The 72089-nt window shown below is 42.5% G+C and overlaps 2 protein-coding genes across 2 annotated transcripts in view; one reads left to right on the top strand and one right to left on the bottom strand.

Annotated features, from left to right (window-relative positions):
- Positions 1–8615, bottom strand: part of TIMM21 (translocase of inner mitochondrial membrane 21) — a 10545-nt gene extending 1930 nt beyond the window's left edge. The window contains exons 1-4 of the mRNA XM_056854666.1: positions 8315–8615; positions 2840–2902; positions 2647–2744; positions 1806–1879 (exon numbers count right to left, since the gene is read on the bottom strand). Coding sequence (XP_056710644.1) covers positions 1806–1879; positions 2647–2744; positions 2840–2902; positions 8315–8615 — 536 coding nt within the window. The remainder of the gene's footprint in view (positions 1–1805; positions 1880–2646; positions 2745–2839; positions 2903–8314) is intronic.
- Positions 8616–17133: 8518 nt separating this feature from the next.
- On the top strand, positions 17134–40226 carry FBXO15 (F-box protein 15). The gene is made up of 9 exons (XM_056854947.1): positions 17134–17273; positions 19613–19717; positions 22016–22258; positions 23516–23725; positions 26436–26565; positions 32611–32690; positions 34996–35141; positions 38472–38596; positions 39893–40226. The coding sequence occupies exons 1-9, from the start codon at positions 17134–17136 to the stop codon at positions 40160–40162; spliced, it is 1449 nt and encodes a 482-aa protein (XP_056710925.1). The 3' UTR covers positions 40163–40226.
- The last annotated feature ends 31863 nt before the right edge of the window (positions 40227–72089 follow it).

The following is a 72089-nucleotide window of genomic DNA, read 5'->3' as shown; positions in this document are numbered from 1 at the left end:
CAAGTTTCCATGGCAGAGTGGAGATTCAAACCTGGATTTCCTAGATCCTAATCTGACACCTTAACCACTATACCATGTTGGCTCTCCTTCCTAGATATGCAGATAACCCAAACAAATAGACACAGAGGGTGAATCCACAGGGTGAGGATTCTTTGTTTTGCATTAGTCACTGCTGCAAATGCACAGGCAACAATGATTCCACACGAGGACTTTCTGTGTATTTTCCTCTATCAGCCACCATTTTCTCTGTGTTCCCTCCCCGCTAAGCCAACAGAGGGTTCTCCGTGGGCTTTTAAAACAAACCCAGTAAATGGTACTGTGTTACAGGGTTGTAGCAATTATTGACATTCTTTAAGAGCCTACAAAAAGCTCTCCAGTGGAAGGCAGGAAAAATTACAGCTCCAAGGACCTGAGGAAAGGGATATAGTGCTGATCCAGACAGGACCTTTGAAAATACACACCCTTTCCACGTGCTGCGATAATGTACTTGGATTGCGCTTTGCCACAAAAAGATTGGATCACATCAAGTTTGGGAAAGAGTGTGCTGAGGATGGTCAGAATAATGATGGGAGCACAACTGGGGCTTAGTCTCAATTATGATGCCAAAGCTGAGAAAAACCTCTGCATGAAACAGCCTTACTACGCAGAAGTGTATCCTTGCTATGTTTGAACGGGGCCATCAGTATTCTTTTGCCACTTATAGAGCTGACAGACATGACTGTGGGCATGGCAGTGCCTTGCTCTGTAAATTCAAACTGAAAATGACGCTTGCACTGCCATTCTAACTTTACACAGTACTTACTTTCTTCCGACAAGGAGTATTCTCACTGTGACCTGAGAAAGGTAATGTGCTAAACAACCTTCAAACTAAAGATATCTAGAAAACGTTCCACAATAGATTTATTCTTTTAAATCATAACAGCATACTTTGTTCATGGTTTACTGATTGTCTCAAAATAGAAAAAGGTGTTCTTGAGAGCAAAAGATGTTAAAAATAAAAACACCCTTTTGTTCATTGCCATAATGGAGGGAAAACCATTTCGATACTTCTCCCAGTTCTCTGATAGCTCACTGAGCAGAATTCTAATGGTAACAACTAGTTACCAAGGTGTTTGGGAAAGCTTGTCCTCCATTATTATAACTGTCATTTTACACAAATGAAGATTCACTCATTAGATTGACACACACCCCTATTTCCTCTGTCTGTGAGCAGTTGCACTGATACACGGGGTAACATGTTGCACTGTGAAAATTCTAGTGGAGGCATGAGATGAATATATTTCCAGTACACCAGTGCTTAAATATGATCCCCCACCACACACCTCCTACATGGTGGCTGCCACATGCTGTTGCCAGTATTTCTGTGTGGCAGTACAGTGGTGATATGTCATGTATAAGGATTATATGCAGGTCCATCACACAGTGAGTTGGAACGAGGTCCCCTTCAACGTCCTTGGGTCCCATTTTGATTGACGGGTGCCGCAGAAAGTGTTATAAACATGTGCTGGCAATGAATAATAATATTGAAAAGGCTGGATGGTTTCCTGACAAGTCGTTACGTTTGTAAGACACAGACTCAGATAACAGCTCCGGTTCAGGTAGGTAGTACAGACAACATGTTACTGTCTCTTCTACCTTTTTTTGAATTTAAGTGATGCTAAAACAAGTTAATGTGATCATTCTTTAAGAGCCTACAAAAAGCTCTCCAGTGGAAGGCAGGAAAGAGAAAAAAGGAATGATACATATTCACAGATAGTACTAGAAAAGAAAACTGGTGCTTCCATAAGATATGAGTTAACAGTTACCTGACAAGCTGTCTTCTTCCACGGCGTGTCGCTTCACCATAACCTTTTATAGGTTCACCAAAAACACCTATTACCTAATCAGTAAAGGCAGGATAGGATAATTAGCATTCTCTACTGTCAAGCAGTAGGTCAGCAATTTACCAACAATAAAATCAGTAACGGCAGATATGTTTTCCTGCAAAAAATATCCCAATTACCACCAGTAATCTTCCTCTTAAATGTTTAATTACTGGGAACATCAGATGTGGCACCCCAGAACAAATGCCAGAATCATCTGCAACGTATCAAGGACAAAACTGCAGCACTTCCTTGAAAAAGGGGTTCCTTGAAAACTTGAAAATTATTGGTGTAATGGGATCTTCCCACACAATCATTTGAAATAAATTTTCAATTGCCTCTTGCTCACTGATCCACGGGGTTGCGGGAATTTACCCTGCTTGACAATCAGAAGACCACACAATTGCTGCCCTTCTACCTTTCATAGATCACTGGCACAGAGCTGAAGAGTGTTCCAAAAGAGATAATATTTTTTGCTGATTTACCAAGGGGGAAAAAGCTGACAGGTTAATCCAGCTGTGCTCCCAGTTAACTGGAAGCTTGACTGGCTGAACTCTTATTTTGGCAATGTGCAGTATGTACAACCAGTGAGCACATCATCAACTCTACCATTGTCTTTTTTGTGTGTGTAGGTACTGTGATTCAGTCCCCATTTCAAGATAAACAAACAGGACTGGAGTATCAGGTGAGCAAACCAAGTGCCATTGGTTTAAATGGGCTACAGAAAAGCAACGTTTCCTTTATAAGACAAGGGCAGCTTTTTTATGCAAGCATGAAAACAAACCTCAGGGTGAGCTCTGCATTTCTCTAAAGCATCTCCATAGATCTTACTGGGACTGGAGGAAGAGAACAACTCTTTAAAGATCACATAGAATAAACCACCTGAAAAAGGGAAAAATAGATGTATATGAACCAAGAACCACTCTGGAGAAATAACCAATAATAAATTGTTTGTAAGACTTTGATGTTTTAATAACCTGTAACGCCGATCCCGACAACCACCACAATTAAATATGTGAAATCTCTTCCAGCTTCTTTCACTGTAAGAGAAAAGACCAAGACAGTATTAACTATATCGGACTATAAAATCCACACTGATGTCTCACGGGCATGGGTTAAGTAGCTCCTAATGGTGTCTTCAGCATTTTCTAAAGATAAAAGCATCACTGTGTTTGGCCTAAGGAGGAAGACATAAAAGGAATTTACAGCGGTCCCAGCGAGTGTACTAACCAACAGGGCCCCATCTCGGCTCCCCATACAGGAATTTTACAGTGCAATCCTGTGCAGAGTTAGTCTGGGCAGGACTGTACCGTTGATGCACGTTTGCCTGGCTCTCAGAACCATGGATGAACCACTGTCCATAAATCTGTTTCTTGCAGTGACTGTGCTGAATCTATACCTGGAAGTGAGATATTGTCACATTACTAAATATGCACGTTCTACTGCCAAAGTACACCACGTGTGCCCTCTACTCCTGACTGCTAGGCCTCTGTGTCTTTTGAATTCACTAATTTAAGGTGCTGCATAAAAAGCCCCTTCTGAGTGATGAGTTGCAACCAATGAATTTGGAGAATTGTTGCCACTTGAAGTTACATGTTACTTCTCTGCAAGCGGAGGTAGGCTGTTTTAATATACCACACTTTGTCACTGACTTGAATGCCAGCTCTCACGAGAACATGGTGTATTGATCTCTCCATCATGATTGTTAACCTCACACGCTTCAGAATTACTAGGGTATTGATAGTGCAGTCCCAAGCACTATAGACCTAATTCTACAGGACTGCACTGTAGGAGGCAGACAACGCAATGTACTTATCAAGATGACCAAATCTCCTCGTTTCAATTTAGAAATGAACTTGATTACATTTTATTGTCAAGTCTAGACATCCACAGCTCCAGCACCAGCCATATAACTCCCCCCAGAGCCACTCTGGCTTGGGAAAACAGCCCGGGGAGGAACAGAATCCTCTTGCCCTCCAGTCTTCTCAAACATAAGCAACATTCCCTGCAGCTGCTGTGTGGCTGTGGAGAAATCAAGTTAGGTCCAGGGAACCTGAACTAAACCTGACTTGTTAAAAAAACATATTGTATATTTTGGTCCTGAGTTCACATACTTTTCTTTTCTCCTGCTTCATGAAGCACCACAAAATCATGCAAAACATTTTTTTGGTTAGAGGTAACAGTGGTACGATATAATGGGCAAAAAATGGATGTATCATAACATCTTCAACTCTCTGGGAATAAACTATTGTCCAAGCATCTCCAGCCTTAGTTACTTTATGCCTAGTCAAAAAGGGCAAGAGTCCAGTAGCACCTTAAAGACTAACCTGCAGTAGTCAAAAAGGGCAAGAGTCCAGTAGCACCTTAAAGACTAACACGGCTACCCACTGTGAATTACTTTATGCCTGTTTGTCTTCACTCCAGTCTAAGCCTGTTGAAATAAATGGGATTAGACTAAAGTAACTCTGATACTGAAGTAGCTTGACTTCAGAAAAATGCTCCTTTTTAATGTTTGAGTACAACCCCGTGGCGCAGAGTGTTAAGCTGCAGTACTGCAGTCAAAAGCTCTGCTCGCGACCTGAGTTCAATCCCGACGGAAGTCGGTTTTAGGTAGCCGGCTCAAGGTTGACTCAGCCTTCCATCCTTACAAGGTCGGTAAAATGAGTACCCAGCTTGCTGGGGGTAAAGGGAAGATGACTGGGGAAGGCACTGGCAAACCACCCCGCAAACAAAGTCTGCCTTGGAAACGTCGGGATGTGACGTCACCCCATGGGTCAGGAATGACCCGGTGCTTGCACAGTGGACCTTTACCTTTTTTTACAACATTAAAATTTATGCAGGGAACACTCTATGTTCATTAAAATCAGGCAGGCTCTCATTTTTATGAATTGTTCTGTAGACAGAATATTAGTTTAATATGGATGAATAAGAAAACCATAAAACTGAAAAAAATGATAATGGAATTGGCTTGCATGGTACAAATACAATTCAACTATAAATAATGCAACAAACACAACATCTTTATCTTATATCTAGCGGTAAAAGGGTGGAAGGGTCATCTGTGGATACTTAAATTCATGGATGTGGCCTATTTTCACCGAAGGAAGATTTTTCTACAATCTTGGGGGAGCCCCCAGGTTTGCAGGAAAATCTGAAAACTGGTGTGTGTGTGTGTGTGTGTGTGTGTGTGGGGGGGGAAATGGTGTGTGTGTAAATCCCCCCAGAACAGAACTTGTCTGCACACACGTAGCTAATGCTTCTCTGTTGGAGGTGCACGTGACTAGGCCATGACCATATTACCTGGCTTTGACAACGATGACCCTGGGTGCTCCTGCCATCGCAGCTCCAGGTGTCGCTGCTGCGCCCCCTGGGTCAGTGCTGCTCTTGGCATTGCCGCTGCAGCCTAGGCCCAGCTCCTGGCATTGCCGTGGCCACTGAGGTTCCTAGCTTCGCCACTGCCACCCCGGAGCCCAGTGCAGCATTCCAGCAAGAGGCTAAACTGGCGTCCTTTTTGTTCACTCAGACCCCCTGCTGATAATATCAAAGCTACATCTACACTACAAACAAACGTAGAACAGTTTAATTGTCTAGGAATTCTCACAGGAATCAATATAATTTTGCAAGGAGACTAAAAAAGTCTGAGTGAACACTAAACCGGGCATGCAAATATTTACTGTCCTGAGTACCTGGGGCTAGAAAAAAATTTCCAGCCAACCAGCCAAGAAGCATTTATAAAGTGAGAGTCAGATCTGGTTTTCCCACAAAAATGAACCACACAAGTAGAGGGTTAGGAAAAATTTTGTGGGCTAGGAATTTTGGGCATTTGTATAGAACTATGGTGCAGCCTCATTCGAAATACTGCGTGCAGTTTTGGTTGCCGTATCTCAAAACTGATATTGCAGAGCTGGACAGATATTACAGAGTACAGGTTACAGCAACCAAGACAATTGAGGGGTTGGAGCAACATTCCTATGAAGAAATTTGGCAGAGGATGGGATTTCTCAGTCCAGAAAAAAAAGGCATCTAAAGGGATGCATGGAAGAGTTTATAAAATTATGCATGGGGAGGAGAAAGTGGATAGGGAGAGATTTTCCTTCCTCTCCCACAACACTGGAACTCAGGGACATGCAATGAAGTTTGTGGGCAATACGTTCAGGATGGATAAAAGGAAACATTTCTTTACTCAATGAATAGTCAAATTGTTGAATTCACTGCCAGTGGACATGATGGTGGCCACAGTGTAGATGACTTTAAAAGGGGGTTACGGTATGCAGATGCATGGAGGATAGGTCCATCAATGACTACTAGCCATGGTAGGTAAAGGGAACCTCTACATATACAGAAGCAAAAAACCCCTCGAATACCAGAGCTAGGAGGCAGCATCAAGGGAAAGCCTTGGCTGCTGTATTGTCCCTCCAGAGCAGGGGTGGGGAACCATTTTTCCACCAAGGGCCATTTGGATATTTAAAACATCATTCGCGGGCCATACAAAATTATCAACTTAAACATTAGGGGCAAAATGAGGATACACTGGCTAAGAACTCACCCCCCACGTGCATTCTGGCCCTGCCCCCTTTAACCCCTCCATTGTCGCCACTTCCGGCCCCAGCCCTCTTGTAGTACAGAGGGAATACATTTCTCCATGGCCCGTGTGGGAAAAGGTTAACACAGTTTCTTGGGTGGTCCTAGCAGCTCCATAGCTAATGACTCTTCTGCAAGGGGGAAAAACAAACTCACATCCGCCTTGAATAGAGGCTATTCCTGTCTGCGGGAGGGGGCAGATTGCCAGTCTTAGATCCTTCTGAGCTAGAGATCTGCCAGGACCCGCGAAGGGCCAGACCAAATGATTTCGCAGGCCTTAAACGGCCCCCGGGCCTGACGTTCCCCACCCCTGCTCCAGAGCAACTGATTAGCCACTGTGTGAAACAGTATGATGGACTAGATCAAAGCTTCTTAAACTGTGGGTCACGACACCATATGGGGTCATGTAACTGAATGTGGGGGTCGCGAAAAATTTGGCAACAATAAAAGGTTGCTTTATGATTTATTATCAGTAAATGTTTGATTTGTATACCTATTTTATATATCTATATATCTGGGGTTGTGTAAAAATTTCTCAGCCATAAAGGGGTCATGAGTGGAAAAAGTTTAAGAAGCTCTGGACTAGATGGACCACTGATCTGAACTAGCAAGGCTTATCTCAACTTCTTTGCTAAATTTTCACAGGGATGTATTTCCTAAGCTTGGTAAGTAATAACTCCTAATACTCTATTATCAGGACATGAATTTCATTAGGGTTTACCTTTGCAATGTAAGTAATAGTTAGTGTCTTAGAGTTGGTTGGGCAGAAGAAGGTAGGCCGCAGTCTACTGCTAGATCACTCAGTTCTTGGGTTTTTGCAAAATAAAAAATGCAGTACCAGGTGGACCTTGGTCTGATCCAGAAAGGGTCTTCTTCTGTTCATAATCAAGAGTACATATACAGGACAACATGACACAGATTATGTACGTATTAACTATTGAGAGAACTTGGATATTCAAATTTGAAATTTAAACATGAAGAAAAACACAAGAGTATGCAACAGAAATCAGCTATTCTAAGTCTTAGAGCATATGCAGAGTGACTTTCACAAGGAAGCAATCACAGTGAAGGAACTTAAGGTAGAAGGCCTAATTTCCATGAAAGTTTGACTCTGGACACTTTATTTTAGAAATTAAACATGGTTTATGCCATTGTGATCCTGACAGAAGTGTTTCAGGCGTATGGCTCAAGGTTGACAGTCTTCCATCCTTCCGAGGTTGATAAAATGAGTTCCCAGCTTGCTGGAGGTAAAGTGTAGACTACTGGAGAAGGCAATGGCAAACCACCCCATAAACATAGTCTGCCTAGTAAATGTCGTGATGTCACGTCAACCCCATGGGGCAGCAATGACCCGGTGCTTGTACAGGGGATTTACCTTTACCTTTCATGCCATTGTACCATACTATACTCAAGAGAATCACACCAACCACAGGTCCCAATCAAACACCTGTACACTAGTGGCCTTAATAAATCGTAGATTAGTATGATATGATATTATGGATTGAAAACCTAGAGTCGTTACATAGAGATTAACTACACACAAAATAACCCAATGTTATAGCTAGAAAGATAAAGAATCCCAAGCAGGTTCTTGTGGGTTATCCGGGCTGTGTGACCGTGGTCTTGGTATTTTCTTTCCTGACGTTTCGCCAGCAGCTGTGGCAGGCATCTTCAGAGGAGTAACACTAGTGTCCTTCAGTGTTACTCCTCTGACAATGCCGGCCACAGCTGCTGGCGAAACGTCAGGAAAGAAAATACCAAGACCACGGTCACACAGCCCGGATAACCGACGAGAACTAATGAACTCTGACTGTGAAAGCCTTCGACAATATTTTAATCCCAAGCAGTTCTGGTAGCTTCCTATCACTTACCTTTCTGAGCAGCTGACAAGGATGCTCCTCCTTTCTGGCTTCTTGGCACTGACACCTGTGTGTTGCTGTTTTCAGATCTACCTGCTCCGAGGGGCCCTTCTGACGTCCAGATCCTTCTCTTCACATTCTCAAACGCGACCCCAGGGGACAAGACCGATTCGTTGCGGCTCAACCCTGGCCCTAACTTGACACATACCCAAGTCCTCAGACACGCTTTCCTAGGGCGCGCGCACGACCACTTCACGGGGGATGCCAGCAGCTTGTCGCTTAAGTGAACACCTCGCACAAAAGAAGAGAGCATCACAACAGAGAATCAATGTTATCCAAGAGAATCAATATTATCCCAAGCGTGTAAGATCTATGGAGTAGATCAAATCTTCTCGAGGTCTGTGCAAAGAACTGGCTTCATCGTGCTGTAGCTTTATTTCCACCGCACAGCCTGCACAGCTCCCGCAAGGAAAGGCAACGAGGTTTCCCCGCTATCACGTTTCAGCTCTCACGCCTTCGTTGACTTTAACAAACCGAAGGACGCGCGAGCAACTTGCGTCCACGGGCCATTATTGCAATCCGCCCCGCCATTATGGGCGCAAAGGACTGTGGGAAGTGAAGTTTCCAGGCAGCCCGATTTGCTCACGCCTACTCCGGCGAGCGGACTACAACTCCCACAGGGCAGTGTCCCATCTCGCGGCGAGACTCCAGCAGCGTTCGGGGAGTCTAGAGCCACGCCCCCCTCCGGATTTCAACCCCTCGTTTCAGGAATAGAACAGAGCAAGAGTCCAGTAGCACCTTAAAGACTAACACGAATATTTTCTGGTAGGGTAGGAGCTTTCATTTCAGGAAGTAAGCAAAAATCGAAACGTTTAAGCAACACAAATCCTTCCCCCCCCCCCGAAGGAAATAGTAGGGCTGTGCATTCATTAGAAACAGACGTTTGCACTTTAAGCAATATTGTAAAACGACAACTGGATAAAGCTTTTTCTTAAAAAAAAAAAAAAGAAGCTCGGCCAGCAAAGATAATATTTGTTTTTTTTTTTTTTTATGTCAGTGGTTCCTAACCTTTTTTTGACCAGGGACCACTAGGACTTTTTTGTTCGGTGCAGGGACCCCAAGGTTCAAAATAAAAATTCCGAGAATTTGAAAATAAACTTTAATCATAACTGTTAGTTAAACATTAAACTTAGAATAATATTTGAATATATATTTTTATAATAGAAAACTTTTAATTGAAAATATTAATTTATTATGGGTTTATAACTTTGTTTTGCGGACCTTAATTTAGTTCTCGCGGACCCCTGGGGGTCCACGGACCCCTGGTTGGGAACCAGTGATTTATGTAGTTGATTCGAACAGTTTCAAACGCTGCCCGCCATCAAAACCGCGGCGCGCACAGGAATATATAAACCCATAGCCACATGGAACAAGACACACTAGTTCTCAATGAAGTCATAAACCTGCAGGGACTGTACCACTTTAGACTGCGGGCAGAGGGAGGGGGTTGAATCCTCTTCCATACAAAAAGTTCCTTACTCATAGAAAGTTAGCACCCGAGGGAGTTTCCCCCCCCCCTTATGAAGGAATATTCAATCCCTTGAGTTCTCACTTGTACTCTGAAATGGTATAGCTAGGTGCAGGTTTACCACTTCAGTGAGAACGAGGTCAGTTTATCTAGGATCAAGGGATTACCTCCATGGGATTACAGACTACACACCAGCGGTAGGTGCTAATTGTAGAAATAATAGCACCAACTATTTCTGTTCGCCCCATATCAACCTGGGTGCTTTCATACACGCTGCAATATGCACTTTCAATGCACTTTGCAGCTGGATTTTACTCTGTAAAATGGCAAGCCCCACTTGCAAACGATCATTAAAGTGGACTGAAAGTGTATTATTATGCAGTACGTGTGAAAGTGCCCATCTGTTTCAGTACTATTCCTACCTCCATTTGTCTTCACCTTTAAACAGGATTTTATTCACAACCAGCAGAATCACCAGTGCTAAACCTTTGGGTGTCTACAAGTAATGTGCTATCCTTCGGGCTAACTTTGGCTGCTTTTCTGCAGCCAGCGTTTAACTCTACATAAAATTGCTTCCAGACTTTGAACCAAAAGCCGCCCCGAAGTTAACCGGGCAGACTGTCCCATAACATAAGCGCGACTAATTTACGATGCGTCCGTAAACCTGGTTAGGATTGCCATACACTTTTCTGGGAGTCCGCCCCATTGAAGAAAAGGGGATTTATTTCTCCGTAAACCTGTTTGGGATTAGAAAAGCGCAAGAGTCCAGTAGCACCTTAAAGACTAACACATTTCCTGGCAGGGTATAAGCTTTCGTGAGTCACAGCTCACTTGTTGTGATATCTGAAGAAGTGAGCTGTGGCCCAGGAAAGCTCATACCCTGCCGGAAATTGTGTCAGTCTTTAAGGTGCTACTGGACTCTTGCGCTTTTCTATTGCTAGAGACAGACTTAGGCCATTTATGAATGGGAGGTTTTGCCTTGGATTTGCCACTCTAGATGCACATTTCCCCCATCCAAATTCTCAACACTCAACAGTAAGCCCCCATGCTGAGTTTTGAGAATTCAGATGGGGAAGACGTGCATCTAAATAGCAGCAAATCCCAGGCAAAACCTCCCATGCATAAATGGCCTTAGTGCACCTTTCCCCCATCCGAATTCTCAAAACTCAACAACAAGCCCCCACGCAGAGTTTTGAGAACTCGGATGGGGGAAAGGTGCCTCTAGAGAGCGGCAAATCGCACGCCCCATTGAAGAAAATGGGACTGACTTCTCCGTAAGCCTTGTTTGGGATTGCTTCCTTAATAGTGGAAGACTCTTCTTGCACGGAAAGGGGGGGGAGCAAGAAAAGAACAAGATCGGGAAAGCGCTACGCGTTTCAATCTGTCGCTCTGCCCTCCCCCGCCGTTTGGGAGAATCGGCTCGCCCAGCCCGGAGGCTCCACCTGCTCCCGACGCCCCCACCCGTTTTGGGCGGGGAGGCGCGACGTGCTGCAATTTGTGCGCGCGCGCTCGCGCGCGGGTGCCTGTTGTTATGGCGACCGGACGCGGCTGGATTCTGCAGCAGCACGGCTTGGGGGCCTCGCGCCCCGCGGCTTGCACTTCCGCCGGCCTCGGGCGGGCTGCGCCGCCGGCTCCTCGGCCAACCCCCTGGGTCCCTCCCGCCCGGGGAAGTTCGGAGCCGCTCGGCTGCCCCGCCGGGGAAAGGTAAACGACAGCCGAGCAAGAGCTCGGTTCTGAATGGGGCTGCGGGCTCTCATGTCCTTTGAGGCGGCCCCTTGGCTCTTGCCCCCGAAGAAGTTTTGTTATAAAACTTAATAAAATTTCTATCTATCTATCTATCTATCTATCTATCTATCTATCTATCTATCTATCTATCTATCTATCTATCTATCTATCTATCTATCTATCACACACACACACACACATATATATACATACATATCTATAGATATAGATATATACATACACACACACATATACATACATACATATCTATAGATATATAGATATAGATATATACACACACACACACACAAACACACATATATATATACAGATATATAGCTAGATATATACACACACATATATACATATATAGATATATACACACACACACATATATACATACATACATATATATTATATACACACACACACATATATACATAAATAAATATATATATATATATATATATATATATATATATATATATGTATGTATGTATGTATGTATGTATATGTATATAAATAAATAAAAGAAGTTCAGCAGGTGGTGCCCCAGTCTTCATAGTGGATGGGAGGTTGGGATGCTTCGCTCGATGAATTTCTTCCCGCTTTTGGGGTTTATTTCCCCCCTTCCTTCAGAGAATTCAGGCTAATGTTCATAGTTAATCTCCCAGAGAACCAGTGTGGTGTAGTGGTTTGGAGCGGTGGTTTGGAGCGGTGGACTCTGATCTGGAGAACTGGGTTTGATTCCCCACTCCTCCCCATGAGCGGTGGAGGCTAAAAAGGCATTCTATGGCATTGAAGTCCCTCCCCTCCCCAAGCCATGTCCTCCTCAGGCTCCGCCCCCAAAACCTCCCGCCCGTTGGGAAAAGGGACCTGGCCACCCTTCCCAGCTGGCTTCGTGTGGAGGAGTGGGGGAAGCCACGCCCTCCTCAGGCTCCGCCCCCAAAACCTCCCACTCGTTGTTCCCCCACTCCTCCACACGAAGCCAGCTGGGAAGGGTGGCCAGGTCCCATTTCCCAACGGGCGGGAGGTTTTGGGGGTGGAGCCTGAGGAGGGCGTGGCTTGGGGAGGGACTTCAATGCCATAGAGTCGAATGGCCAAAGCGGCCATTTTCTCCAGGGGAACCGATCTCTAACTGCTGGAGATCAGTTGTAATAGCAGGAGATCTCCTGCTGTTACCTGGTAGTTGGGGGAGAAATAGACACCACTGTACTAACATCGGGAGGATGAGGAACTCAGTACAGGAGCGAAGCGTATACAAAGACTGTCCTTCAGTGTTACTCCTCTGAAGATGCCTGCCACAGCTGCTGGCGAAACGTCAGGAAAGAAAATACCAAGACCACGGTCACCCAGCCTGGATAACCCACAGGAACCAATGAACTCTGACAGTGAAAGCCTTCGAAAGTGTATACAAAGAGATTGCTACACTATAATCCTCACCCCAAGTGGGAAGTGATGTCTCTTACCCTTTGTAGGAAATAATAAGGATTTGGCATTTTTTGAAATCTTTCCCGTTATGGGAGAATATTTGAATGAATGAATGTACAAGAGGACGTTGAAGGACTGATGAAGATTTGTTCATTGTGAACTCGAAACGATCGTCTCCTCGTTGGGAACCTCGCTGAAAATTTTTTGGATACCACTTCTCCTACAATTGAGAGAGACTCTATGAACATTAGCTTTGTCATTTTGACACTTTTTCCACCTTGTACAGTAACGTTGTTTGTCTTAGCTTGTGTGTTTTAGCTTAGTAGTATATAAAGTGTGTATAGCTGTATTGTTATGTCATTTTGGTAGCTTATAAAGTTTTTTGCACTTTGTATACACTTCGCTCCTGTACTGATTACCTGGTAGTTGGCAGCCCTACAGCTGGGTGACCTTGGGCTAGTCACAGTTCTCTCAAAACTCTCCTGTCTACCTCACAGGTGTGTCTGTTGTGGGAAGGGGAAGGGAAGATGATTATAAGCCGGTTTGAGTCTCCCTTAAGTGGTAGAGAAAGTCAGCGTATAAAAACCAACCCTTCCTCTTCTTCTGTGAGGCAGTTTAGGCGTACTTACGGACTGCCTTAAAGTTATCTTGTGAACTTAGTGGCTGAGGAGGAATTAGAACTCTTTTGCCACTCTCAAACATATTATTATTAGTTTTAAAGCCTACTTGACAGTAGCTGTATTGTCACTATTCAGCGCCAATTCCAGGTTTTGCGGGGTCCTGGGCAAACTGTCTTGAAGATGAAGAGTTGGTTTTTATATGCTGACTTTCTCTACTATTTAAGGAAGAATCAAACTGGCTTACAATCGCCTTCCCTCCTCTCCCCACAACAGATACCTTGTGAGGTAGGTGGGGCTGAGAGAGTTCAGAGAGAACTGTGACCAGCTGAAGGTCACCCAGCTGGCTTCATGTGTAGGAGTGGGGAAACCAACCCGGTTCACCAGATTAGCATTGTCTGCTCATGGGGAGGAGTGGGGAATCAAACCTGGTTCTCCAGATTAGAGTCCACCGTTCCTAACCACCGCGTTTAACCATTACACCACACTGGCTCGCTTGAGGGGGGACCTTATGCTCAGTACTAGGTCCCTCTTTTTTGCCCATCCATCTGTATGTCTCTAGTGCTGTGTGTCCTTCCCTCACCCATTCACAAGCTCTTCCACTACTCCTAGTGAATATTTTTTAGGAATCCAGTCGTAAAAACAAATGGGCTTATTTAGTTATCATGTGGTGGATCTGACTGCTCAGGGAAAATGAACAGAAGTTACTGCTGTCTGTGTCTGAAAACTATTGAGCTGGTTCACATCTAGCACCCAGATGTGGTTGAGCATAGGTGGAAAGTGCCATCAAGTCACAGCTGACTTAATGGCGACTACATAGGGCAGGAGTGGGGCACCTTTTTCCTGCCAAGGGCCATTTGCATATTTATAACATCATTCAGGGGCCATACCAGGTGTATACTAGGGTCGGCAACCTGGAGGTTGGCAACCCTAGGAGAGGCTATGCAGAAAAGGAAAGAAGGAAGGGGAGGGAAGGGAGGGGGGAGGGGAGGAAGGGAAGGGGAAAAAGAGAGAGAGAGAGAGAGAGAGAGAGAGAGAGAGAAGCTTTCCCGGCTTCCCCCCCCCCCCACACACAGGCAATCACCTCCCGGTTTCTACACACACACACACACACACGCACAGAGGCACCCGGTCACACACACGGGCCCACCGAGCCAGCGGCACAGCCAGCACGCAGGCTGGCAAGGCCCCAGCGGCATGAGTCTCGGCCGCCCCCTCAGCGTTAGGCCACTGCGCGGGGGTGTGCCGAGAGGAGGCCACACAGACACAGGGAGGCTGGGAGGGGGCATGCTGCCCCTGAACCTTCCTCCCCCTCCCAGCTTGTCTGTGTGGTGGAGCGATCCCCCGACCACACCCCTGCGTTGTGGACTAACACTGCTGGGGTGGCCGAGACTCGTGCCGCCGGGGCCTTGCCGGCCTGCGTGCTGGCCGCACCGCTGGCTTGGTGTGCCCCTGTACAGCCCTCCCCCTACTCGACCCCCCTGGCTGCACCCCCGCGCCGAGAGGAGGCCCTGGCTAGCGACAGCTAGCTCCATGGAGCTCCCGGCCTCGGCAGGCGGGCCGTGGAGCTCCTGGCCTCGGCAGGCGGGCCTGGGGGCATTTCCAGCTCATGGGCCGGAGGTTCCCCACCCCTGCCGTAGGGTTTTCAAGGCAAGAGACGTTCAGAGATGGTTTGTCATTGCCTGCCTCCGCGAGTGCTGAAAGAGTACTGAGAGAATTGTGGCCCAAGGTCGCCCAGCGGGCTTCATGTGGAGGAGTGGGGAAACCAACCCGGTTCTCCAGATTAGAGTCCTCAGCTCTTAACCACTACATCACGCTGGCTCTCTTTGGTATGAACGAGCCTTAGGCAAATGTACACCTTTCCATCACCCTCCCCATTAGGCTCAGGTTTCCTTACGCACTTCCTGGCCATTGTATGTGAACCAGAATTGTTCATATAATTTGTAACCCTTTAGCTTGTCTAACAATTGTGGTTTCTAGTTCTGGGAAAGTCTGACCGCAATGTGACGAGGAGTCTTGGTCAAGTAAAGTTGAGCTGTGGTTTCACAGCTTGTGATGTTTTGTGCTGTTATAGATTCTCCTGAGTGATGACATGGTGCAGAAAAATCTTACTCTTGTGTTACTGCATTCAGGTTCTTAATAAGCTCTTTAGAAAAATCTGCTTTAAGGTCATGGAAATTTCTCATAGAAGGTTTTTATGTTTCAATTGCTATACAATGTACATGTATTTAATAACTATTCACACGAGTGTCTGTTTTTGATACAGAGCAATCCTAAGGGGGACATAAGCTGCCGTCGTGGCTTTAGCAGCGCCCATGCGTAATGCTGCTGTGCGGTTCCCCTGCACCAGCATAAGTGGCCCCACACCGGCATAAATGCCCATTTAGCTGGCTGTAAGCTCTAGCTCTGCGCTCCATCCCTCAAACGGAATTCAGCAGACGGCAAATCCACGAAAGCAGTTTTATTGGGTAGAATCGACAGGTTACAGAAACTATATTCAGAATGATACTAGTAAGGGGCTGAGGTAAGGCACATGGCATATATAGAAAAGCAAAAGGAGATAACCAGTAACCCAGGCAACCCCCCTCCCAGAGGCAGGAAGGAGTACTTGGCAATTCCCACGCTAAAGGAATTCAAGAAGGACTCTAAGAAGTCTAAACACGGGGCACAGACTGGCCTTGGAGAGAACTGCAAAACAACACCTGGGAGCACAACCATAAACTGGTTTCATGGCCTGCTCCTGACATTGGTGTAAGTGGCACGCCAGGGCAGGGGTCATGCCACATCCAAACCCCTTATGGACCCCCCTTCAGGATTGCACTGTAAGAGTACTTTTGATAACAAATGTGAGACCAAACATAATGCTAATCTGGTAGACTAGACTACCTGTTATGGTAATTGTTGTGTAGTACTTAAGAGTGTTGGACTGGGATTTTGGAGATCCAGGTTCAAATCCCTACTCTGCTTGCTGGGTGACCATAGGCTAGTCGTGCATGTTGTAAGGATAAAATGGAGAAGAGGAGAATGATGTAAGCCACTTTGGATCCCCATTGGGGAGAAAGATGAGGCATAAATAAAGTCAATAGAACATTTTTTTTAAAGATCTTGTAGCTTGGAAAAGCCACTTGTTGCCTATTAAGACTCTTTTCCTATTGAATTTTGCTTTTTGAAGTTGTTAGAAAACAGCTATTTTCTCTTCATTATTTTTGCTTTCAGAGGAACCTGCCCTCTTCCATGGTATTGTTTTTGCAGCTAAGTGCAATAAAATACTGAGCAAGTAGCAATCCTTTATATGTTTTTTGGCCCTTCAACTGTAGTGTAACGTACAAAACTAACAAGATGAAGCTTTATCACTTATCTTCCAGTCCCATTTATCACTGTGAAACTTTTCTGTGTTAGGCTGCTGTTAAATAGAACTATTAATAGGTTGTATGTTGTACATGGTTTGAGAACACTTTGGACAAAACATACTGGTAATTCTTAAAACTTGTCTTAATTCTACCTCATGGAATTTTTCAGTTGATGATATGATGGATTATTATTTTTCTAGCATTGTGTCCAAATGCTCAACTGTTTCAGCCATGCAGCCCTCTGAAATCAGAACAATACACAATAAAAAGAAGCATTGGAAGCCCTTTATTAAATCGTTTTCTACGACAGGAATTGAGAGGTAAAGAATACTTTGTCATGATACTAATGTACTCTTAAGTATTTTTACACAGAGGTAAGTGTAGCTGAGTTCAGTGATAGTATGCTTTCTAGATGAGCGTTTATGATTATAGTTATAAAGTTAGATTGAAGTAATAGACTGTTTACAAGAAAATTTGTCTCTTTTCAGTGGACTTCTTTTTTATGAGCTGAATAACTTATTCAAGAGAAAACATTGTTTACTCTGTATGCTGGTGTATGTTGATGGCTCTGAAACTTGGGCAGCCCATTCCTGGGGGTGGTGGTGGATCTGCCGCAGCCGGGAGTGGTGCAGCCATTCTGCCTCCCCAGAGGCTTCCTGGCCGCCGCGGAGAATAAAAAAGGCAAAAAGGGGGAAATGCCCCCATTGAGAACAGCGAGGCTGCAAGACCAAAAAAGGTGTCAGCCCTGCTGCAGCAGCGAGGGGCGTTCCAGGGTTGGAAGGGGTTAGGAAGCTGACTAAAGTCTGGGACTGCCCTGGGGGACTGCCCCGGGACCGCCCCACCTTGCTGGCACCATTCTTTTCCGGGATTTAGTTCTCGGAGAGGCTGTGCTGGCAGGGAGATCTGCGCAGCTCTGCATTGGCCAGGCACTGACAGGAATGCCTCCCACGCCAGCATAAGTGCCCCATATCCCGTGATAAGTGGGCACTTAACTCTGGTTCTGGGGTCACGCCGCCTCCAGTCGACTTTTGCCTCCCCTTAGGAATGCGCTTTAAATGTCAAACTGAATTGCTTTGATAATATTACCTTAACAACACTCATTTGTGTGTGAAAATGCTATTGAAATATGTAGAGATGTGAAGGCCTGGAAAAATTTGGGGGAAACACCCAGGTTTTTTTCAAGGATACCTTCATTGATTAAATGAGAATGTTAGCAGCAATTAATGTACTATGATGTGTTTGAAAATACATTACTAAAGAGTTTAATGTTTTTGTTATAAATCCCTGAGATCCAAAGATGCTGTTTGTGTATTGTGACTGTATAAGACTTATAGTCCAAATAATATTTTTTTTGTTTACTACAAAATCTTCTGTAATTTTGTCATATCTTTTCATATCTCTCAGATAGCAGCCATTAAAATACTAATGTGGTAAAGTAGCAAGGGGTGTCTCAAATATTGGATATATTTGCAATTTCGCTTGTAAAAAATTAAGCCATTTCTGCTTCTGACATCCATAAATATGTCAAATATTATATGCATAATTAAGTTGTATTTTATGTTGTTATAACGGTTAAATAAGTGTAGGTTTGATAGAGAAATTAAGTATTACTTCATTACTTTAAGCCCCCTCCATATTTCGGTCCCTCCCCCCCCCCCGAATTTTTTTTTGGAAAGTTTAATGTCTAGTAATATGTCCTAATTAACTCTAATTTATGCTCAGTTTAGAAAGGTGAATTATAGGGCTGCTTTATACATTAGGCTAACAGTTTGGAAACTGCTCCAAAGCACTTTCAGGGGCTCTGTGCAGCAATTATAATGTATATAACCATTCTGTGTGGAGATTGGCACTAATGTGCGTACTTATTGAGTACGAGGACAGATCCATGTGATGAGGAGTTTACATATGATCATAGCAGCTGCACAGAACTTGTGGTTTGTCCTAAACTTGTTGTGAGAGAATGGATTACAGGTCTTGTTCTGGAAGCTCGATAAAGTTCTGCAGTTGTCTCAAATCTCTGCTCTGCAATGCCAACCCCTTCCCTTACTCTCGGGTTTGTTCTCTCTCTCTCTCTCTCTTTCTCTTTCTCAACCACCTTCACCAGCACAGCTGAAAGAGTGTCCCCTACAAGATGCATTTATACATCTAACATTCTGTATGTTATCTGTGTTGCTGTTTAGAGGCTTCTCCAAGTTGCCACATCTCCCGCTTTAGTCATCCAACTAATTTAGGGACTGTGCCTTTGCAGTTTTGAGTTATTGCTCTGAAGGCAAGATACAGCTCTTTTGCTGACTCTCCCCTTTACTGCACTTTGGATTGCAAGACTGAATAGGTCTGGTGTGTTTATGGAAATCAGGTCTGAGCATTCAAAATATAAGCAAGTTTAATAAACAAAAATTAAAAAGAATACACACTGCCTGTTCAAGCTTCAGGCTGAGCAAGGATACAAAGAAAAGGTAAAGACATGCAGTCTTCTAAATTCCCTGGGGTGGGGTGCAAGTTTGTCTGTCTCTGGGGATCTGATGTTGGGTGGTAGATGTAAGAACTCATTTTTTCTTTTAGTTGACTGCCAAGTAGGTTAATTTCTCCCCAACCCATACTGCTCCTTTTTATTTCTGTTCAAATAGTGCTGCTCTCTTTCATCTTCTTCATCCTCTAGCTTACCCTCGGAGGTAATACTGAAGATATGCTCGTATCTGGATGCTGTGACTCTGTTATGTGTTAGCTGTGTGAACAAGCGTTTTTATCATCTGTCCAATGACAAGTAAGGAAGCATAGCAGTTGTTTTGACATGATAATGTGATGAATCTAGCTTCTTAATTTATTTTTATACTTAATTGTCAGGGCAAAGAAATATGTTTTTTTCTGTATTTTTCCCAATGGATGGTATTGTTGTTATCTGGTATTTTGTATTAGACTGAATGTGATCTGCCCAGCTTGAAGGTCAAATATGTGAATTGCTTGTCTTCAAGAAATCTTCTGTTTGCACTATGTATATAATACCTGCAACTTCTTGGTACTCCTTTCCCATCATAGTGTAGACATCCTCGTTTGGCTGTGTTATATGAAAAAAGAGTGAACAGCAAACAATAAGAGCACTAGTATATTGCAATTTAGCTTTCATTTTATCTGCTAATATGAGTTGTTTAGCCCCTTTTTAGATATCCTATCCCTGTATAGCCCTTGAAAATGTCTTGAAATTTTTTTTCATGTTTGACAGAAATGATACATATTTGGATTCTCATTGGATATAGTCAGATTTTTCAATAAACTATAGTTTGTTTAAACCAGGGGTCTCCAACCTTTTTGAGCAGGCAGGCACCTGGCACAGCCATGAGATGTCTGTAGGCCACAGGAGGCAGAGCCAGCCACCAAATGGCTGTCGCAGCTTACCTTCAGTCACACAGTGAAGAGTCTTGTGTTTTGGTAGCAGCTGCTGCCAAAGCAACGTTTTTAAACATCTGCACAGCCGATCAATACTCCAACAGATGATAAGCCTTGCTGGGTAAAAGCCTTACTTGGTCCCACCTACTTGTAAAATAACTTCGTGGGTGCCAGGAGAGGTGTAGGCAGGTGCCATGGTACCCATGGACACCATGTTGGGGAACCCTGGTTTAAACCATGGTTAACGTCATGAACTCTGGTTAATCCACAAGATCTGCATGGCTAGGTTGGTGCAAGGGATGCTGCTGCTCAACGAAGTATGACTTGTGAATTTAGATGTCACATTAAACCACAGCTGTAGTTAACAAATCAGGTACAAACCCTAAAGCTAATTTTGGGGTTAACCCTGGCTCGTTGCACTGTCTAAATTTATACATTTCAGAGTAGGATCAATCTGTAGTTTATAAACGACTGTTTATTATGACTTCTTACAGCTCATTCCTGAAACCTGCAGCCGCCTGGGACGGCGTGGCTTCCTTGCCGCCACTGCTCCTCCATAGAAGTTTTGCGGTTGCTGCAGGGGGAAAAAAAGGCATTAAAAAAAATTAAAAAGGTGGGGAAAGCCCCATAGAGAACAGCAATGCTGTGCCAACAAAAAGCTGGCGCAGCACCGTTGTTACAAAAGGGAGCGTTCCTGGGCTGAAAGGGTTAGGAAGCTGTCTACTGGCAGCTCCACCCCCCTGGAATGCCCTGGGAACGCCTCCCGGTATGATCGTGGGAGGCCAAGCTGACGTCCGAGGGCTGCAGTGCCGCAGCCGTCTAGAGGTGCTGGTGCAAGTGGCAGGGACGCTGGCATTGGGGTCACGTTGCCTCCTAAGGCGATTTGGCCCCCCTACCTCAGGAATGCGGTCTTAGTGTAGCCATTGTCTTTGAGTTTGTATGTAGGCATACTCACAGTACTTGTTTCAACCTTTTGAAGTACTAAACGCCTTGGGTTTTGTTTGAACCTTCTCTTGCACTTGGTTCTTGCTTGGACTGCAAGTCTTATCTGATGTTAGGTTAGCTGATCTGGAACTCTTTCTCTTAACAAGTTCTAGACACCTTTTTTTGTTTTTTTTAGGTGACCATCTAAGAACAGATTGTTCTAGTAAGCATTTGGGGAAAGACAAAATGTATTCTAGAGTGATGCTTTATTGCTACCTGCTGCTGTTATTGATTTGTAATCATTACTGTTGCTGATTTTTAAAAAAAATTATTAATAGATTTTGTAGTATTGACTAGATTGCACAGTTTAATAAACCAGCTTACCTGAGGTATTTTACAGCAGTAGAGGTATATAAATGAAATGAATGAACAAATACGATGTTTTCATTTTCCAGTAATCTAATTCATTCAGTACTAATCAATAATTAAAGCTTGGATACAGAGTGTTAATTAATTGTACTTGTCATGTAGACCAGTATCATTAATATGCCACTGGTCTTACTAGAAAATGGTTTATCTAGTGAAAATCTATTTTAAAATAAAGTGCAACTATTTTAAAATATTAGTATTTAGTGCTTTAAAATGCTTTAATTGCTCTAAAAATGGTTTTACACCTTACCTCTATTTGTATAAACTTTTAAAAGATTCCGTTGTCATTTTTTGTGTGTGTGTGTTTTTTTTTTTTCTCTTTCAGTATGATCTGGTTAAAAATATACTCCAAGTCATTTCTCCCTAAAAAAAACAAATGGAGGACAGAAGCGGTACAAGAATCAGCTGTTTCTCTGCAACCTTCTGATTTGCAATATAGGGAATCAGGATACTGGAAGAAAGAGTACATCATAAAAAAAGTAGCTTCTGGCAAAGCTGGAATAATTCACCTTCTGAAGTCTGTAAATACTTATACTGGCCTTCCAGTTGAAACCAAAAATGCCATCAAGTAAGTTGTGTTAAGTAGAGGTTTATTTATTTATTTTCTGTTTTAATAGTTGTGCATATTTATTTTCTGTTTTAACAGCTGTGCATATTTATTTTGCAATCAAATAGGAAAAGTTCAGGTAGATTATATGGTAATTTACTAGTTTTTGATTAATATTTAAGTTATGAAAATTAATAAAGCTTGATAAGTATTTTTACATATTTTGTCAGCTTTATATTTTCAGAGGCTAGCTGTGTTGGTCTGCAATAAAACAGTTAGGTTTGAGTCCAGTAGCACCTTAGAGACCAACGTTTCATGGTATAAGCTTTCGAGAGTCAAAGCTCCCTTCCTCATACATGAGTAGAAATGGAAAATTCTGAGTCCTTTTATCCTAGTCAGAAGTAGAAGAAGAGTTGGTTTTTATATGCCGACTTTCTCTACCACTTAAGGAAGAATCAAACCGGCTTACGATCACATTCCCTTCCCCTCCCCACCTCAGACACCCTGTGAGGTAGGTGAGGCTGAAAGAGCTCTAAGAGAGCTGTGAATAGCCCAAGGTCACCCAGCTGGCTTCGTGTGGAGGAGTGGGGAAACAAATCCAGTTCACCCGATTAGTGTCCACCGCTCATACGGAGGAGTGGGGGAATCAAACCCAGTTCTCCAGATCAGAGTCCACTGCTCCAAACCACCAGTCTTGACTACTACACCATGTTGTAAAGAATGCTTGTAAATATTGCAAATGTATTATGCATATTGTAACCAGCTTGATAAGAGCAGGAAGTAAATGCTTGGGGGCTGAAAATTAGCATCTGTGTTGAGATAAGAATCCTATGTCCCTATTCAACCCTGGGAGATCCTGAACTTGTAAATTAACTCAAGTTCAGCCATCTTGCTTTGTAATTTCCCCTTGAAATTTCTGTGTTTGAGGACTACCGCTCTTAGGTCAGCAATGGAATGACCTGGATCTCCATTTCTACTTGTGTCTAATGAAGTTGTCAAAATCTTATACCCTGAAACTCATATTTAGTTCTCAAAAATGTATACCCTGAAACTCTTACTGGTCTCTCAGTTAGATTTGAGTTTAGTAGCACCTATCAGCTTTACATTTGTGATGGAAATGTCTTGAAGTAATCTTGTAATATTCCTCATTTTATATAAATTGGGTGGGAAATGTTGCCTTTCTCCCAGGAATTTCTAGACATGGTGATCTCTAGTAGAAATTTCCATATTCGGTATTTATAAGTACAATCTTAAACCTTTTTATTTTTCTGATAACAGAAGGTCTGGTTTGAGATGGATGATCATATTGAAGGAAAAATGTGGAAATGAACATGTAATTGATCAGGCAGACATTTCTTTTAATGAAACCTCTATTACTGTATTTTGGCATGGTTTGAATTGGCCTTGTTTAGAGAATTTGTCATGTCTGCGTTTATATGGAGTGACACCGGTGATTCTAGGTGAGGGTAAAACTTATCTCAAGAATGGGTAAGTTAATTATTGTACTTTTTTGTTGGTAGTTGTATTTACTTGAACTTGCTGGTGAATTATTTGTTGACAAGGAACTTGTTTTCCAGTACGGATAGTAATGTGATTTCAGTAAATACAAGCTGAAAACCTGCAAGGACCTGCACGGTCACTTAATTTTATCCTTCATCTTCTTCCTCACACTATATCCTGTTTCTATTCTCCTCAGCCCTAGGGCTACCAACCACCAGGCAGTGCCTGGAGTTCTTCTGTAATTACAACTGATCTTTAGGTGACAGAGATCCGATCCGCTGGAGGAAACAGCATTTTCAGAGGGCAAACTCTATGGAATCACATCCCAACTATGCTGCTTCCTCTCTCCAGCCCTGCTGTCTCCAGGCACTACCCTCAAATCTCCAGAAATTTCCCAAGCCGGAGTCAGCAACCCTAGGCCGCCCCCAGATCTTTCCCCCTGTCCTTGCATCCTTTTCTCTTCCTACTCACTGAACTACTTTTATCTGCACCTGTCGTTGGCTTTATTATTTATTTACTTCATTTATACCCTACCCTTTTGCTTACATAATTCTCCTCTCCTTCATTTTTTTCTCCTTACAACAACCCTGTGAGGTGGATTAGGCTGAAACCTGCCAAAGATCTCCCAGCAAATTTCTATGGCAGAGCGGGGATCTGAATCTGGGTCTCCTAGATCCTAGTCTGATGCTCTAATCACTATACCCCACTGGTTCATAGCTCTCCCCCCTTTCAGCAGCCTCTCCCTGGGAAATGCCCTGCCTAGTTGCAAAAGTCATACAGTAGCAAGTTGCTCAGGTGAATTTTGTGGTAGTCACTGCTGGGCCTAGTAGGGCTGCCAACTCTAGGTTGGGAAATTCCTGGAGATATGGGGGTAGAGCCTGGGGAGTGCATGGTTTGGGGAGGGGAGGAACTTCAATGCGTTATAATGCTATAGAGTCCACTCTCCAAAGTAGCTGTTTTCTGCAAGGGAACTGATCTCTGTAGTTTGGAGATCAGAAGTAATTCTGGGAGGTCTCCAAGCCACACCTGGTCAAAGGCAGCCATGGGGCCCCAGCAAAGTCATGCAAGTTGTGTGGAGGCTCCTGGGCCCAGGCAAGGTGTGTGGCATCAGGTCATCTGGTAGCCACTGCCACACCTGGGTGAGTCATGCAAATTGTGTGGTAACTAGTTGCCTGGTAGTTGTTGTTGGCGCTGGCCCCGGTAAGTCCTCCTTCCAAGACAGGAGGGAGGGAAACAGCGGTGGACTGGGAGGTCAAAGTAGCCCTGGGGATGGCCTCAGCCTCTTGCTGATAGAAACCAAGATTTGAAAGCTGGCAATATTGTACAAGTTGTTGTATTTGCCTAGCGACTCCCACAATGGCCACTGAGATCTCCTTTTCTTAAAAGTACAGGCACAGCTTCTTTTATTTTGGGGAGTTCACACCCCCAGTGTATTTTTTAGATTTAAGATTTTTCTGCCAACTTTGGGATTTTATCAGATGGGGCCATGTTGAGAATTAGATATATAGAACATTAAAAAAGATTCCAGTAGCATTACAGTTTACGGTTCAGCTACTCACCAATGGTGATTAGTAATTATATTGTGCCGATCCATACAGTATAGTGCCATGTTGGGCACTATAACGGATATAGAACAGGAGTCCGCAACGTAGTGGCCATAGGTACCATGGTACTCACTGGCAGCATTCGTGGTGCCCAGCAAGTATTTGTAGAAAGTGGGAAGGGCCGGGAGGAGTTTTTGATGTTTATGGTGTAATGCAGACAGTGGCTTTATGTACTTAACCTGTGAAATGATATTCTAAAAACAGAGTGGGAGTTGCCTTCTGACTAAACATGATTGGACTGCATATCTAAAATGTTTAATGCACCTTACTGGAACTTCTACTGAAGACATCAGATCTGTTATTTTTTTTTATATAGCTCAGGTAGAAGTTGACAACATCACTACATCAAATGTTGTTAACTTCTAAGAAAGTCATATATGTTCCTATTAAAATTTGGCTAGATTCTTTCTCTTACCAACCCTTCCGCACTGTCATTGTTACAAGTAGTAGTGCAGGTTAACAATGTTTAGGGTCTTGGAGCAGGGCTCATGTAAAGGGGATAGCCTGGAGAAGAAGCATTTTTTCCTTTTGCATAAGTGTGTTGGATGCCTGCAAAATGAAGACAGACACAGCAAGACCAGGGTTTCCTAGCTAGCTCAATATGTATACTTATTTTGTGGGCATGTCAGAACATATTTTGAAACAATATGTTGATTTCAAAAGATACCTTGTTAAACCCAGCTGCTGCCTGAAGTGTTGAAGACCTACTACCAGAGTTATGCATAACCTCAATCCCTGACATTTTGATTGGCTCCGCCTCTATTGGCAGCCATTTTGTGGTAGTACCCACCACCCTGTGTCAGAATTCCTGAGGAGCCTGCAGTCTGAAAAAGGCTGGGGCTCCTTGGAGGACTGTAAAGAGAGGTGTGCCTACTACCGTAGGGTATATCTCCTTCACTGCTTTGAACTTTAGAGGCTTCTCTAAATGGAATAATCTTTTCAACAATAGCTACGAGATTTGGTTTATAACCTGGTCTTCCGATATGTAAAATGAATTGCTTTTAGTTTGCTGTGCTGCTAGTCGTTGTGAAGAAATTGTTGACAACTTCTGTTACCAAAGTCTGACCATTACTTAAATTGACGTTCTTTTAAAGGCCTTGGCGACGTTCCTTAATTTCTGAATACCAGCTGGCCAATCTGACTCAAAATGCTGAAATGATTGGGTGTGATGCATTTGTTGAACTCTACCATGTTGAACAAGGAGTCTTGCTGGGACTTTGGAATGTAAGCTCAATTTCCCAGTATAATGTTGTTTATGGCATGTTCTGGCTGACTGGTCAGGCCTGATTCAGGTATAGGCATGCACTGAAAAAATCCTAGGCGTCTAGTGAGCTTTCCTATACCAGATAATTTAAATTCCAGCCAGAGGTATCCCTCAGTAATACTATCGGTTCAATCTGTGTATATTACACAAGTAAATACTATTAAAGACTCTTCTTTTTAAATTAAAACATAACTGTTGCTTTTTTATTGCCATCGAGTTGCAAGTGTCTTATAGTGAGCCCATAGGGTTTTCAAGGCAAGAGATGTTCAGAGGTGGTCTGCCATTGTCTGCTTCTGCATACCGTGGTACTCCTTGGTGGTCTCCCATCCAAGTACTAACCAAGTTGATACTGCTTAGCTTCCGAGATCGGGCTATCCTAGTATGACAGATCTCCTTTAGTTTTTAATTATTTTCCCCCTCACCAATCACCACTATCACTCCAGAGACTTATGACTTGTCTCATGTGGTTTTTCTGTCCCACACTTAAGATGGTTGGGGGTCTGGCCAAAACTCTTCTTTTATAAGTTCTTGTAGGTTATCCGGGCTGATGTGACCGTGGTCTTGGTATTTTCTTTCCTGACGTTTTGACAGCAGCTGTGGCAGGCATCTTCAGAGGAGTAACATTGAAGGACAGTGTCTGAGTGTTACTGTCCTTCAGTGTTACTCCTCTGAAGATGCCTGCCACAGCTGCTGGCGAAACGTCAGGAAAGAAAATACCAAGACCACGGTCACACAGCCTGGATAACCTACAAGAACTGATTAACTCTGACCGTGAAAGCCTTCGACAATATCTTCCTTTATAAGTTACAATATATGGCACAAGAGACGCTTAATGAAATAAAAACTCAAAAATGTTTTGTGTCTTTTGGGGAAATGGTAAGTCAGGTTTGCAAAGAAATTTCAGAAAATAAACTGGCAGATTAAACAAAACAACAAAAACGAGGAAACTTCGGATGATTATTAACAAGATATTTTGTAATCAGGATGTATCTGAATGTAGTTCACAGACTTGTATTGATACTTTGGATAGGAATGAGATGGAGTTCACTTGACAGTCACTGCTTAGTTGAATAAACATAAACTTCTTGAACAATAGTTCTTAAATTGGAGAAATTAGGAACGAACAAACACAATTTCCCAAGTTTTCTTCCTTAAAACTGGTTAGGGATTAACCCAGTCACATAGGAGCTATTTCCTTTTTTTATTTTTTATTTTCTTATACATCCATGCATTTAATTAACATTGTCATTTAATTCTAAATCTTTGTTTAATCTACAATGTATACTACTACCTAGATCTACTCTGACTTCCCCTCTTCCTTCTTCTGTCACTAACTTATCTCCATAGTCCTCTTTGTAATTGTCTTCTAATTCATTATAAAACATTCTACAATTATTGAGAAATACTTAATTTCCTCATTCATTTAGTTCTAAAATATAACTGTTATTAACAATTGAATTAGACTAAATCATAACCTTTAACATTTTTCATACTAAGTTCCTCATTACAATATAAAATCCATGCCTCCCACTCCTTCACAAATTCATCATTGTCTTTGTGATTTACTAACGCAGTCAATTTCGCCATTTCTGCTAGTTCAAACATTTTATTTATCCAGTCAGTTTTGTCCGGTGTCTCAGACATTTTCCATTTAGCTGCATAGACCATTCTTGCAGCTGTGGTGGCATAAAGTAAAAAAGTTCTTTGTGATAAAATGTTTTCTGGTATAATGCTTAACAACATCATCTCCGAAGTTTTAGGGATATTTTGTTGTAAGATTAATCTCAGCTCATTATATATCATAACCCAGAAATTGTTTGCTTTGTCACAAAGCCACCAAATATGATGAAAAGAACCAACTTTTTCCTGGCATTTCCAACAATTACGTAACATTGTACTGTACATTTTGGACAGTTTTTTCGGTGTCAAATACCATCTTGTAAATGTTCTCCTTTATCGACTGGGAAAGAACCTTTTTCATATCCCTTGACCAAAGCCTTTCCCAGCAATTCAAGGAAATATTATGACCAATTGTCTGTGCCCAAGTTATCATCGTTGGCTTAATTCTTTCTTGTTCTGTATATAATAATAACAAAATCTTATACATCTTTGAAATTAGATGGTCGGTGTTATCCAACAATGTCTGTTGTAAAATTGATTTTTCTTTAAGAAATCCCAGTTTCATATCTTGTATATATACAGATTTTATTTGATGATACTGAAACCAACTTAGATAGTCCTTGACATCTTCACAGTCTTTTAAGGCACATTTATTCCCTTCCCATTTCAAAAGGTCTTGATATGTTATAAATTGTGATTGTCTTAATGGTCGTAAAGTTAACATTTCTTGTGAGGATATCCATAGCGGTGTCTTAGTCTCTAACAGATGTTTGTATCTCAACCAAGTTTTTATCAAGGATGATCTGACAATATGATGTTGAAAAGCCATATGTATTTTAAGTTTGTCATACCATAAATACCCATGCCACCCAAATCTGTTATCAAAGCCTTCCAAGTCTAATAAACGTGCATTCTTCAACAGTATCCAATCTTTTAACCATACCAAAGCTGAGGCTTCTGCATAAAGTTTAAAATTAGGAAGGGCAAAACTTCCTCTCTCTTTTGTATCATCTAGATATTTATACACAGTTCTTGGTTTTTTCCCTTGCCAAATAAAGTTCAACAAGTCCTTCCTCCATATGTCAGAATATTTTGTTTGCGTGATTATTGGCAGATTCTGAAACAAAAACAACAACCTTGGCAAAATATTCATTTGTGTTACTGCAATACGACCCAATAAAGAAATATTTTTATTTGACCACAATACCATGTCATTTTTAACTGCTTCCCAGAGTTTAGAATAATTATTTATCAATAAGTCTTTGCTTTTATTTGTAATCCAAATTCCCAGATATTGTACTTTGTTTGCTTTCTTCCAGTTAGAAGTACTCATAAAGTCATTTTGTTCTTCTTTAGAAAGATTCTTGAATAGTGCATAGGAGCTATTTCCCTTAGGGAAGGACACTCAAATCACCCCCTCTCACACAGAATCCTTCTTGATCCTAAACAACTGTGTTCCTCTCCCTCCAGATGCCAGCCTCAGTTGTCAGTTTCTAATGGTTTTTTTCCACAGCAACTTGTAGAACTCTCATTTTTTGTTCTTTTTGAACCTCTTGTCACTCAAGGTTCTATAACTGGGACAACTCATCATTATGCAGCTGTCTGTCACACCTGGGCTGTCCAGCTTAGGGTATTGTTCTTAATAAAAACTAAATCCACAAAGCATTATACCATCCATCCATCATGGTTACATAGATAATTAAAGGAGAGCAATTACATGAGTCCTTGAAAGATTTTTACCCCAAAAGTAAGCAGGTCACAGTCAAGGAGCCCTTTCTTGGGAGAAGCTCTTGATCAATACAACTTCCCATATTCATAGGATTTTAAAAGCATCTCCTAACAATAGCTAACTGTCCCACTTTATGCTGCAACATTCTCTATGATCTTTCAGGTCAATTCCAGAAACTGTTCCCTTATATTTCTGACCGTAGCCATGACAGGCTCATGTTTTGTTTGTAGACTTGTACTGCCTTTCAATTTCCACAAGAAAAACATCCAAATCAATTAACAACAATAACAATACTTGGATTGATGTCTGTTGTTCCATAAGGCAGAGATCGGCTTTCTGGTAATGTTCTGCTGGATCTTGCTTTGGCCATGTGTAATCATTTAACCATCATATGTTGCCAAGACTTATTTTTTCCTTCTCAGGGTAGGGTTATACAAATTTAAAATTTGTATTGATAAACAGGGAATGGATAAAATTAGTATAGATAAATATTGTCCCTGTGGAGCTCACAGTCTAGATACCTAACCTGCCTCACAGAAACACATACTTATTGAGAGTCAAGTAAATTCACAGGTGTGTGTACACAATATTTATCTATACTAATTTTATCCATTCCCTGTTTATCAATACAAATTTTAAATTTGTATAACCCTACCCTGAGAAGGAAAAAATAAGTCTTGGCAACATATGATGGTTAAATGATTACACATGGCCAAAGCAAGATCCAACAGAACATTACCAGAAAGCCCATCTCTGCCTTATGGAACAACAGACATCAATCCAAGTATTGTGTGTGTGTGTGTATACACACACACACACACATATACACAATATGTGTATTATATATATATACACACACACACAAACAGTGGAGAGGGGAAGGGAAAGTGATTGTAAGTTAGCTTGATTCTTGTTTAAGTGGTAGAGAAAGTTGGCATATAAAAACCAACTCTTCTTCCTCCTCCTCTTCTTACTCCTTCTTCCTTCTCTTCCTCCTCCTCTTCTTCCTCCTCCTCTTCTTCCTCCTCCTCTTCCTCCTCCTCTTCCTCTCCTCCCTCCTCTTCCTCCTCTTCTTCCTCTTCTTCTTCCTACTCTTCTCTCTCCTCCTTCTCTTCTCCCTCCTCTTCTTCCTACTCTTCTCCCTCCTCTTCTTCCTACTCTTCTCCCTCCTCCTCCTCTTCTTCCTCCTCCTCCCCCCTCCATCTTCAGAAGTAAGATGGGTGGTGGACAGAGAGGACTTTTCAGTGATATTGCCTTGCCTTTGGAATTTCCTCTCTTGCAAGCCTTGCCTGTGTTGTCTGCTGTACTTCCTTTTAGGTGTTGGGCTTTTCCCTCTTTTCCAAGCTTTTAAGTAAAGGATTTTTATCTTTTAAATGTTTTATGGTCTGCTTCTGGCCTGAGGATTATTCTATTTACATCATTTTAAGCTGCTACAGTGTGTGTTTTATGCTGTGACTTGTTTTAATGACATTGGCCTGTTTGTTTTTTAATGGGTGTGTTTTAATGGCTTTGTATTATTATCATAGCTATAAGCCTCCTTGAGCAGGTCTCTGGAAAGGAAATATATGCATTTTCTTAATAAATTATTAACAAAACAGTACCAGGTTGCAACTCTCTGAGCATATGGAAAGGCTCACCCCTTGATGGAAAGTTCTTTCCAGGCCAGTTAATATGCATATTCATTGTGCTAAGTCTATGTATATCATCTAACCAATTTGTGCTTTGCCCATTTTGATTTTCTGTGGGCACGTTAATCTACTGTATATCACTTGGAAACTATGAATGTGACACAGCAGTTGTCATGCATTGAATTTAGTCATGCAAATCTGTTCTTTGCATGGTCTTTAAACTCTTTAGGAATGTTGCTTGCGTTTTGGCACTATAAATGTTTCGGTGTTTTTCTTCAGCTTTATTCTAATTTGCGATATTACCAATTCATAATCTGTACCACAGTCAGCTCCTGGTCTTGTTTTAGCAGAGAGAATAGAGCTTCTACATCTTCTTCCAAATATATAATCTATTTGATTTCTATATTGGCTGTCTGCTGATGTCCACATATACAATCATCTATTCTGTTGACTGAAACATGTTTGCAATGAATAAATTCCTTGGAGTTTCTTTGCTGCAGTAGGATAGTGCAAAGTAGACATATTTTTCACTTACAGTGCATTCCTAAGGAGAGTTACTCCAGTCTAAGCCCATTCATTTCAATGGGCTTAGACTGGAGTAACTCTCTTTAGGAACGCACTGTTAATCAGGATTTCATATTGTCTTGTCCCACTGAGTGCAAGTCAGGGATCAGGCTGCTGATAATGGTAGGGTTCTGCCAGTTTTAGTTCCAGTTCTCTTGCTGTAGAAGCTAGTTAAACTACGTAAAATTATTGCGTCCACCTTCTCTTTCAGATATGATTTCCTAGTGTGTACAGTGGCAAAGTTCATTTGTGCTGGGATGCTGTATAAAAGATGTATGAATTATAGCCTGCTTGCTGTTATGTCATAAAAAATAGTATTAAAGTACCAGTGATACAGTGTTGTAAGTCTAGTGCATGAAGAAATAGCCTTTCTGTGGGTTTAAATTTATTTTCACTTCTGAAAGAGCTTGGGGAAAATTAAATGCTTGTTCTGAAAAATATGTTCTCTGTGATTAACTTTGTAGAAAAATGAAATTGCTTTTGTTATGGCATGTCTTCATTACCATCAGCTTATTGAGCGAAGCATCCTTGGCTCTGCTGCAGCGTAAGTACTGATTTCAGTTGTCTTCTGCTGCATGCAGCATCGGTTTGCAAAAAGAAGGTGAACTAAGTGTTGCTGCAGAATTTAGAATTATAGTTTGTTTTAAACAAGAATGTGAATTATGTTGGGAAGCATTTGTACTATTTTTGTTGCAAAGCATAGCGGAAAGGTTTATACAGTTTTGGTTAAATTAGGTGAAGGTAGTCCCCTGTGCAAGCACCGGGTCATTACTGACCCATGGGGTGACGTCACATCCCGACGTTTACTAGACAGACTATGTTTACGGGGTGGTTTGCCAGTGCCTTGCCCAGTCATCTACACTTTACCCCCAGCAAGCTGGGTACTCGTTTTACCGACCTCAGAAGGATAGAAGGTTGTGTCAACCTTGAGCCGGCTACCTGAAACCGACTTCCGTTGGGATCAAACTCAGGTCGTGAGCAGAGCTTTTGACTGCAGTACTGCAGCTTACTTAATTGTTAAGGAGACATAGTTAAGTGCTTCTTCTGAAACTTTTAAATATAATTGCAAAATTAGACAGTTTAAAAATATTGTCAAAGGCTTTCACGGTCAGAGTTCATTGGTTTTTGTAGGTTATCCGGGCTGTGTATCCGTGGTCTTGGTATTTTCTTTCCTGACGTTTCGCCAGCAGCTGTGGCAGGCATCTTCAGAGGAGTAACACTGAAGGACAGTGTCTCTCAGTGTCAAGTGTGTAGGAAGAGTAATATATAGTCAGAAAGGGGTTGGGTTGAGTTGAATCATTGTCCTGGAAAGTATCAAGGTAATGTGCTAATCATTGTCCTGTAAGTATCAAGATAATGTGCTAATGAGGGTGTGGTATGTTAATATGGAACCATTGTATCCTGAAGTGATCTGTTAATGTGTGAAATCCAAAGCTAATCTGCATGGCTATTGTTGACTGTAGTCTTTGTTAGTCTGGAGGCTTTCAGGACAGTTTAGTTTTATGTTTTAAAGCATTCTCTGCCCAAGGGAAAAATTACATTTGCTTCTCTACTGCTACCTAAAAACAACAACCTACAATTTAGTACGTCAAGTTGAATACAGTAAGAGTGACTGAACAGTTGTAACAAGTATCTAATAATGATAATATTAATAAAATAATAATAATAAAAGTAATGCAATGATAATAAAAAGTCTTTTATACTTGATATCAATTCTTAGTATAATTCTCAAGGGATACTTTTTTAAATAAACAAATTGGTATTCAACTCAGATGACTGAAAACTGTCCAAGGCTCAAGCATTTCATTTACAAGGGTTGTGGCTGGCAAGCCTGCCTTGTGGAATCTAGTTGGTGGCAGGACATTTCCCACATCCTGGACAAGGGAAAACATAACTGGGCTGGAAGTTACACACCATTGCTGCTCTGAGAATGAGGTTCGGCTGGCCAACTGCAGGATTTAAAGTCTGGTTATTGGGGAGATGAGGGAGGAGGAGCAGCAGCAGCAGAGAGACAGGCTGAGGAGGCTGACACCTACGGTAGAGATGGAGAGGCTCCAGAAGTGGTGAAAGTCACCGGAAGAAGGAAGGGGGCAGAGACTATGAGAGACCTGAGATGACAGCACATCTAATTCCAGGCTGTAAAGAAGCCACCAGAGGAGGAGAGACTGAACCAGAGGGGGAGCAGTCAGGCAGCATTCATACCCTGATCCCAAAGAACCCAGGGAAGTACTGTTGAGGGAACTACAAAGATAATAGGGGGAAGGGGGGTGGAATGAGGGAAGGGACCTCTCATTTTGGGAAGGCACAGAATTGTAGGAGTAGGCATGGGGCTAAGCAATGTATGAATTGTTTAGGTGCATAGATGTAATTCAGGTGGCCAGGAAGGCTCCTGGGAAGGCAGGCCTTATGCAGAAGTGTAAAGGGTCCCTGGTCTTGAGGCCACAGTAAGGAGAGACAAGGGTGTTTAAACCAAGGCAGATGGAATCTTTTGATTTGTAAAAGGCTACTAAGAGAATTAAAGATCTGGGCTGCAATATACATGAAATTGCTTTATACTAAGGCCAGTGGTCTATCAAAGTCAGCATTAACTGTCAGTGGCTCTCCAGGGTCTCAGGTAGATGTCTCTTATAGCACCAACTAGCAGATCCTTTTAACCCGAGATGCTGGAATGAGGATTTCTGCATGCAAAACAGATTCTCTTCAATTGAGCCACTACCTGATGGTCTCACCCAACATGAGCTGAAAGCTGCTAAGAAAAATAGATCTGAAAATCGTCTTCGTTAACTAATATTTTATTTGAAGATACGTGGCCTGCTTTTTTATGGATGGTTTGTTTCTCTCTGTTTCAGGATGTATGCTGTAGCCCCAGATAAGGCAATCTTAGACGATATTGACCCAGAATATGGCCTGCATGGCTATCAGCTGCACATTGATATGCACAGCAAAGGAAATACTTACATGTGTGGAACATTTCGCAGTTTGTTTTGTAGAAAAGGTAATGCTCAGATTACATGCCTACACGTGGGTCCACTGAGGTGGCACTGTATAAAAAGCGGTAAAAGATTTCACTTTCATGGAGGCTGCGTGTCTGTCCCTTCCCCACTCTTATGTTTAAGTCGTCCCTCCTCAGGTTGTGGCTGAGTGAAGCAAGACTGCATCTACATATCTGGAGAAGGTGGAGGGGGGGAGACAGAGAAGCCATATTGGGGGCAGGCATCCAAAGGTATGAAATGAATGTAAGCATGAAGCAGAGATTTTAAATCTCCAGGCTATGCCTGAGAAGAAGCAGAAAGCAGTTTAGAAGATTCTGAAACATGTAGTTGTTCTGATGGGCTGTATCTGGCAGTTGTGTGTGTTTTGTGCGTGTGTGTTTGCGCCACAGCTTTTGAACTACTCCCCTGCTGAATTTACCCTTAGAATAATTGTTGCTGGGCGTGGGGCCCCCCCGCTTTGTCTTAAGTTCTGTGATAAGAGAAAGGCAGATTAAAATTTACCCAAAGAAATTACAGGATGTGATCTTAATTAGCTCAGGTCAACAGCTTATGTTTCCTTAAATTGTTTAATTACTGCGTATATCTAGTTGGTTTGAACAGCAGGTCAAATATTCGTTAGAAAAATAATTTTCTGAACTGAAAGAAATGGGATGTAGATGTCTGCCACCATAGTATTCTTTCAGAGTTCAGCTCCATATTGGCAAAAATTGCTCTGTTCTAAATTGCTTAGTTATGAACAAATAATACCAAGGAGAAGCTAGATTGACAGTAGACAAGGGATACAGCTAGCATTAATTAATATATATATTCATACTAGCATGGCTTTCCCCAACATATTGCCCACTGCCATCTTTCCTAGTGTCTTTAGAAAGTGGGTGGGGCCAAGCGAGGCTTCTGCCTAGCGGGGCTTCTGATTGGCCATTCAGCCATTGCAGGTCTGATTGGCCATTCAGAATTTTAAATAGTTGCTTCAACAGCAGCTGCCAAAACAGTGCAATGGTCTTCCCTGCGCAACTGAAGGCTAGCTGTTTGTATGCACAAAAGTGTTTTAAAACAATATGTTTCTTTTTAAAGGCATCCTGTTAAGTAGAGCTTCTGCCTGAAATGCTGAAGAGGTACAGTTAAGAGTTATGCATGACCTCACTCCTTGACATTTTGTGGTTGTGTCAGAATTCCAAAGGTGCCTGCGGGCTCAAAAGGGTTGGGGAGCCCTGCTCTAAAACATTGATTGCTACCTGTGAGCACTATGATACCACTGATGTATTTTCTAGTGCCCACTTGCTGATAAAATCTAAAAGTGTCTTGAATGGAACAGAAAAAAGGAACGTCATGTTGCTCTTTGCCACTTGACAAACGAGCAATCTATTGAGCTCATCCCGGGCAAGTGCATCACAGTCCCAACGTTTTGTGAAACCACCTCCCAAAGTTCTGTGATTGGCTTTGCTGTAGAGCAGCCATTTTCTGATTTCCTCTGCTTTGTGGAAGCCATTTTGTGTCATTTGCTGCCATTTTCCAAAACTGCCTGAAGGCTTAACATGGTTGGACACTAAAATATCATATTTCTTTAAAATATTTCAAAAATAACATATTTTAAAAATACACAGAAATGTTGCAGGACTCCTGGTCCCAGCAGTCACACACCAGGGTCCAGTTTGGCTGAAGTGCCTTCCCTCGGCTTTGGAAAGAGAGGGGTGAGGGTTGACCACCATCCTACTCCACATCCTCTCCTCTAGCTCGATTCCATTCTGAGCTGGGGACCAGAGCTGATCTGTCCTCCCCAGCCTCCTCCCTGAAGCCTTTTAAGGGTCCTAGCGAGGCCTGGGACATGCCCAGTGGCCTCCCTTTACCCATGGGGGGGGCATACTAATGCCTATTAAAGACCCATAGTGCCTTCTGAGCAATTTCTGGCCCGTCATTCCCTCCCCTGCCCCCATGATGGAGCTTTTCAATAGCTGATTGCCAGACATCTGTCAAAGGGCCAGCTGTCAAAGGACTCTTAAAACACCAACTTGTTATTTATCACCCGGTTGGTGTGCCTTCAGCTATACTGGAAGGGAGATATAAAAAGATACCCTATGGTGAACGTTTATGCCCTTGTTCTGATGGGAGCATAGAGACCCTTGAACATGTCATTTTTTACTGCAAAATTTATAATAAAATAGGATAAGACATTTCCCTTGTAATAGCTGGCTACCTAGGGAGAACTAGAGTGACTTGTCTTTCTAACATGCTCTCAGATAAGGACACCGAGCTAACCTTTTAAATGGCCAAATTTGGATGGTGAGTTATGAAGACTAGGTGAGCATGGGTTGAACCTAATGGATGAGCGTTTTTATATTTATATATGGACTGTAACTGTGTTTTATTCAAGCTTAGTTTTTAATGGTTCTCTTATGAGTGTATGATTATGTTTGACAAGTATTTACTGATGTATATAGCTATTATTCTTTTATTATGTAAAAGTTTTTATTGTTGGTCTTGGACCGTATCAAACTAAACTAAACACCTGGCTGGTATGAAGATCTTTACAAGATTTTTACAAATTCATAACCCAGTTGCCAAGCCCAGGGGTCTCTCTTTAGTGAATTAGTAGTGTCGTATATTTATTTTAGACATTTATATTCTGCACTCTCAGCCAGTTATGGTTATCAAGGGTGGCTTATAATAAAGCCCCCTAAGTACAAAACGTGTATTTATACATTGAATTAAAACAGTAATTTTAAAGGTCAGAAGTTGTTTATAGTGAATATCCTCCTTCAATCAGCAATAACTTCAGTTATCCCTAACCCAACCTTGGGCATCCTGCTTTGGTTCTAGTGACTAAGGGGGCACTTCTGTAGGATCATTTGAGCACAGTAAGGGTGATAGAGATCTCAAAAAATCCACCCTGAATTTGATTGGATAAAGATGGGTAAGTCCAGTGAATTGCCTTGAGTTTGGATCACAACATTATTTTATTAGTCAGAAATTTTCCAATTCTAAGAGTAAGCTTTCATTATTAAAAGGAAGCTGCTGTGTCAGATTTAAAAGTTTGTTTTTGCAAAATGGATAAATGGGCAAATCAGTACTTCAGGTGAGGCAGTGCACCCACTGTTTCTGTTGTGGTACATTCCTTAATGGATTACACCATTTGAATTTGTTATGTTATAAACATCTAGCTCCTTTCAGCCCATGTAATAGGGAGAATTCTAGCATATGATATGTCCCAGTAAGGACTTGTTTTTATAAATGATACAAGCCTTACTCAGGGTAAAGAAAAACAAATATTTAAAAAACTGTTGATGTTACTGGCTCTAATTTGATATAATTTTATATCTTTTTGGTTATTATAGAATACATTAGAAGTGGATACCTGAGGCTTACAGTGATAAGTTACAAAAATAATTCTCAACATGTGCCTCTTGTTGGAAAAGTTGGTCTCTCTTGGAAGACAGATGTACTTGAAGGTGTTGTTCAGGTAAATTACAGTAAATCTGTTCTGTAAATGGAAGATAAACTAATATGTAGAAAGCACAATTCAGTGCTTTGAAAATATTAAAGAACAAAAATCTTGAAATGCGTTTAGTCTCCTTTTTAATTAGACCCAACATTTGCTGAGGATTGAACTTTTCATACAAGTCAAAGTTTGTTCCTGTTAAATGAGATATAGACAACCAAGGTTTCATTACACCAAAAGGAATGTGGAACTTTGATTTATATGACAAATTCGGTAGGTTAGTAAATTAGCTCAGTTTCCCTGTTTATCTCTTCATATATGCTTTCTGTGATGTTGATCAGGGCTGCACTTTTTTTATAGGTCCTTGTACAAAGGCCCTGTACAACAGCCAGTTATCAGTAATTGTGCATGCGTGCCATACACAGACTGCCAATAACTGGCCCTGACAGCATGGATGTGGACATGTGTGAGATGCATTATGCTGGTAGCCAGTTGAGACTGATGCTTGGATGCATTTGAAAGCTGGCAGAATGGGTGGCGTAAACTGTTTGGAGGGCAAGCACTGGTATGTTGAAAAAGGCTTAGATAGTGGGGCTGCAGGAAGATACTTGAGCCTTGAATGGGGTAGCTGGTAACAGCATTGGTAGTGAAGGAATTCAGGAAGGCAAATTGTGACAGAGTTAACAAACGAGTTGAGAGGTTTTTTTTGTTTTGTTTGTTTGTTTTAAAGAAATCACTGTTAACCACTTGTCTTACCAGTTCCCCCATAAATATTAGTTTGGGGAAGGTTGGTGAATTGGGATGGGGGAGGCTAAACATCTCCCTGATGGAGGATTTAGCACTTCAGCTCCCAAGTTTAACATCCACGATTTTAGAACATTTGGGGGGGGGGGAGATGTAAATATTTTCTATGCTGATATGATAACAGCTGTAGATAAAACTGGGATGATGATGCTGTGATCCCCGTGGTCACTTTTGGTATATAGCTGCTCTTGGTACATTGCTTTTTTCTGTTGATATTGAGAAAATGAAGACTGGCACCTTTGGCCCTTGTCCATCGTGTTATGCACTTTAGGTTTTAAATAAAGCACAGGATATTTTTCTTCACTGTTTCAGAATGGATTAGTGCTTTCACACAGCTCCTACTTGCTGTCTGCTTTACTTTATTCTGTACAACTAAAGACAATTTGAGCTCTGTCAGAATAAGGGAATTTTTTTTTTTGCAAGTACTTTAACAAAATTAACTTTTGTGGCAAAGTATGAAGATTGGTTGACCTTTCCCCCTTCCCCCCCTCTTTCCCTTTTTCTCTGCTGTAGAATTGCTTCATTATGGATGTGACTGTCCTGGATGAATCACAAAAGCCATTTTGGTGTTTTAGTGCCCCCGTCAACATGGTATCCTCTTCCAAAGCACCTGATCTCTATAAATATTTTGGACCCAGCTATTACTTGAATCATGTGGATGCCATTGGAAAAGTACATGTGGAAATGGTTTGGATGGAAGAAACACAAGAATACTATATAACCAATCTGGTTCTTTATTTGAGCACCCAAAAAGTTAATAGCTGGTTTGGCCGAAATTACTGAGTGTAGTTTCTTGAATACAGTTTCTTTTCTTGAAGGGAACTCGTTTGGACTGTTATTTTGTTAGTAAAATAGGGCCCCCAATAAGGTTCATTTTTTTTAAGTGCATTGGTTGTTTGTGAACAAAAAAAAAGTGAACCTACTTTTTTGGGACAGCTTTTAATTTTGATATTGTAAAAATATAAATGTCACTTTGGGAGTGCTATGTGTGCTACTGCAGAAATTCACATTAAAACAGTCAGGAACGTTTCATACGATATCCTTCAATATAGTAAGTTGTTTTTTCCCCCATTTAGTATAATGATGGAAGCAAGGCACAGATGGAACATTGCTTTATGTATGATACTGTACTCTGTATCAGTATGTCGGTTCATGAGCGCTTCCATATGATGAGAACCAACACAAAACTTCAAATGCAATTCCATACATCTTTGTAAGTGTGGAGTCCATGAAAAAATGTAAGAATATGTGCCCTGCTGGATTAGATCAAGGGATAGTCTATCCCAGCAATGGGGAACCAGATGTATCCAGGAAACATATAAACCAGGGAACAAATGTAACAGCAATTTCCCATTATATGCCTTCCCTCTTTGCATCAGGTACCAGGTACTCAGAGAAAACTGCCTGTGAATACACAGATTCCATTTAAAAAGGTAAAGGTCCCCTGTGCAAGCACCGGGTCATTCCTGACCCATGGGGTGACGTCACATCCCGACGTTTCCTACGCAGACTTTGTTTACGGGGTGGTTTGCCAGTGCCTTCCCCAGTCATCTTCCCTTTACCTCCAGAAAGCTGGGTACTCATTTTACTGACCTCGGAAGGATGGAAGGCTGAGTCAACCTTGAGCCGGCTACCTGAAACCAACTTCCATCGGGATCGAACTCAGGTTGTGAGCAGAGCTTGGACTGCAGTACTGCAGCTTACCACTCTGCACCATAGGGCTCAGATTCCATTTAGCTGTTGACAAATCTGACCTTGTGAATGTTTCTAATCTTATCTGAAAGCACGTCAGCCAGGTCAGATACATGTATGTGCATGTTCCATCTGGTCTTACTGTAACTGCAAAGAGTAGAGAAGGCCTTCTTTTACTTTCAAAGTTGCAACCAAAGTCTCAGCTCATCTGAAAGGCATGATTATGGGAGCAACCTATGCAATCACTTGATGAAAGCTCAAAGTAAGTATATGGTGTAGTGATGAAGGTTAAAGACTTTTTTCTGAACACAGAGAATACTATAGTATTTCTTCAAACTGCAAATTCATTTTGAAAACGTCACAGTCCAAAAACAAACGGACAGGGCAGACAGAACCAATCATGGGCCGGCAGGAGCAAGGGCCTGCGCACATCACAGCTGAGGGGCAGCAAGGAACGGGGCCTCAGATCAAGGTGTCATGCCCACAGAACTCCCTTTTAAAGGAACTGAGCCCTGCCTTACAGTAACTGGGCAGCTGACAGAGTTGCCAAAGGCCCCAGCATTCTCCCACTGGCAGTGACCCAAAGCAGGTCCACAGCCTATACAACGCAAAGGCTGCAATCCCCAAGAAAGGGGCATGGGGAGATAACAGGGAGGGCGTACCCAGCCAGGGATCTCATTCACCTGCTGGGGATCCTCCGGGCATCCCAGCCATGCTGCCAAGGGTACCCCTGGGCCATGCCCCTGGCCACCCCTGCCAGTGGCGGAGCAGAAAAAGGGTCCACTAGGGTGGGCTCAGATGTGGGGGCATGAAGCACTGCCAACAGATCCCCAATAGCCCCCTCAGTGAAGTGTTCTGGGACTGTGGAGTGTTCTGGGATTGACTGTCATTGTATTCTGGGCGCCGTCTTTCCAGTCCCAGAGCAATCTATCTGTGCCCAAACACCATCATTCTAAATCCATTCTGCATTTGGTGTACTTTTCGTATGCAGTAATGTATTCCAATGAAGCCCATGCAAGTCCGCTGGCATTCCAGTATATCTAATGTGCATTCCAGCATCTCCTGTTTTTCCCAATGGGCAATCGTGTCATTTGTCTTAGTATGTTCCTTCTGGATGCACACCTGGCTATACCCTATGTCTCTTTTGACTTCCAGGAGCCTCTCCAGGTCCCTGGCAGCTGCTGCCACAGACAATTCCACCCCTCCATGCGCCAGGAAAAAGCATCCCTCCCCCATGGTAGGTCTCCAGCTGCTTTTGCTTCGTTGACTCCCCAGGGCCCCAGCAAAGGCTCTGGGTTCCCTGCTACAGCATCCAGAACCTGAGTTAGCTGCCTGCCTCCCTTACCAGTGACCTCCCAGTTGCTGCACAAGGCTCCATCCTGCAAGGATCATAGAGTTGGAAGGGACCACCAGGGTAATCTAGTCCAACCCCCTGCACAATGCAGGAAATTCACAACTACCTCCTCCCCACACACCCAGTGACCCCTACTCCACACCCAGAAGATGGCAAAAACAGCAACAACAACCAAAACCCTCCAGGATCTCTGTCCAATCTGGCCTGGAGGAAATTGCTTCCTGACCCCAAAGTGGTGATCAGCACTACCCTGGGCAAGCAAGAAAGGGCCACGAGAGCCAAACACCTTCCTGTCCTCCCTCTCATGGTCTTCCTAAGGTCATAAAATCAGCATTGCTTAAAAACCTCCAGTGAAGGAGGGCCCACCACCTTCCGAGAAAGCCTGTTCCATTGAGGAACTGCCCCAACTGTTAGAAAGTTCTTCCTAATGTTTAGCCGAAAGCTCTTTTGATTTAATTTCAACCCGTTGGTTCTGGTCCAACCTTCTGGGGCAACAGAAAACAACAGCACCATCCTCTATATGACAGCCCTTCAAATACTTGAAGATAGTTATCATATCACCTCTCATCTCCTCTCCAGGCTAAAATGCTACTCTTAAGTCCATATGGCAGGGAGCTGTGCGACAGAAACATGTGCAATAAACCCTACCTAATGAGTTGTGGGGCATACTGGCTGGGGTTTTTGTAGGGCTGGGTGGGCAGCGATTGGGTGCAAGGGAAGGGGTTTAACTTCCATGTGGGGGGAAGTGATTGGTTGCCCCCATAGTTGTCATCTTGTGTTCCAAGCCCTCTGGATGTGGCCGCACGAGCAGGGGGAGGGCTTGAGTTTTTGGCTTGTATGGGTGCCTGTGGGCTATGCCACTGACTGGGCTTGGAGAGCTGATTCATTCCAGCCACACACCCCTGCCCATCATTTCCATGCTTGTGCAGGGACCTACACCACTGCTTGAGAACAGTGGAGCGGTGTATGTGAGATATGCCAAGCATAATGACTAAGAGGCTCCGTTACAACTTTAGCTCCCACCCCCTTAGGATTGCACTGTAAATTGCCTTAAGATTTAATGAATACCCCAATAGTGCAATCCTGACCTTTAAGGGCAAAAGCCCTTAGGAGGCCAGGAAGGTGCCACGCTGGTGTTGGGGCCCTCCACGCTGGTGTCTGGGCTGGTTACACTGCCGTAAGTGGCTCCAACGCCGGCTGGGAGGGCCAGTTGCTGGTTGCCGCTGCGGCAGCGCCACCCCAGGACACTGGTGGGGCCTTCTGCTGGTGTCCCACCAGCCTAAAGGCATGCACCGGCATCCCGGGGGGCATTCCTGGAGTGTTCCGGGGGAGGAGCTTCTGCTAGGCAGCCTCCTGTGTCTGTTTGCCCCTGGTACGCCGGCGGCGAGAGGAGCGAGGCTGCGCCAGCTTTATGCGGTGGCCCCTCCTTCCTGCCTTCCTATTCATCCTATTTAAAACTACTTGAGTTGGCCAAAGAAAGTTTTTATATTTGCACCTGGCATATTCTGTTCATCTTCACTAGGTGCCGCTTGAGGCAGTGACAGTGATTACAGCCATGCAGTGTAAGGATTTAGCACTAAATGTCTATCCTAGACAGTAGAAATTTGTATAAACCGTCTGCCACTCGGAGTGTGAACAGGTAGTTCTGCCACCCAAGTGCAACCAGTGTGTTTATGTTAGAGGATTTAGGCTCCTTAAATGAACTTGGAAGTATTTAGCACTAATTTGCAGGTTTTTCACTGATAAAATGCTTTGAGTTTTTTTCTGCCACTATAATTAGAATATTTCTAATTAACTACTTACAAGTGGAAATCTATGATAATGTGTGATAAGACTTTCCCTTCTGCTCTCTCTTGCTGCTTCTCATGACCTTTGGTATGCTTATTTTTAAGATGCTTCCTTAGAAATGATTTGCCAAGGGAGGACCTCATTGTTCTGGAAATCCTTGCTAAGTCTGCTAAATTCCTAGATGAATGGATTGGCAGCATTAGTTGTTTGTTCTCTATGCCACTCCATTCTTTGCAGAGGATGGTGAATGGTAAGGGTGTCACTGGGAGAGTGGTGTAGTGGTTAAGAGTGGTGGTTTGGAGCAGTGGACTCTGATCTGGAGAACTGGATTTGATTCCCCACTCCACCACATGAGCAGTGGACGCTAATCTGGTGAACTGGATTTGTTTCCCTATTCCTCCACATATAGCCACCTAGGTGACCTTGAGCTAGTCACAGTTCTTAACGCTCTCTCAGCCCCACCTACCTCACAGGGTGTCTGTTGTGTGGAGGGGAAGGGAAAGTGATTGTAAGCCGGTTTAATTCTCCTTAAGTGGTAGAGAAAGTTGGCATATAAAAACCAACTCTTCTTCTTCAAACTAGCCGTTTTCTCCTGCATGTAACACCAGTATTGAGTTCAGAACTGTGGTTCCATAAAAGTTAATGAGGTTGATGAATTCTATGGATCTGGTTTGAAATGCCTGATTGTTTTTTCCCTATTAGGTACATTAAAGGTTGGATTTATAGCTTGTTTGCAACCACATTTTTGAATTTTAAATTGAGCCTTTGTAGTATGAGTTATAGGCAAGACACATGAAATTATGCAAGCATTGATCTGTACATATTAATCAGCAATAAAACTGCCTAAAAGTTGCACATGCACAATAATGTTTTTCAACAGGTCAATGCAAAGTAAATTTAAAACCCAACATACTGCTACTTTAATTTTGTTAATTGTTCAAACTCAGTGAATGGTGACAGGAAGGTATTTACATTAATGTATGTGCTGGAGAACATAAGAACATAAGAAAGGCCCTGCTGGATCAGACCAAGGCCCATCAAGTCCAGCAGTCTGTTCACACAGTGGTCAACCAGGTGCCTCTAGGAAGCCAGTAACAAGACGAGTGCAGCAGCACCATCCTGCCTGTGTTCCAGCACCTAATATAATAGGCATACTCCTCTGATACTAGAGAGAATAGGTATGCAGCATGACTAATATCCATTCTAACTAACAGCCATGAATACCCCTCTCCTCCATGAATATGTCCACTTCCCTCTTAAAGCCCTCCAAGCTGGCAGCCATCACCACATCCTGGGGCAGGGAGTTCCACAATTTAACTATGCGTTGTGTAAAAAAATACTTCCTTTTATCTGTGTTCTAGTATGGGAGAGGGAGAAAAACTTCTCCCTGCCAACTCTCTCCAAACCATGCATAATTTTATAGACCTCTATCATGTCTCCCCTCAGTCGCCTTCTTTCCAAGCCCTAAGTGTCTTAACCGCGCCCCATAGGACAGTTGCTCTAGTCCCCTAATCATTTTGGTTGCGCTTTTTTGCACCTTCTCAAGCTCTGTAATATCCTTTTTTAGGTGTGGTGACCAGAACTGTACACAGTATTCCAAGTGTGGTCTCACCATAGATTTGTACAAGGGCAGTATGATATCAGCAGTTTTATTCTCTATTCCTCGCCTAATTATGGCCAGCATGGAATTTGCCTTTTTTACAGCAGCCGCACACTGGGTTGACATCTTCATTGAGCTATCCACTACCACCCCAAGATCACTTTCTTGGTCTGTTGCTGCCAGCACAGATCCCATCAGTGTATATGTGAAGTTGGGATTTTTTGTCCCAATATGCATCACTTTACACTTACTCACATTGAATCTCATTTGCCATTTTAATGCCCATTCGTCCAGTATGCAGAGATCCTTCTGGAGCTCTTCACAGTCCAATTTTGTTTTAACCACCCTAAATTATTTGGTGTCATCTGCAAACTTGGCTACTTTACTGTTTAACCCCAAAAGTGTGGAGCAAAAGTGTGTTCTTTTTATTGTTTGTCAGACTCCACTGGGAATCTTTGTCCCTAGAGGTTTTGCAGTGGGTAGGCAAATCAGAAACTTTGGTTTGAAGTAGGGCTGTAAAAATGGAAGCTGAAGGCAGGGTTAGCACAAACTGTGGTTTGGCATAAAGCTTGCATTAAGCCAGTGATTTATAATGTGAAGACAATGGTTGAAAAAAACCTGAAAATTTATTTGTGGAGATAAGCCACAAATGGCAATGGAGTTTTTCATTTATCAGTTGTACATTTTATGACAGAATCTTAACCTTTGGAAACAATATGGGGGTGTGGCAGTTGGCTGTATAGCAGTTGGCTATATTCTGTGTTTCCCTTTTAAGTACCATCTGGTTCCTCCTGCTACTACCTGTGGATAATTGCTATTTTCTTCTCTTGGAGAATTATGTATGTTCAGTGCTCATGAATCCTGAGACCACATGAAGAAAATAGATACAACCCCAAGTTCCAGCCACTCATGGAAGGAGCCCTTGTACACAAGAATAGTCCAATAGGAGAAAATACTCCCAACTGCAATTCTGCAGCCTAGCAAAGCTATGTCCATAATTTGAGCTGCGAATTAAATGCGGAACTTGGTTCTGGTGCTAGGGATCAGCTTTTGCATGTCTGTTGTAAAAAGGAAGTTGAGTGCTTTTGCACATAATTAATTCTTACCTTTTCTGAGTAAAATTCACTGAAGTGTATCGGAAAAGGACAGGACACCTATTTAAAAGGCAACAATGTGACATTCAGAATTGGCATTGGGATTGTATTTTGTACTTGACATTTTGTAAAGATAGCAGAGAAATGGCTCAAATATTTAGAAGATCCTTTACTGCATAAAAACACCCCCTCACCTGTTGCTTGGAGCAAGTAGCTCAGGGTCAAATGCCCCTGCCTGCTTACTGTGTCCAGTAACAGAAACTTGTTAGTTCCCTTACATGTTGCTACGACAATGCTATCCAGTTTCTCTCAACTGTGGAAAGAGCAGAGAGTAATATGCGCCTTGCTTCTATTGTAGTAGCCCCACATGCATTAAATGCCTAGTTTTATACACAGGAAGTACTTCCATATATTGGAGAGAGAGAAACTTGAATTTTAGCTTGCATTCATAAATGCTATGATGTCCTTGGGTGTTGTATCAATGTCAGCGTTAAAGTAGAAACAGTTCTTAGAGTACCATCAACATAAAGAACCTCAAGGGAGCGGGGGCGGGAAAGCATATAAACCACTTTCTTCAGTACTACCCTGTCAAGCCCTTTCCCTTCTACCTTTCTTCATCTTTGTGCCACCTACGCAACCTTTGTGTAACTGTTGTCTACAACACCTGCCGCATCATTATTGCTGTTCAGTAGCTGTGACAGAAGCGCTTGGCAGTCAAATCCTAAGCTTGCTATTAGCCAGATGTGCCATATATTCAGAAAGTTTTTAAAATTGCAAATGAAACAATAAAGGCACCTATATAGCTAAGTTCTTGCAGCATTAAATGCTTCTGATTGTCTTTGTCTAGATTGCCTTAATAGGAACTGTGCACAGGTGTTGGGGAGGAGAAAGTGCAATCTGTTTGTAAGTGTGAAAGTCACTTTGAATTACTGTTAGAACTAACAAAGGTCATTCAAACTACAGTTCCCAGAACACTGGTGTAAATGACAGGTGAATGTTCTCGGAACAAATTATAATCCATTTTTTGGAGCTTTTGATGGCTTATGATTCCCTGAGGTTCAAGGGATTGACTCTGACTTTGCACAGTGTCTTCTTATATCTCTCTGTATGGGTTTTTCTGCCTTCAAAGACGTTTGTATATCATGTATTTCCATCTTGGGGATCTGGCAAGTGAGTGACCTCTTTGGCCTTTTCTGTCACTTATTCCTAATTTAGCAGAAATCTGCCAAGTTTAGCGTTACCAACCGTGAGGCAGGGCCTGGAATTCTCCTGGAACTACAACTGATCTCCAGACTATAGGGATCAGGTCTTCTGGGAGAAACGGCACCTTTGGAAGGCAGAATCTCTGGCATTGCATCCCTGCTGAGCTTCCTCCCTCCTCCCCACCTTCCCTTGCGCTGCCCGCAAATATCCAGGAATTTTCCAAGCTAGAGATTGAAACCTATCCAAGCTTCTGATTCCTTTCCTTTCCTTTTATTTCAAGCTCATCTGACCAAAGGTCTTGAGCACAACATACATAAGATGAAATAATGTTAACATCATAGGTTATTAAAATATACAACAGCAATAGCTTTAAATTATTAAAATACTTAAAACACTTTAAAATTAAAAATAATTAACAATAAGTGAGTTACTTTACAGGCATAACAATAACTACAAAACAATAATAATATCACTAGTTAATAATAGTTTAGCTTTGTCGTGCCTTTAAGGAAACTATTATTACCAGATATTTCGTGACACATTAGGCTATTTCTGGGTCAGCATCACTCAACAAAAATGGGACCACCCAAGAGTCAGCAGGCAGCTTCTGATTCCTTTGTAGGGGAAAAAGAAAAAAGAACTTGGGGGGTGCTGATAAAGAGAATGGTGTAATGAAAGAGTTAAACGCCTTACACTGCTACATTTCATTAAAAAAAAAATGCTGGGAAATCTGATCCCAGGTTTTCAAGATTAAATGTTTGTGCTTCCCCTCATGGGTTCTTTTAAACATTGCCAGTGACCCTCAGTGGAGCATCACTGGCTTATTCTTTAAAGTATCGTTTTGTCCAGACCTAGCGCCTGCTCTCTATTTTTCATTTCTTGTGTATTGCTTACTGTCAGTACTATCCATTTTGTATAGCTAGCGGGATGGATTGGTAGCTTCTTCTGGAGTCAGTGCAATATCTCATAGTGCATAATGCTTGCCTGTTGTTCTAACAGGCTGCGCTGAAGCCAAGTTACTGCAGTGTCATGGCAAAGTCACAGTTTGTCCTGAGAATTAAATGCTGCAAGCAAGGCTGTCCGGTCACAGTCGGGATGTTATAAGTTTACAATTGGACTTCTCAGATAAGGCTGATGAGCAGCAAAATGCTCCGCTTTTGCTTGCAGAGAAGAAGCCAAGAGTTCTTAAGTGACAGAAGGAACAATATCACCTGTTTTGACCTCCTTTTCCAATTCACAGCAGGCCTTCGCTGAACACCCTGGTAGGAGTCTGAGAAGAATACACCACTGCTGTTATTAAACACGCTGCAGTTTCCTGCCACCAATGGCAAACACAGTTTTTCTAATGATACCTTACAACATGAAGTGCATTTGAAAAAATGTCAAGGCATCACAGCTTGAATAATAATAGTGATGGTGATTCTCGGGCTTACATTAGGAAAGTACCTGGTTGTCCAAAAGCATTCGATAACCAATTTGTTGTTCAGAATATACTTCTGAGTCTTCACAGTGTTCAAACTTACAATGTTCAAAGCCTACAGGTGTTTTAAAGGTATCCTGATCCATTGAGACTGAAGGAGTAGGAAAATGTTGATCTCCTAGGGGTAGGGCTGGGGTACAATCTTCAGAGAAAAAGATACTTTCCATTTTATATCCAAGTGTATGCTACTCTGTTGTAATTAAAATTTATCTGGTTATCAGAATTGGTTTTACAATCAAACAGTGACTTGGGTTGGCACAGTGAGGAAGGTGTGACACCCTACAGTGGGTGAGTCACTGCTATCAGTTGTGTGGGAGGGGGTGATAGGTGTAAGTTATAACCATTGTCACCCCCCATCCTGTACCTCTGCCAGCCAGCTCCATGGCAAACCCCTGCAGCATTGCTAGAACCATGGGAACTCAGTTTTCTCAGTGTAGGAGGAAACAGAGAGCGAGCCTTGTGTTAGGTAACAAAATACCTTGAATTGACCCTGCTTGAGATATCCTTTCTGCTGGCAGAAAACATGCTTTAAAATCTACTGGACTGAACTGTCTTTTCCCAGCCTTGGAGGAAGATGTATTATTACTGTGGTGCAGGGTTCCCAAACGTGGTGCCTGTGGACATCATGGTGGCTGCCAGTACTTCTCTTGGCATCTGCCGAGCTTTTTATAAAGTGGATGGGGCCGTCGTAAGGCAGGGTTTATTATTAGCTGGCTTCGTTCAAATGAAAAGGTTTTCCACTGGAAGATAACTGATAAGTCTGGCAAGTATCTGGGCTTTCCTAAATAAGTGTGTGTTCCCATTCCCCCTTCAGGCTTTCCTTCTTCCTAGGAGGTGTGAGGAGGGAGATGTTCCCTTCAGCTCTGTCTCTTGTGGCAGCCATTTTGAGTTTGGGTCTAGATCCTATGGCAGCCATTTTGGGGTGGCACCACCCGCTCTTAAAATTCCAGAGGTGCCCACAGGCTCAAAAAGGTTGGGGATCCCTGCTGTAGTGTCATTCGTGGCATGGGTTATATTAGCATCTGGGCAAGTGTTTAGGGTGTATAGACTGTGAACAGACTGTCCCCTTGCTTGCCCTATTTTAAATAAAATACCCCTCCATACTCTTAGTTAAAAGCTTTCATTTCCTGAAAGTTAATACAGATGGTCCACATAACAATTTTAGAGGATAGGTAGTGGCTTAGTGGTTTACTTTGCGTGTACAAGAACTCAGGTCCAATCCCTGGCATCTCCAGCTAAAAGGATAAGATGATGTGAAAGTCCTCTGACTGAAACCCTCAAGAGCCACTGCCAGTCAACGCAGACAATACTGACCTTGACGGACCAATAATTTGATTCAGTATGTTAGATTCAAGTATTGCAGACAAATGGTGGTTATTTTATATTCATCGCCGTGTCCGGCTGTGGAGAATAGATTTTCAATCTTCTACAAGTTATTTAAATGTATTAGCAACAGTGATAGTTTTAAAATTGCATATTTGTAACTTCTTTGAATGATTCATTTTTGTATTGAATCATGCAAAAATATAACATAGAACTGATCTGTTGAGATAATTAGTGATAGGGAAGGAGACTTTCGGCCAAAGCTCTAGAATTGCACCTTGCTCTTTAATGCGTCTTGAGATGGGAGGGGCACAAACAGGTTTGGAGGGTGAGAGGCAATGAACTGATGTCTTCCATCATTGGAAGACATGTAACTTCTATAATGGCCCTGCGGTGACCGATGAAATAATGGGGAAGAGAAGCTTGAAAAACTTGTTTACCGATTAATTAACTATACACCAATGAATCATCATGCAGGTGTGATGAAGCACTTTACAGGGTCATACTAATCCACCGCTAATCTACCTTGTAAATGTATGCATATATATATATACAAGTAGTGAGAGGTTGAAATATATATGCAGTTTGTATGCTGTAAATTTGATATTGAGAGTCTTACACTGAATTACGGTTTAATTTACCATATGAGGATAGCTGCGTTGATACAATCCTATTATTTCTGGCTTCAGTCCTGTCAAAACAATTTTAAGTATGATTATTACATAGTTGTGGAGAGAAAGAGAGAGAATTTTCACTATTTCCTGGCTTTGCCAAACAAGCAAACATTACTGTGTATCCCTATATGTTTTCGGCCAGTTCTGCATGCTAGAAGCCCAGTGAATTCACAGAGTATATGATACTGAATCCAGGACTGGAATGGTAGCCTTTGCTTCTCAGCAAAAGGTTAGCATTGAAATCACTGGCTAAATTAATTTCTGATTTTAAAAAACCAGACCTTAAGGATGTGTGCACTGAGGTTTCATGGATCTTAAAAAAAGATTGTGGTTGCCATGTATTAAAGTGCACTTTGTTTTAATGAGCTAATATGCTAGGCCAAAGGAATGGCCACAATTCAGCATAAAGGGGAAAGACCCAAAATTATCTATAGGCAATATTATCAAGTTAGCAAGCTGATTCCTATTTTCTCAAGGTTAGTAAAGGAAATGGTTCTTTCTGCTGGAATAAATTAGCTTTTGTTCTCATTTTACTGTGCATGTAATGACATCTATAACTGTAGCAAAGACTTTTTTCCACCATCAAAGAGTTTAATGTCTTGAGATGAAATTAAATGTCTACTCTGAACAATGAAGCAAATAGATACTTTCATTTGGTTATATAACTTACACGTGATTCTAAATATGAGCAGTTGGTCTACAGATGGAGAGAAATTCAATTTGACTTTCTCTCAGCTACATGTTAATTTTGCAGGAAAAAAAATAAAAGTCTCTGAGGCGATAAATGAATTTACCTAGCTTGTGGTCAACATTCATCCATTCATCATTATTCAGATTACTTTCTACTCATGTAGTGCTGGGCTGATGTTCTGCTTTTGGAGGGCAGGCAGAACTAAAGATTTAAGAGCAGAATTAAATGACTTTTTATCAAAATGCCCCTGTGTTGAAAATTAGAATTTTAAGTCAGCTCCAGAAGCTGGAGTTTTGAGAGGATGAAGTAACAGTTACAAACCATAGTAAATTTCCTCCCCACCAGCAGTGTGGTGTGCTGTAAGTTCAAGCATGTAGTGCAGCTTGCATAAATAACAAAAATCACATTTATTGTTCCACTTAACGTGTTTTGCATTGTTGCATGTAAATGCCGAAAATGTGTTTGTAAATATAATTTATGCTCACCAAGGAGCTGTGATTGGCTCCTGCTGCTTTTTGTGTGTACAAATGGGGTTTGCCTCTGCATAATTTGTGTAATAACTGTATTGGCAGGTCCCTAGGAAATCACTTCTTTGAAAGTACCCATCAAAATATCCCAAGGAGTATCCATTTGCCAAGATCTGCTGTTCCTGCTTCTGGTATATGATATTAAAAGAATATGTATATTAAACTGTCTTAAAATTCCAGATACCAAAGAAGATACAATTTCCCATAATCTCTCATTTTTATCTGGCGTTCTAGGGCTGTCCCTTGATTCTTTATGCCAATAAAGGTTGTGTGATTGATTCTTTGTCTCATAACATGTATTATATTTTTCAAAAGAATATAGAGTTATGGCCACAATTCAGCACAGAATATAAAATATGTGAGCTGCATGTTTATGTTTATTTAGAAACAACCGCCATGGAGTTCAGTGGAACTATGAGTGTTTAGGGGTGAAGCCTTAACTCAGTAGTCGAAGAGCAGCTAACTGTTGGATTATGATCAACAGACTTTGCTTGAAGATCTGTGCAAAAGTTTTGTCCCCCATTCTGTAGAAAGCAAGACTCACAGAGTTGTGATGCATTGTGGTAGGGAAAATGGTGTAGCTTTGCTAGTGTGCGTCACTTCCTTGAAAGATCACATGAGTGCCCTGTGTGGTGAAGTAATGGGCGAAAATGCATGGTCGCTTTAGCCTCCTTTATTCCCTGTATCAGCCAGGATTCAGCCAGGATTGAACTCATGCGTTTTGCCGAATGTGTGTTAGATCCTGGCTGAATCCTGGCTGAAACAGGGAATAAAGGAGGCTAAATCGACCATGCATTTTCGCCCAATAAAGCAGGAGAATAATAGGGTATCCACTTTTTGAATTATAAATGCACCTTGGTATAGATAGGTGGACTTTCCTTGACAGAAGGGTTGATTTAAACTGTCTACTGGTCTCAAATGGTCTAAAGAGCTTGTTCTTGCATTCATACAAAATTCATGATGATTTCTCATTGGCTGACTTTGGATAACTTGTTCTCCTCAGCTGTAACCACCTCAAAAAATGGCTTGACAGTACGAAGCAGGATAATCCCATGTTTATTGTTTTAAACTCCCTGAAGGAAGTGTCAGATACAAAGGTGCTGTACAGTTAGTGGTTATGATGTACAAGAAATCTCTAAGAGAAGACAGGCCTAAGCAAATTTTACTTGTTCTGGTTGTTGGTAGTACAAGCTTTAAAAAAAATAATACTCCCATTTAATTGTTTGCAGCCATAAACATGATTAAAAAAACCACTCTTGTGGTTTTTGTTCCTCTGTTGTGCTTGTTCCTCAGTGGTATTCTTATTTCCCAGGGAAACACAAGGCCTTGTAGGAACACACATTTCTCATTCATCCTTTTCTGTTGGATACATCTAATTGAACAGTTTTGCTTCATCTAACATAGTTTGTACACTTTGGATTGAGCTAATTCCATTTGTTGTTTTTGTATGGAAAATGCTTGGGTGCCACCAGCTGAGATATGAATTAGATAACTAATTCAGATAAATATTAGGTAGTGATTTGTGGCCATAGTAAGTTTCTGGCCAGGGCAGATAGATAATGAAAGCATATTCCCCGGTGTGCAAGAAACAGCCCAATAAAGCATAACATGTAAGGGTTTGTATCTTTTCCAATAAAACTAATGATTTGAATTTATAGTGTTCAGCATAATTCTGTCCAACTGGTTTTGCAGATTGCAATTCTGCATCCAACAAGACAGTAAAGAATTTTACTAGGGTGAATAGTTCAATATATTAGTTGACTGGGATTTGAATAATCCTAGAATAATTTGTTTTAATTCAGAGGGTTCCTATGGTGTCCGTATTTATTTAGAACCCTATTAACTGCCAGCTGAAGGCATTCTTATTCTGACAGCTAGGAAATATGCTACCCCTGCTCTTCAGTGGGAGGCTTTTCCCTGTCATGTGGCACCTGAGCTTGCTACCAGTCTACCTATGGTGTCTCAAGACAGCAGGCCAGGCTCAGTAATGAATGTGGATTTGGCAATGTATGATGTAAGGCCAATAGGGTTGCCAACCTCCAGGTAGTAGCTGGAGTTTATTCCATAAACCCATAGTATAACAACATTCAGGAAGGGGGGAGTATGAAGTTCGGAGTTTTAAATGCTGCTTAAACAGAGTGGTAAGCTGCAGTACTGCAGTCAAGCTCTGCCCACGACCTGAGTTTGATCTCGACGGAAGTTGGTTTCAGGTAGCTGGCTCAAGGTTGACTCAGCCTTCCATCCTTCTGAGGTTGGTAAAATGAGTCATGTTGTTGGGTGGGCTCTTTCATGAGATCCTGGGGCTCAGCTGCCAGAATGTTTTTTCACAAGGCAGTTGCCTCTTTCAAGAGCTGGCTTGCTGCAGACTACCCAATAATGGGCATGGGGGATAGTATCTACAGGAGCTCCTCCAACACAACCTAGTCCACTCACTATCCTCTTATTGGGCATCACCTGTCAGGTAGGGACCTATAATAAAGGCCAACTGTTTTTTTTGGCCAGTGGGCAGCATCTGCCTTATGCTCAAAAGCCTTCAAATAAGCATCCATGTCATCTTCTAGCCCCAGCTTGGAGAAGTGCAAAGGCAAGGGCCTCCCCAATGCTGGAAATCTTCTCAGGAGGTCTGGGCCAGCTGGGACCCCTCAACCCTTTCCTAGGGGCCTGGCATAGCTCCCTCATCCAGGCTGCCAGAGACTCCTGTTGCCGAAGTGTCACTCCTGCAATAGGCAAGCCTGCTGTTCTGCCAGCCACTGCCCAAACTGTAAAATCCATGGTGCCCCCTGAGGCAGCAGTCATTTCCCCCTCCTTTGCCCCTGAGCCAGTCTCCTCCTTTAGAAGTTGCAAGATTGAGGAACAAAGATTGGGTGGTATCGGGGAAACGTGGGAGGGATTTCTCCAGGACAGGACAGGTGCCCGCATTCTCCACCGCTTGATGAGTGCTTGCTAGTGTTTGAGAGGGTTCTTCCTCTTCCTCCATTGCCCCCAATGTTGCAGGTCCCTTCTGGCCTCAGAAATGAGGAATGAGGCAGATGGATTCACAGGAACTTTTGCCTTCCTCTCCCTTCCCTCAGAGCCTTCTGCCATCCCACAGGCGAGCTCTTCACATCTCCCCTGACCGGCTCCCTCTGTCCTCCTTTTATAGTCCTTCCACTTTATGGCCTTGCTCTGTGGCTTCACATCAGCCAATCCTTCTGTTTCTTCTCTGGCCTCGTTCCTGCCTTCTTCCCTCCCCCAGCCTCTTTCCCTCCGGGGTTGTGACCTAGTATGGCCAGCCTGCGCCTGGGCTCCCTTGCCCTCTCCACCAGCTGTAAAGTTCTGTCCCAGCCCTCCCCAGGCTGCAGCGCTCTCTCTGGATGCACTTGGAAGGAGTGTTGCCTCATGCCAGCCTATGACATCATCAGCTAGCACCCCTCCCATGTCCTGCTCTCAGCCCAAGTTCTGCTCCTTCACATAGGGTTGCCAACCTCCAGGTACTTAGCAAACAGAAAACAGCAACAAACTGCAAACAAAACTTCTTTATGCTACAAAAAGCATAGAAAGATACAACCAGTATCTAATATAGTAATGGACAGTGTCCAAAGTTACAAATATGGCCACAATAAGAAGATAGAACAATCCTTGAACATTAGCTAGGAACGTGTCTTTCTTTCCAAGAGGTAAGGTGATGGAACAATCCTACAGAAGTCCGGTTTCCTTTCTGTTTCGGCTTAAAATGACAGCCTTCCTCAGGGGCCACTATATAAACAAAATAACAATATGCAGTACATCGGCATAAACAATAAACACATGCTTAAACAAAAAGAAAATTAAATTATAATACAAGTACTTACACACTAGCTGTAAATTACAATGCTTCCACGTTGGCAAAGTCGCCATGTTACCGCCCCAGTTAAATAGAATACAATCACGTGGGTGAGTACAACTCGACTAACAGTTTAAAGATACAGCGTGCCAATTTAGTAAAAGCCCTATAGTAAATACACATGAAATTATATAGAGACAAACATTACTTAAAAGCTCTTATAGATAGCATGTTAAGTCTAGCGCAGTATTTAAGCCTTTAGGATATAGGGTGTCAAAGAATTGTATATATTTAGATTCTTGACATTTCAAAACTAAGTCAAGATCTACTCTGTCATGATTGTGTGAGCTTACAAAATGCCATAACACAAAGAAGGACAGGTCCTCATCAGAGTGATTTTTCTCGAGGAAATGTGGTGTCAGAGGCGCTTCAACTACTCGATTCCTCAACCTAGACCTATGCTCGCTGATGCGATATTTTATAGGTCGAGACGTTTTACCAATTTACCAAAATTGGCACGTACAGATTATACAATAAATCAAATTGTGTGAGTCACAATTATTGAAACTGCATATAGTAAAGACTGGTTGTATCTTTCTATGCTTTTTGTAGCATAGAGGTTTGTAGCATAAAGAAGTTTTGTTTGCAGTTTGTTGCTGTTTCTGTTTGCTAAGTATCTACAGCACGCTAACTTTGGTTTACCAAACCTCCAGGTACTAGCTGGAATCTCCTGCTAGTTCAACTGATCTCCAGCCGATAGAGATCAGTTCACCTGGAGAAAATGGGCACTTTGGCAATTGGACTCTATGGTACTGAAGTCCCTCCCCTCCCCAAACCCCACTCTCCTCAGGCTCTGCCCCAAAAACCTCCCGCTGGTGGTGAAGAGGGACCTGGCAACCCTACCTCCACACCTCTGGTGGTATTTGCAGAGGCCGGGGCAGAGACAGTGCTGGGCCCGCCACCACCAGCTCATTCCCCCTTGGTGGGAGCCGTGATGTCAAGCCTGGGACAACCCCCCCCCCGATGATGGATATAAGTTTGGGGTCAGCAGCATCTCCATGGGAGCCTCCTGTTCTTGTGTGGACAACCTCAATAGAGGAAAATCAGGGTGGCTGCATTGTGGATACAAAAATATTAGGCATTCATCAAAGAAATGTGTTGTAAATATTTTGGAGTAAAGAATTAAAGAAAATAATTTTAAAATTGCAGGCAACATATTGGGAGTTGCACCTAAAGTATCTGTGCTGCTAGAACTGATTTTTTGTGTATAGTCTGTGACATCTTTTTAAATGTCTTTTTTGGCTTCAGGGCTTTAAAATCTCTCATACTGTGATCTGAAAGTTTTATGTATTACAGTTCCATGTATAAGGAGACAGCTGAATCATGATGGGTAGCTGTGTTAGTCTATCTGTAGCAGTAGAAAAGAGCAAGAGTCCAGTAGCACCTTAAAGACTAACAAAATTTTTGGTAGGGTATGAGCTTTCATGAATCTCAGCTCACTTTTTCAGATACAGCTAGGATGTGAGTCCATCTATCCTTAAGTAGAGAAGAGTGAATTCAGACACCCTATGCCAATAGCATGTAAATGTCAATAGCAGGTAAATGACATTAGCAGGTGTGGTATGCAGAGGGGTAGTAGGTGTGGAAAAACCAGCATTGGTAATGAGACAGGAATCCCAGATCTCTATTCAATCCAGGAGAATGCATTGTCTTGAGCTTCATTATTGTAATTCAGCAGTGTCTCTTTCTAATCTCCCTTTGAAATCCCTTTGTAAGAGAATTGCTACTCTTACAGTTGACGTTTTTCTTTTAAGCCTGCCTAACGGCTGATACAAAATGTAGTTCAAATAATTGATATTAAGAATTAATGTTTGATAGAAATGGGCATGGCTTTTTAAGCTTCTTGGTGTTTGAATTAGGGTATGTAATGTTTCCAGTTTCAATAGATATAACTATAATCTAGTTGGCCTTGAGTCAGGTAAACACTGAAGCTCCTCCTTGATTTCTAGTTCTAATTTATTGTGTAACCAGGGGAATTTATAGTTTGTCACCTTAGAACTGAGTAACTGCTTAGGCTTATACTGGCAGTCTTTCCTTTGCATCAGTTCTCCTCCTTTAATTGCCTTGTCCTCAGCAAAATGTGTTTTTAAATATCTAACCTCATTGAATATGTGGTGGCTTGTGCAATGACTAGGGTTGCCTCTTCGCCATCGGCAGGAGGATTTTTGGGTGGAGCCTGAGTAGGGCAGGGGTTGGGGAGGGGAGGGACTTCAATGCCGTAGTGTCCAATTGCCAAAGCGGTCATTTTCTCCAGGTGAACTGATCTCTATCAGCTGGAGATCAGTTGTAATAGCAGGAGGTCTCCAGCTAGTACCTGGAGGCGGCAACCCTAGCAACAACAGTCTGGAACAGTCCAGAGGATCCATGGATTGATTAAATCTGAAGATGAGATGAGCTCTTACTAGAGAAGGAGGGCTCTGAAAAGTTTGACTGGTTTCAGTCTTTTTCCTTTGCAGTTTGAACTACTTGCTTGTTCAAATTACTGCTGGTCATGCTGGAAGTGAAGCTACACTAGCATATGGGTATAATGGAATTTTGTAGAAGTCTCTATGGCTTAGTGGTTGCTTGATTTCAGTTGAGTCTCTAAGCAGTACCTTTCCAGTTCATGCTAAATTCTCTATCAAAAATTATTGAACCCTTATTCCTCTTTGGCCAGACCAGCGATTGAGGGATGTACAATTTCACATCTCATCTAAAACTGTGCTGGGGCCAATCTTACAAGTTATATTCCATTGGAATTAAAAGTGTCAGTTATGTGGCTGTATCTGTGAATAAGGGCTCCTCTCTTAACTAGCTCTCCTGTTATAAAAACATTAAGCAATTGTTTAGGCATCTTTTTCTTCTTCTCTTTGCTTGCAAGGTTAGGAGGCGCATCATAATGTCACCGCAAGCCCCCAGCATGATTCATTTGTCTTCTCTTAGAAGTTTATTTTTCAAAATAGCCCCCCGATAACCGAATTGTCAACATTCGCCCCCGCAGGTAATTTACGTTTCTTATTAAAGGGGCTGTTTATCATCTCTGAATAGGTCTGCAATTATGTTTCTGTCTTTGGGAAGGGTTTGGACTCTTGGCTATGCAATATTTTCCCCTCTAGAAAAGCCCATTTGGCCTAGGAGCTTATCGGTCCATTGGGGTTGTCTGATTTACTTCATTTGTTAACCTGAATGTTGCAGCCCAGCCCTGGAGATGCAATACGATTTTGGGAAAGGGGCTTGGGAGTAACTGCTGCTTATGCACAATACATGATCCATTGGGTTTACCTACCGCCGCACCTGAATTTCTCACGAATGTCTCTTTGAGATTTGAATGTGGACTAGGCATTAAAGCACATCTGCCCTTGAGTTGCACAAGGGCAAAGCTGCGCACGCATTGCAAAGCTTCTGCAAGTCACCAGATAGCATGGCGATGTCTCAATGTAAAATATGCTTTGTATTTACAAGTGTCACCTTGAAACAAATTTCACTCCCCTCCTTGTTTTAGATGTAAAATGATGATGAAAGGAAATGTATATACCGCCAACACCAGTAATTGGTGTTTCAAGGTTATTGGATTTGGAGAAGCACATAAGAGTACTGTTCCCTGGGACCTTTTTCTTCTTCAGCTTTTGGTAAAATTCAAACCAGTAGTGCTAGAACTTAGAGGTTGTGCAAGAGAGGTCGTTTCACCCCACTAGGTTCCTGAGGTTAGTTTGTGTGCTGCATTTTGAGGAACAAGGCCCTCTTCTCATGGACACGCATATAAGAGTACACAAATCCTAGGCTGCATACAGTAATGCACTAAAATTATTTTGTGGTAATCCTCAGTTCTCAAGTGTAAGGATGTGTCACTGGCAACCAAGATCAGGTTAATTCATGGCATAGTATTTCCTGTTACTATGCATGGGTGTGAAAGCTGGACAATGAAGAAGGCTGATAGGAAGAAAGTAGATTCCTTTGAAATGTGGTGTTGGAGGAGAGTGTTACGGATACCCTGGACTGCCAAAAGAAAAGAAAAATCAGTGAATTATAGATCAAATCAAGCCTGAACTGACCCTAGAAGCTAAAATGACTAAACTGAGGCTATTGTACTATGGTCACATTATGAGAAGACAAGAGTCACTGGAAAAGACAATCATGCTAGGAAAAGTTGAAGGCAGCAGGAAAAGAGGAAGACCCAACAAGAGATGGTTTGACTTTATGAAGGAAGCCGCAGCCCTCCATTTGCAAGACCTGAGCAAGGCTGTTAAAGATAGGATGTTTTGGAGGACATTGATTCATAGGGTCGCCATGAGTAGGAAGCAACTTGATGGCACTTAACACACACACAATCCTCAGTTGTGGTGCCAATGAAGATAATTTTACTAAAATGATGAGGCCATTAAAATCTCCTCAAAGAGCTGATGAGGATTAAGGTTAGAATGGGCAGCTTTAAAAACTAAATTCATTGTGAAGTGCATTTAGTCTGGAATGTGTAAGCACATGGGTTAGGTTTGAGAGCCCCATCTTCAGGGCTGCCAAGAGTCACCATGGGCCCTCGTACAAAGATTCCAGCTGCCTCCCCCGTATGACCCTGATCCAAACTAAATATCAGACCAAAACAAATCACTTGGCTTGCTGTTACCATGAATCTATAGCCATAAAATAATCTTCCTGCCTGTCCATCTGTCCATTTGTGGTAGACATAACTAATTGGAAAATGAAATTGGGAGGCTCAAAATTGGCTGCCAGCTTCAGGATGATTATGGGAGTTCCAGGGCCAAAAATGAAAGGCATTGGAATATCCTGGCCCAGGTAATCTCCAGACACCCTCCCCCAGTGCTATTTGTAGTGGAAGCTATGGGTCTCTGCTTGTGGCAGGCATAGTTCATCAGATAATAATGCTACATCTTTGAAAACTGGAAACCAATCCCAGAATGAAGATGGGATTTGCAGTTCCAAAAATGAGGGGAAGCAGAAAATCCTGGACCAGGTTATCTTCACAATAGGCAACACATAATAAGAGAACTTTTAAGCAACCTGTCATGTGCCTGTAATGCCCAGATCAGTCTCCCATAGAAGGTTGCTGGGAGACACTCCTTAGCCAGACCTAGCTCACATGATTGTAGTGAGGATAAAACAGAGGACAGGGGAACAATGGAAGCTGCTTTGGGTGCTCATTGGGGAGAATGACTGGGCATGACATTTGTTATAAATCTAATTTTCCCTATGGTTCACTGACACCAGAATGATATCTATTGTTGCGTCATCAAGTATTGCTGCAACTAGGATTGCCAACCTCCAGGTACGAGCTGGAGATCTCCCGCTATTACAGCTGATCTCCAGCTGATAGAGAGCACTTCACCTGGAGAAAATGGCTGCTTTGGCAATTGGACTCTATTGCATTGAAGTTCCTCCCCTCCCCTCCCCAAACCCTGCCCTCCTTAGGCTCCACCCCCAAAATCTCCTGGTATTTCCCAACTCGGAGCTGGCAACCCTAGCCGCAACCCTTTTGGGAGGTGGAAGAACTAAGCCCTCTTTCCAGACAAGCTGTGCCTACCAAAAATGCCACCCTCATCTACTCCATTTGCACAGCCTGTGCTTCTCAATATTACTCTCTATAGCTAGGTGTCTAATTTTGTAATTTTATATTTACACACACATGGGCTGTGGCTCAGTGGTAGAGCATCTGCTTGGCATGAGAAGGTCCCAGGTTCAATCCCCGGCATCTTCAGTTAAAGGGACTAGGCAGGTAGGTGATGTGAAAAACCTCTGCCTGAGACCCTGGAGAGCTGCTGCCGGTCTGACTAGACAGTACTGACTTTGATGGACCAAGGGTCTGATTCAGTATAAGGCAGCTTCATGTATTCATGTGTTCAGGTATATTCTACATATGATGAAGTAGGCTCTAACTCACAAAAACATCATGTCACCATAAATATTTAGTAAGTAAATCAGTAAGAAATCTATTTAAATTTATCCTTGTACCTTAGCCTAGATTGTCCCTGCTTTTGTGATAGGTAAGGTAGTGGTGCTGGATGAGAAGTAGTGGAATCATTGAGATTGATTTTGCTGACATTGCCTAAAAAGATTATGTCATTTGCCATATAGCAAAAAGGCCTTTGCAAAGGGCTATTAGATGTCCCACCAACACAAGAACAACAATCCAGTGCCTGAACTGGGAGTTCTAATTTCTTTTCCACATTGAGGGGGGATCCGTTTACTACTTTGTTAGATCATGGGGAAATATTAACTCCCCCTTTCCGTTCATAATATTAACAAAGGTTTGCTGCTATAGTACTAGTAAGTACATTCTAAGTGGCCAAGCAGGAGAGAGAAGAGAATGAGTTGAGATCAAAACTTGTAAATAAAAAGGGGAACACGAAAACATTAGTTGGAGGTGGGGGGGGGAGAAATGAAAGAACATCATAAAAGAAAGCAAAATGAAGGAGGGGGGTAAGTGTGGAAAGAAGGAGAGAAACTGAGGAAAAGAGAGGGAAAGGGTCGTTTACCTTGCTGCAACACACAAACTATCCCTGTGCAAGATCTGGATGGGCAGACAGAACTTTGGAGCTGAGTGCAAGGAAAGGAAGCGCAAAATACTGGAGACAATGGTTTTGTTAGCTGGCTGCAGCCTGGCAATGACTGTAGCAGCCATCAGATGTGCTGCCATGCCTTGCCTGGCTGGCCTGGACTTGCCTTGCTCTAGTGCTGGCTTGGTTGATGGGCTTAGCATGATACTGTTCGACAAGGGCTTGCTTCAGCCTTGCAGAAAGGCAAGGCTAGCAGATGGAGCGCCTTTTACTGTGCTCAGTCTTCCCTCTGCCCCCTAGTGGCTGCAGCCACAACTGCATTAAAACTAAAATAAATGAAAATGCATTTGGCTGGGTGCCGCGTGACAGTAGCTTCAGGGGCCCTCTGGCTGACTTGGGTCCCAGGAATTTTGTCCATCCAGACCCCCTTCTTGACAGCCCTGCCTGTCTTTGGTACTATCTAAACTTTGGTTTCAATATGACTGTCCCAGAGGAATTGCATTGAAACTTATGGGTCATAGTTTGGTTCCCTTTTTTTAAATTTTGGTGTGCATTTTATCATATTCTGCACCATGCAGTGATCTGGTCCCAAAGAGTACATTTAACTTTCTTAAGTGCTGTTGTCATTGCTAATACACAATTGGAGGACAAAGGAACAAATTGCTGTGTAGGGTTGTTTAGTCGCTTGAGCATTTGCAAGATGACAGCTCCCTTCAATAAAAGCTTGGAAAGAAAATGTTTTATTACAACCTCAGTGCTCACCTTTGCTGAAGTTGAATTTCACATAAATTTAATCGTAAGCAAATTTCATACAGTATTTTTAGGTTTACTAAATGGTAAAGATGTGATATAATATTTTACATAACGATATTCATTTGGATTCCTATAAACAAGCATGGATTGGCACAATAGTGGACAGCATGTGTGAAACGTATAGAGGGCAAATGAAGGTCAGGTGCTTACTAGGTGTCTGAGCTCAATTGTCGGGTTAACAGAGGGACGGGAAGTCCCTGGATTTGTGAGGGCTGGCAGCGAGGTCATCTCTAATGGAGGGAAAACGTATGCATAACTCCAAGGGACAACCGAGACAGATGGGGGGGTGAACGTGCATGAAAGTACCCATGCATAAACGACCAAAGTCAGAGGATGGCTCCTTGGAGGATGATTGGATTCACCCCAAGTATTAAATATGCAGTGTATCCTAATGGGGAAAAACAACTAGATGTCTGCACAAGAAGAAGAAATAGAATAAGAGCCGTATCACAATACTTTGCACCCCAAGTAAGCACAGGGAAAGCTGCTTTCTCCTATCTGAATTATTTTCTTGGATCCAGCTACCTGATTAGAAATGCTGCCATTCCCAGGGACTGGAAATAAAAAACCTCCAGTAGCAATGAAGCTTTACCTTCCTGTCCCAGATCCAGCTCAGTTGCTAGCGGAGCACTGAAACATAGATTCATCTGGAACGGGATGTAGCAATGGCTAGCAGCCAGCTGCAAATCTTCCCCCGTGGCCTCAATATTTTAGGGACGTACACTGCAATTTGCACTTTATAGTGTTCTCAGCCTTCCATTTTTCTAAATCCGATGTTAACCCGAGACAGAGAGTGAAACTTCCACTAACTGATCCACCTCCAAAAGTCTCCAATAGCACTTGGTTCAAAATAAATTACTTGTTGCTTTATAAGCTGTTATGAACATCTGGGTTTGAGACATGAGGTAAATAAAATATTTTGCAACTGGCTGAAGTTTCTGTGGGCACTGATTTATGACTATGCTACTGTAGCTTTATGGCACTTATTCAGCTCTACAATTCATGTTATTTCTTTTGTCTTCTACAGTATCCATGCCTATCGACTGTGTTCACTATAACAAAACATATTGGTTTCAAACTAAGTAGAGCTGAGCAGCATATTCCAAAACATTTGGTCATTCTGTCACTTGCTTCTTGCATTGCAGAATTATGTCTGCTAAGAGGCAAGAAACTTTCAGTTTGATGCACAATCCTAAAAGGAGGTATCTGGGAATCGCCCTGGGCCAAGTGCCGCAAGCCGAAAATGCCTTTTCCAAGAAAACCCCGCGAAACTCTCCAAGATAGAGCCAAGTTAGGGTTGCCAGGTCCCTCTTCGTCACTAGCGGGAGGTTTTGGGGGCGGAGCCTGAGAAGGGCGGGGTTTGGGGAAGGACTTCAATGCCATAGAGTCCAATTGCCAAAGTGGCCATTTTCTCCAGGGGAACTGATCTCTATCAGCTGGAGATCAGATGTAATAGCAGGAGATCTCCAGCTAGTACCTGGAGGTTGGCAACCCTAAGCCAAGTGCCATCCTCGTATTGGTGACAACCCAATCCCAATCTCTGGATGACCTCACCCTATGGTTTCATGTAGATTCTACATGATGGATCCCTGCAGGACAAGATGGAGGCTGGTAGGATGCCAAAGGCTGAGGGGCTGAACAGTAGTCCCCCCCCTTCCTGGGGGATGTAAAGCTGAGAAAGGGTATGGGGTCTGCAAGAGGAGGGAATACAAATGCCTCCCTGCAAGTTCTTGCAGGTTCCTCACTTGTATGATTCTAGCTATACCAGATAGCCTTGCCCTGTTGCTGACCTGGAAATTCCTGGAGTAAGTCCCAGGTACAAGAAGAAGAAGAGTTGGTTTTTATATGCTGACTTTCTCTACCACTTAAGGAAGACTCAAACTGGCTTACAATCACCTTCCCTTCCCCTTCCCACAACAGACACCCTGGGAGGTAGGTGGGGCTAAGAGAGCTGTGACTAGCCCAAGGTCACCCAGATGGCTTCATGTGTAGGAGTGGGGAAACAAATCCAGTTCACCAGATTAGCCTCCGCCGCTCATGTGGAGGAGTGGGGAATCAAACCTGGTTCTCCAGATCAGAGTCCACCTCCAAACCACTGCTCTTAACCACTACACCATGCTTGCTCCTTTATAGAAGGAGGACTCTACTGTAGAATATTCGATGTAATATATTTTTGCTATCCTCACTAGCGATACAGGGAGAGGGGGAATGAAAAGCAAAAGGATCCTGTCGAGCGCAAACAAGAAAATTAATGTTCTGTTTTTGTTTCTGCTATACTGAACTAATAAAATCAGTGTCAGTTGACCCAAGCTTTGTACTTGCAGTTCTGTGGTAGAGGCTTAAGACCTTTTCTTTTGCAACAATTTAAAAGTTTGCATTTAAAACCACTGAATATTTTTGTCAGATTGAGTTCTGTTAATAGGAGTGCTAACTAATTCAAACTGATATTTGCTTAAATAATGAACTAGCTTGTAGCCAATTAGTCAATACATTAATTGATAAATTTTGAAAATGTTTGCATGCAACCAAAACAAGCATTTTGTGTGTGTGTGTGTGTGTGTGTGTAAAGTACCGTCAAGTCGCAGCTGACTTATGGCGACCCCTTTTTAGGGTTATCATGGCAAGAGACTAACAGAGGTGGTTTGCCTTCCTCTGCACAGCAACCCTGGTATTCCTTGGTGGTCTCCCATCCAAATACCAGGGCTGAACCTGCTTAGCTTCTGCGATCTGACGAGATCAGGCTAGCCTGGGCCATCCAGGTCAGGGCATAAGCATTTTAGCGGGACTGAAATAAAATCAAGATAATTTGTAATGCAATAAATGAAAGATTACCAACCATTTTGAGAGAACTGTCTTATCCATCATCCATCCATCCATCCATCCATCCATCCATCCATCCATCCATCCATCTATCCATACACACATATAATATATATATATTTATATATATATGAATTTCTAATTATACTAATACTCCATAACTAAAAATAAACGTTCCCTTAATTTGCAGTCCTGTCAGTTAAAAATTGCCTCCAATTAATTAGCTAAAGGTTTAGTTGATTGATCCACTGATTAAACATATTAGACCTTGTAGTCCTATTAACATGACATGTACAAGATATAGATGACTCCCAGTTGGTCAAGGTTTGGGATTTGACAGGCTCCTCTTTGAATATTGATACATCAATCTGTCATGATGCTGATGTTCCTGCAGTTTGGCTACCACATCCTGAGATGAAAGGCAGATGAATGAAGAGTCCCACACTTGCCAAGGATTGATTGTTTGCTCTGGCCTTCAGCTCAGTTGCATCTGTGACGTTTCTGCCCCAGTGCCCAGTACTCTCACTCCCTGCTCAGGCAAACAGCCCTCGAGCAAAGCAGCTAGCATCTGCTCAGAAATTAGGGCAGAAGTTGTGCTTTCGATGAGGGAAATCCTCTTGTCCCAGCTGAAATCCCTCACGATTCTCCAACCTCCTGCAGACTGAAGTTCAGAGCCTCTCTTCAGCAGCTGCCACCACGTCCTGCTCCTTTTTTTTGTTTTTTTTTGTTCTTAAAATGCTTTTTTTATGCAGCAATTGGGTTTGGGTTTGGGTTTGTGGAATTTGCTCTCACAGTAAGCTCTACAAAGTAAGCCCATTACAAAGCAGCATTTAACGGTGCAGGGACTTGATTTGAGCTTGGAGACTGGTGGTGCATAGATTCCCAACAGGAAAGTGTGGGTCCAGCGAGCAACAACCCTGAGGTAAAACTCCCATACATCAACAACCTCAAAAAAGAAGCACAGAAAGGTTGGCGACCTACTTGGCACTTACAAATCCTCAACATCTGACCTTCCCCCTCCCTGCAGAGAAATTCAAATGTATGTGTGAAGAGAATGCTATATCTCAAAGACATACATGCACAAACCAAAGGGATAGCTCCTTTTCAGGTCTCTCCCCCTGCCCCACATATATCATATTCCTCCCACACAAATCTGGGCCTTAGGTTCTGGAACCTGAAGCCAACCAGAACCTGCATAGCCAATAGAGAGGCATTAACACAACAAACAGACGCCCTGTTTTCACTGCCTTTCCTTTCCTCTCTCCCTTGATTCATAAATCTTGAGCAGCATAATTCTAAATCTATTGTTTAAGGGATATACGGACTGAGATAAATTTTTGCCACTGCCAATGTAACCTTAGGACCGCTGGAACTTAATAAATAGGGTATTAGCTCAGGCACAGAGTTACTAGTCCGATTTGTTAGAAGAGGAATAATATATCTTGATCTTAAATCCTTGTAAAAACGACATTTCAGGACTACGTGTGCTAGAGAATCAATAAAACCAGAAGAACACGGACAGGTCTTTTCTGAACATGGTAGGTTCTTGCCTAACCATAGAAGGGTTAGCATTCAGTCTAGCAAGAAAAAAGCTCTTAAGAAATGAGTTGTTGTCAAGAAATAGATATAGACAGGCAAGCAACATGGGGGAGGAATTCCAAAAAACGGAGACCACCAGCTGTAAAATCAAGCCTTTCTGGCTGCGTAAGTTTTCCCCAGCCTTGGTGTTGCCTCAGAGCTGGTCCTGTCCCATCTGCCCCTCATCCTGGGGCAGGGCGGGATACAAATTTGAAAAATCAGTCAGTCAAAGCACCCAACGACAATTCTCTGTAGCCAACGTGAACCTCTTTCCCTGTCAGTTCCCATTGTGCTTGTCCTTGAACGCTTGTAGGGTTCTTCATAGAAGAATCCAGCTGACAGGCCACATTGGAGGGTTGTCTCTTGTCATAATACGGTCTTTCCAAGGTCCCCACTTTGAGTGGCATAGTCAGATGTGAGTTGTGGGTGCTTTGTGGCTCTCACACATGGTGCCAGATTCAAAATCCAACTGTGGATTGTGTGGAGAAGGGGTTTCAGCCTTCGTCCTGCGGCATTTTCCCAACCTGTGGTCCTGGGGGGGTGGGGGGTGGGTGGACCTGGCACTTGTTTCAAAGCTTGCTGCGCTGCTACAATTGACACACCTTACACCTTTATATGTATGGGCAGTCTGTGATTCTGCGGTGCAAAACTATTGAGTCTGGAAATTTTGATGTGTTGACATGTGATTGGTCAGTCGACCGTATTAATAAATTTGAATTTTTACTACAACTGACACTGAGGTGCTTTTCACACATGTTGAATAATGCACTTTCAATCCACTTTCAATGCCCTTTGCAGCTGGATTTTACTGTGTGAAACGGCAAAATCCACTTGCAAACGATCATTAAAGTGCATTATACAGTATGTGTGAAAATGCTGTGAGACTTCCACATTGCTCTTATTTGGAAAACGTTTTCCCCTTCATCTTGATCAGACAGGGTGTTGGTCACCCCCACAATTACTTGCTTTCAGCTTGCCTATGCAGATACATCAGAAATTGCAGTAAATTCCGGGAATATCCCATGCAAAATTTTGAAGTAGCTCTAACATTTGCATCCAGTGATTCTCCTTGTGTTTTAAAGAGCAATCGTGAATGACTGCAACAGAATATTTGCAACTGCTAATTTATCATGAATTAAGTAATAATTTATTAGTTTGGGTGGGCATGGTATGGCATTGTATTTTTGAGGAGCTTCCATGTCCCTGGTCTCTTTGTGTTTGATCCTGGGAATGGGGCACTTAGAGTGGGGAAAATGTTAAGTACCACGAAGAGTAGGTCATATAGGAAGTCCATAACCAACAGGAGACTTTATTGTAATCTCAGGAGGAAACCTTCAACTGACCTGAAACCGAAAAGTAAAACTGCTTTTCCCAAAAGGCTGAATTTCAGTGCTTTTGAACTCCAGCTTGTATAACAAGCTACAAGGTCCAACGCAGTAGAAAAACAACGACACCAAGCAGGAAGGGATGCTTTATATGCCGCAAGGAAGCTTTTTGTGAGCCCTTTGCCTTGTTTCACCCTGGGCTCAGGGGCAAGGAAGATCATCTTCTGCTCAGAGTAGATGAGACTGTTCCGTCTACTGTATATTGTCACTTCATGAGTTTGGTTTTCTTTGGATAAGAGAGTAGGAAGACTTAAGGTTCTTGTAATATTTGTAGTTATCTAGCCATCAGATCCCTAGAAAGAGTGAAAGTGACACCATACTCCAAGACACTTCATTTTCAGCCATCTCAGCTTTGTGTTTTTTTTCTTTCTCTTTCCCTCACACCCCTACCTATCTGCCTACTTACTTTTCTCTTTTGGGGCCAATGGGGTGTGTGAGGGCCACCTGGCCTGGGCCTCAAGCTCAAAGGGCTTTCACATTTAGACACTTGTTAACTTTTCAGCATTTGATGGATTTCACAACTTGTTTTTATGAGCATCATGTGCCATCGTTTTTAATTTTTATTATTAGTAGGGGCCTCAAAAGCTGGAAGTGGCCCAGGTCTCTCTGGACCTCTGACAAGGCCTGCTCCCTTCAGCTGAGTTGTGTGCATCACCTTCTCCATGTTCTGATGGCTCAATCATTCAACCACAGATTTCCTGTTTACCATGGGACCGTCTCCCATAACCATCAACTTTCACTGATAAAAAGTTGATTCTGGGCTATTAGCCTACCAAAGGAATGATCATACATCACTAGTTAAATGCCCATCATAGAAGAATCATAGAGTTGGAAGGAACCACCAGGGCCATCTATTCCAACCCCCTGCACAATGCAGGAAATTCACAACTACCTCCCCCCCCCAGTGACCCCTACTCCATGCCCAGAAGATGGCCAAGATGCCCTCCCTCTCATGATCTGCCTAAGGGCATAGAATCAGCATTACTGACAGATGGCCATCTAGCCTCTGCTTAAAAACCTCCAGGGAAGGAGAGTTTACCACCACCCGAGGAAGTCTGTTCCACTGAGGACCCGCTCTAACTGTTAGAAAATTCTTCCTAATGTCTAGACGGAAACTCTTTTGATTTAATTTCAACCAGTCGGTTCTGGTCCGACCTTCTAGAATCATTATGATGACAAGCGGCATGAGCTTTCATGTTGGAGGGACTCCTGGGAGACACAATGATTTGTGCTATGCATAGTCCTGGATTTGGGTTCCATTTTGATCTTGTGCTTGAGTGTGGTGGAATTCAGGACCTGACAGATAAATCTGATGCCATCAAATTGTGGGTAACAGTGTTCAAGTTGATTCAGCAAATTGAGGTGGTTGTTAACTCTTCTAACAAAAATGTAATAGCTAGCAGTCAGATCCTTGGATCACAGAATATGTGTTTATCGAACAAAGTTTCAGAAGATCTTCAGACTTTAGTACCTAACTGTTTCATGTTCCCTCTGGTCCCAAAGAGATGTGCTAAGCATACCAGCACAATTCTGGCTTTAATATATTCTCTCTATATCACTAAACCCTATTTGTTCCTTAGCATGCTGATTTGGCAATTTGGGATGATGCAGGGACTATCTTGGCAGTCACGGTATAAATTCTGCTTTTGTTTTGTTAGTAGTCCAAGAACAGATAAGGTGAGGGAAACACACAAGCACTGGAATAGGGAACAAAAGCTAAAAATCAAGTTAGGCAAATACAAATTATTTATGCATTAGAAAATGGAACTGACGCACTTGCTTCATACCCAAATATGATAGCCAAAGCTGAATCTGAAAAGTTTGAATATTTGAATCTGCTCGCATGGTAATTATTTGTATTTACTTATTTGGACTATAGGTGTCAGTGTTGTATGTAGACTCTTAACAGGTCCCTGGGGAAGTAATCTCAAATTGGCCAAAAGAAACATACAGCATGACAATTGTGAAAAATTAATTAACATCCTTTGAAGCCACTTCTGTAACCTGTAGGATCATCCCTGCCTATATGTGTTTATAAGATGAGGAAGAAGAGGAAAGACTTCTTTATATGTTCAGGGATGAGATAAATTTTAGTAGAAGGAAAATTTGCTTCCTTTGTTTCATATCTGAATTAGTTATCATGTCTGCGTTTTCAAGGGCCATTCTATTTCCCAGTCATGATTTTGGAAATGATAAAATTGGCATAACCGGCAGAAAGAACCTCATTGGCCAGGATGAACATTTGATGCTGGCCTATAATAAGTCATATTATTGGTCCATTTAAGTCAGTACTGCCAAAACTGCTCTCTGAAATCTTTTTAACTGAAGATAGTAGAGA

Source organism: Euleptes europaea, chromosome 8 (genome assembly GCF_029931775.1).
Source record: "Euleptes europaea isolate rEulEur1 chromosome 8, rEulEur1.hap1, whole genome shotgun sequence".
Taxonomy (NCBI): Eukaryota; Metazoa; Chordata; class Lepidosauria; order Squamata; family Sphaerodactylidae; genus Euleptes; species Euleptes europaea.
This window is presented reverse-complemented; position numbering and strand designations above follow the sequence as displayed.

Coding starts and splice junctions, on each gene's coding strand:
- FBXO15 (XM_056854947.1), top strand. CDS start 17,134: ATGGATTATTATTTTTCTAGCATTGTGTCCAAATGCTCAACTGTTTCA. Junction 23,726..26,435: donor AAAACTTATCTCAAGAATGG/GTAAGTTAATTA, acceptor GTTCTTTTAAAG/GCCTTGGCGACGTTCCTTAA. Junction 32,691..34,995: donor ATCCTTGGCTCTGCTGCAGC/GTAAGTACTGAT, acceptor TCTCTGTTTCAG/GATGTATGCTGTAGCCCCAG.